We start from the raw sequence: 72,089 nt of genomic DNA, 5'->3' as shown, positions 1-72,089 counted from the left end.
TCATTTGATTTGCAATTCCCTGATGACTATGGATATTGAACAATTCCTTAAATGTCTTTCAGCCATTTGAATTTCTTCTCTTGAGAATTCTCTGTATCCCATTTTAATTGGATTATTTGGTATTTTTGTGTCTAGTTTCTTGAGTTCTTTATATATTTTGTAGATCTGCCCTCTGTCAGATGTGGTTTTCATGAAGATCTTTTCCCATTCTGTAGGCTTCCATTTTGTTTTATTGACCATATCTTTGCATTACAGATGTTTCTCAATCTCAGCAACTTGGTATTGCATAAAAACAGACACATGGAATAGAATCAAAGACACTAATCCTAATCCATACACCTGTGAACATCCGACTTTTAACAAAGAAGCCAAAATAATATGATGGAAAAGAGAAAGCATCTTCAATAAATAGTGCTGGCATAACTGGATATCAACATGTAGGTTAAAGGAATTAAATAGATTCATTTCTATCCCCATGCACAAAACTCAATTCCAAATTGATCAGAGACCTCAACATAAATCCAGGTACACTGAACCTTATGGAGGAGAAAGTGGGAAGTAGCCTTGAATGCATTGGCACAGGAGCCCACTTCCTAAATTTAACACCAGTAGCAGAGACTCTTAGAGCAACAGTCAATAAATGGGACCTCCTAAAACTGAGATACAGATTTAAGGTAGAAGACAAAGACTCTTAGGTCACTTTGATAAAGGTGAGGATGTAGTACTTCACAGTAAGGTATAACAAACGTGGTATTGCACAATTAACATTTAAAAAGTGCTCCTCTATATGCATTGAAGACTGACTAATAAGAGGATAGCAGAAGGTGGATTAAGAAATAATAATCTAGAAGAGTGATAGGAACACTCTATGATAAAGCTAAGAGATCATTGAAAAATTTTAGATTCAGAACACTTTTTAAAAATGGCATCCTATTTCATAAGTTGAGTGTTTGGGAAGAAGCCTTGTCAAGAGTATTTTTTAGGCCTTAACGTCATACCCAGACATTTCACAAAAGCTCAATGCCAGTGTCTGAACTGTGTTGCTCAAACAAGCTCCTCCTGCTGTGTTAAACTTCAGAAACTGGTCAATATAAGGATCCATCTACTCCAAATATATATATTACACCTTGATTATTATGGACATAAGTCTCCAAAATGCAATCAACTATTAAGCCCTGTCAACCCAACTTCTAACATGTCTTGGCTAACATCAACTCATGTTTCTACTAATAGCATCCTGACCTAAATTTCAAGTATCTTTTTCTCAGAAATTTACAGCAAGTGATTTATCTGCATTTTAATAGAGATTAATTAGTACTTAGAATGTCTTTTTAAAAGTTAAACTTAATTTCAAACAACATCATTCAATGATATACCCTTGTTTTGGGGACAAGATCAGAATACATTTAAGTTTTGTAGGCTGTATCTACTATCTACCTCTACGGAAGTATGTCATAGAATTCTGTACCAACATTCCAATATTTCAGGTACATGGATCTTACTTCAGTGACTGAAGATACCTTCATCCATCCTGCCTCAACACTTCACTGATCCTCCCACAAAAACCCAGGTTTAATATTATTTCTACAGGACAAAATGTTATCATATTCCCTAATCCACATAAGACTCTTGTCTTAATATACTCCAAATGATTGTAATTAGTTTTGTGGCTATCTGTTGAATACCAAGGCATCTCAAATATTTTAAGCTCTTTGAGAAAAAAAAAATGCCTATGGTTCATTTTCTCACTTTTTATAAACATTTCTGTAAGATTGTGACAATATTGAGTTATACACAAAATAGAGATCATTAGATATTTTAAACTAGGGAATAATGTACTGCAAATGTGTTTATTTTTTCTGTTTAGACACAGAATTGTCCAGATTTCTATTAAAAACAGCAAGGTAACACAGCCGAAATATGATGATAAGGAAATTAGAGACTTGGGTACCCAAAGGAAAGATCTTAAGATGGATACAAATGAAAAAAATACATTCAAAGGAAAGGCAAATGGAAAGGAAACAGTGAAGGACACTGAGATTTTTTTGGCTAACAAACTCATTTTTTTTATTAGAGCATTGTCATTAATAGAAGTAGTTAAAAAGAAATGCAGTATTAATAGTGATTATAAAGAAGTAAGTCATTTGATAGTGTTTTCTGACATTTTAGGAAGAGCCTATATACAAAGAAAGATTGTCAAAGCAAGGACCAATATGGGTAGTGTAGAAAGCAAGTACCTAAAAGAAGTCCAAAAATATAGAACCCAGACACCAGTAAGAGATGGATTTTTAGTGGAGTAAGCAGAGCAACCTTTTATCAGTAGAAGTAAGGAGACAATGTTGGACATTGACAGCTAAATTTTGCTGATAGAGAAGTCACTTTCATTTGATGACTTCTAATTTCTCAACTGGATAGATATAATTTGAAATCACCACATTGAAATGAGAAGTGATAAATGGTGTATGAGCTTTGAAGAAACATAAAAAGTTAACCCTAAAAGAGGGACAGTGAACTCACTATGGAAGAGTTGAATGACTGAGAACTTTGAGAGAAATTTAAAATCAAACTGCTTAGCAGACAATTTTCTCCCTAGGAAATTTTACTGTTTGTATACAAGTAGAACGATTGTTGAGTACACCCAGTGGGTTAGAAATTGAGTACGGGACAGAGGGAAAGCTGGGCGTACATGAAGAAGTCTGTGTAATCCTGATAGTAGAAAGAAAACGATATCAGAATTTATCAAGAGGTTCCATCCTGAATGAGATCAAGGATTCTTGTGGTAGGAGAAGAGCTTGAACAGGTAAACCTGAAGATAAGAGGAGATAGGGCCAGAACTACACAGTTTCATATTAATAGCTGAAATTTGGAAATAGTTCTTTTCCATATTGACAAGATGCAGAGTATGACAAGTGAGCAGAAGACTGACATGTGGTGACTAAAAGTGGAAAAGTAGAGACAGTGTAATCCACCTGTTTCAACTAGGATACCAATGGAAAGAATTAGAAGCATGTTGAGAGTTAACCAGAATGAGTTTGAAATAAGTGTGGGAACATCCCAAGTATGACACAGTATAGGTGACAGAGAAAAGAGCATATGTCCATACAGCGTACATGTCAGAAAAATAAACAAGTTTGCTTTGTTTTGATCTTGTTTTGCTGGATGTTTGATATGATCTAGAATTAAGGAGAACAAATATATAAGCAAAATAGCCACAGAATTCTTCATAGCATCTAGACTAGTGAGGGCAAAACTCCAACCAAATAACTAGTATTAAGGACAAGTACCAGGAAGACATAGGCCACTCTGATAGCATGAGAAACTGACCCATCAGTGAACCAGAAGCCCAGGGGATACAATGTTGAACAGAAACCCTGAGGGTAAGTTTGGAGATGGGAGGGTGGGATGGATATTCTATTTTTTTTTAACTTTTAGTCTTTTCTCATGCGTTACATCCAAACTGTAGTTTCCCTTCTATCCACTCTTCCCACTCCCTCCTTCTACCCCACCCCCACACCAAATCTAATTCTCCTCCTCCTCCATTGCCAAAAAAAAAAAAAAAAAAAAAAAAAAAGACAAGCCTTCCAGAGATATTCGCCAAACATGGCCTAACAAGATACAATAAGACTAGGCACAAACCCTCATGTCAAGACAACTCAGTAGGAGGAAAAGGGTCCAAGTGCATGTGAATGTGTCAGAGATACCTCCCACTCCCACTGTTTGGAGTCCTACAAGAACACTAACTATATAACCATAAGGAATATGCAGAAGACCTAGCTCAGCCCCATACAGGCCAGTGTTTTCCCTTCAGTCTCTTTAAACCTCTATGAGACTTGCTTTAGTGGATTCTGTGGGTTGTGCACTTTGGCTCCTCTAATCCTTCCTCCATGTCTTCTGTGGGCTTCCTCTGCTTGGTGTGTGACTATGGGACTCTCCAGCTCTGCTTAATATTTGGCTGTGAGTCTCTGCTCCTATCATTTGCTAGATTATACCCCTCTGCTGAAAACTGGGCTAGGCACCAATCTATGAGTACAGCAGAATATCATTAGGACTCAATTCATTGACTTTTTCCCCAGTCATATTTGGTTTTATACCGGCTCTCTAGGCTGTCTTAACTCTGGTTCCTGGTCAGCCAGCCAGTGTCAGGCATGGGCTCCCTCTCATGGGATGGTCCTCAAGTTAGACCAGTGATTGGCTGGCCACTCCCACAAGTTCTGTACCACCATTATACAACCACATCTTGTAGGCAGAACAGATTAGAGGTTGGAGGTTTGTGGATGATTTGATGCCCTAGGCCCACTGATAGGAGTCTTGCCTTCTTTTGTAAGATGACAGTTCATCATCAATATCCCCCATTGCTAGGAGACTCCTTTAAGGTCACTCTCATCGATTTCAGGGAGTTTCCATTATACTAGGTTTCTATATCGCCCCCTAAATTTTCTCCAGTTCCAGTCATCTCTCCTAAGTATTCTGTCTCTCTATCCCTCCCACCCCACATCTGATGCCTCCTACTCCCATGCCCACTTACCCTCTCCCTGTTCATGTATGAAATCTATTCTACTTCTCCTTCCTTAGTAGAACTTTCCTCTTAGCACTGCTTTTTAAAGTGTCCCACAAGTTTGCGTATGCTGTGTCTTCATTCTCATTAAAGTCTAGGAAGTCTTTAATTTCTTTCTTTTTTTTATTTCTTCCTTGACCCAGGAATGGAGCAATTGGGCATTATTCAATTTCCATGAATTTGTAGGTTTTCTGCAATTTGTGTTGTTGTTGAATTTAACTTTAAAGCATGGTGGTCTGATAAGATACAGGGGGTTATTTCAATTTTTTTTTGTATCTGTGGAGGTTTGCTATGTTGCCAAGTATGTGGTCCATTTTAGAGAAGCTTCCATGTGGCGCTGAGAAGAAGGTATATTCTTTTGTGTTAGGATGGAATGTTCTATAGATGTCTGTTAAACACATTTGGGTCATAACTTCTGTTAGAGCCTTTGTTTCTTTGTTTAGTTTCTGTCTGGTAGTCCTGTCTAGTGGTGAGAGCAGGGTGTTGAAGTCTCCTACTATATGTGTGTAAGGTTTTATGTGTGGTTTGAGCTTTAGTAATGTTTCTTTTACAAATGTGGGTAACTTCGTATATGGGGTATAGATGTTAAGAATTGAGACTTCATCTTGATGCGCTTTTCCTGTGACTAGTACGATACGCCCATCTCTTTTGATTGATTTTAGTTTGAAGTCCAATTAGTTAGATACTAGGATTGTTACACCAGCTTGTTTCTTGGGTCCATTTGATTGGGAAAAAAATTGGGCAATTTGAACCACAGCCTGTAATCCATTCTAATATATTATAATCTATTGTAATATATATGTGTATATTTATTTTATAATTTCTGTTCCTCTAGAGAACCCTGACTAATATGGGGGACAACTGATAATGGAAGAAAAAGGTGGCAATATAGAAATGTTTAGAGTGAGCTATATAAGAGAATAAAATGTCTTATTAATTAAAGGAAATTTTGAAGGCATTGATCATGACAGTTGTGGTAGACCAAAGAGAGAGTTATCAGGAGAAAATGAATTAGTCTGAAGACTAAGGCAGAGGTTTCACTGGAAAACTGCATAAGTTGTGGATTTCAGTTTGATGACATTTAAAATGAGAAAAAAACAAACCCTCTGCTGATTGGTTTTCAGAAAATAGATGTAATATGGAATTTCTAGCAGAATACCCAATATATAATAAAAGCAAAGGTATCAATTGTCATTAGTACTCATTAGCCTAGTAGTTGCTGGATATATTACTGCTCAATTACAGATTTCACCTTTATGAAAAAGCATGGTGAATAAATAATTAGCATAGATTCATGCATATGAAGAAGGAAAGAAACAGTGGGAATAGAGTATAACCTGAAGACATTCAGCAGTATCTAAGAATGTAGATTATAGAAGACTAATATTCCAAAAGAGAGGGTCAGATAGGTTCAACTTAGGAAAATGGGGTGGTCAAGTCCCTGTGTAAATCACATTCCTGAAAGGCTCATCACTCAGCAAATAGCATTTTCTAGTCAAAGAGTGTAAAGCAGAAAGAGGTTTAAAAAACATCCAAAGACCAGATACTTGTGGTCCTAGCTGTCCACTTCATTGCTGTGGGCACTATCCCATACTTCTCTGCCTTACACTACTTAACCATTGTATATGACTTTTATTCATACTCACTGTTTGAGTGGTTGAAATTGCTGTTCCTTGGTCAAGACTTAGCAAATACTACATATCCTATATATCCCATAATATCCAACGTTTGTGAGTTAAGTGAAGGATTGAAGTCATGACACCAATAGTGCTCAAGAAGCATTTCTGATGTGCTGAAATCAGACATTGCTCATCCCTGGCTCCCCTACCTGTGACTGTGAAAGTGCCAAGGGCATTTCAGCTTATAGCAGTCACAGTGACAAACCCCTGTCTTTTGCATGGACCATTAGGAGCCATGATTCACAGCTAGTCTATAAGGTAGCACAGTTCCTCCTCCTTGCAATCCTACTTAAGTCTGAGAATAGTGGTGCTCTGAAGGCAGTGCGTGGACTCCTCCTGTCTGTGATACCCTTAGCTATTATCACAGTGAGTGGTGCACTTTAGGGGGTAGCCCACTGATAGAGTCGAACTTGACTCTAAAATGTATAGTAATGAAGTACAGCAGCTGCAGTGCTCTAATCAAAGACTCCTAGCACAGGCAAAGGATGGAAAGTGCAGCCTCTCTCTAAGATTCTTTGCCTGGCAGCTTGCCTGCTACCTTAGAAGTAAAATCCTATTATACCTGGGAAACCCTACTGTGAGGGGCAGAGTCAGACAAGCATCACAAAGTAACTTGGGCAAACTCCCAGGATGCCAGGCCACTAAGCAGAACTTTCAAGGGACAGCAGTGGTTGATCTGTTGAATCTCTTGAAAAACACTGAAAACGTTTAGGTAAGGCCTGAAGCCATGGGCAGGCACCATCACTCTTTTGGATAACCCCGAGGGCCAATCGGAACTGCAAAGCTAGACATTGCACAGAAAAATCCAACTTCTAGTTTAGCTAAAGGAATATATAGATTGGAAAGCCAAAACAGTTTTTTTGGAAGACTCAAGAAGATTTTTGGAAATGGCTGAGAATTCTACTGAGTTTATAACACAGTCCATGTAGAGTAATGAAGAGGGGCTATTTAGAGCAGGAGAAAGGAGAGAAAGTAAAATTACTATTAATGACACTCAGGGAGCCCTGATTGTATTAATACAAACTCATTTTAAAGGTTACTAAATTATTTATATAGCTGGGGAACTTGGAAATTCCTCTGTTCTCCTAATATTATCTCATTGGGGTTATCTGAAAAGCAAAGGCAGCATAAGCCTAGATCTGGGTCAGAGCTTCTGCTTGTTAACTGGCTGCCAGTTGTTAATTTATGAATTGTCAATAAAGAACAAAAGCATCCAAAGGCGGTAGGATTGAGGAAACATTAGGATTATAAATTTCAAGCTTTTTCTATGATGTCCCTTTGGAGTGTGCAGTGTTCTGGAGCACAGTAGGATAAAGAGACACCGTACTGAACTGTGTTTGTCAGATGTCTGTTGCCAGGGAGGAAGGAGAACAGAATGAAGGGTCATTCAGCAAACTGCTCTCAGCAGTCATGTTCCCTACAGAATGAGGGGTGTGAAATTATTTCACAGAAATGTCACTTTCCTAAGGACTGAAATAATCTCACCTGGAGTATTGCAATGAGAGTAGAGCTTCTCAATATTATATTCTCCCTCTTTCTTTCCTTCTCGGGCTTAAAAACCCTGAAAATAATTTGTTCCTCTGTCTACATTAACCATTAAAATATGATTTATGTCCTATTACCATCTTTCCTTCAAAACCACAGCATTTGTCTTTCTTGACTCTCCAACCCCTATCACAGGGATCACTTTGACAAGGTTCATGAAATGAGCAGATCAGTGCCATACTATGTCCAGGAACAAGCTAACCACTAATCCATATGTTATTTAAAACAGAAACTTTATTTAGCTATACCAGAGCCAGTTCAGGCATGGTGGTACATGCTCTGTAATCTCAGAGTTTGTGAGGCTGAGGTAAAAGGATTTCAAGCACAATGATGTCTGTGTGGCATAGTAAGACCCTAGCTCAAAGTGAATTCCAAAACATCCAGGCTATGGTATCCAGTTATGATCTAAAGTATCCAGGGTAACATAGATTCTATGAGGAAACATTCTGAGAGTTATCTTTCTCACAACGAGTCTGCCATCTTTGTAGACTGAATTCACATTTCTAGACCATCTTCAGTATAATGCACTTGCTAAGTAAATGTTAGCCCATTATTGTTGTTTTTATTTTAGCTTAACAATAAGTTATTTAGTTCATCTCATGATATTATGTTTCTCAGCACATGATATTATTCAAACATACGTCATTTTTCATTTCTAGTTGTACAAAGTCATCATGTCATGCTTCTATCATGCTGGGTTGTTCATATCATGCATTGTTTGTGTGTTGACTACAGTGTAATGAGGCCTTTAAAAAGTGATGCAAGAAGGATAAGTTTGGAGAATTCACATCCGATTATTTCATTGTTATTGGATTTGAATAGTTCTCAAGTGGATAAAATGAGAAAGGCTAATTTTCTTCTTGAGCAATAGACTGAAAAAACAGCATTCTTATAAATTGTTATCTTGGTTATATACTATCAGATTTAAAAACCAATCAGTCTTTATGCTGAGAAAGTGGGTCACCATTCTTGCTCTAATTTTAAGCATATTAAAGTTTCCTCCAGAAAAACTTTGAATAGTACATGTAAGTCCTTACAACTGAGCACCCTCCAAGGTTTGTGATGGACTAGCAACAATTTCCACACAGCCAATGGGGCACTAATTGGGATGACTCTGTGACACAGCTGTACCCCTCATGGACCTAACCCAATAACTCTAGTCTTCAAGATCATAGTTAACAATGTCAGATAGAACACAAACCCAACTTAAAAAAATTACAACAAACATGGGCTTAGCATATTCAAATTGTTAAACAATTAAAATAATGTAAAAGACATAAATCAAGTATTCTGGCTCTCACTCTGCCCCAGAATTCTCCTGTCCCTTTGAGCAGCTTTCTGCTCATCAGTGCTGTCATTGTTTTGTTGAATAACTATCCTGTGTTTTCTTACATGAATAAAAACAGATATGTTTCAGGCACACTCACAATAGCATGTTATGAACAATAAAAAAGTCTGTGTTTTTTCCATTAATAACATGTTCTGAGGAATTTTTGGTTTGGGATATCAAGGAATTTTCATTCCCTAAATAGTGAAGAGTCCATCCAGTGACAGGTCAAAAGACATGTGGAAAGGCAGGATTGTTTCTTGAGGCTCCAACCTGGAGTCTCAGTCAGTGTTCCAAGGATCCCCTTAATTCCTGTTAGCTAATATGTTTACAGAAATTGCACTTCTTTTCACGCAAAGAAATTAAAGAGTATGTTGTAAAGAAATTGCACTTTGAGGCATAGGAAATGTTTCTTTTATCTGAGTTCATACAAAGGTCAGCTTCAGGAAGATAATCTAGAAACCTCAAAAAGGGGATGAATTGATGTTAGATCCTGTAGTTTTAAGGAGACTTTTTTTTTGTCTCACCTTGTCTCTTCTTGGTACATTTGGTTCACAACAGCCAAGCTAAATGCGCTTTTCCCATACTTGTTAATTTGCACATATTATAGGGAAGTGTGAGGGCTAAGTGGTGACGTGGGTGGTGACAGTTCCTACAAAGAATCAAGGACACTGTGGTTCTTTATTTCCCCACAAAGCAGCTGGCATGTTGAAGTTATCAGACCATATCGGGCTTAAGGGACATTAAATGTCAGGAGAGCAGACCTGCTATAGAAAGCTGATGGGAGCTGCGGGAACCTTTAGTATCAAATGTTCTCCTGTATAATAATAGACAGCAGCATCAATCTCGGGAATGCTGCTACAAATGTCAAAGAAAGCCTTCCCTATACAGATTCAAGCTGCAGATAGAAACAGAGGACCAAATCAAAGCCCTGGCGTTCCTCTTTTGAAACCACTCTGCCAAAAATGCAATTTCTGAGTTATCAAAAAATGGAATCTCTCAAAGAGCATTCATAAAGTCTCACATTTTGGTGTTATCACAGAGGCTTATATTGAGAAAATGCTATTTCTTCCTTCCCTCCCCTTCAAGGTTGAGGCCGCATCCTATCTTTTCTAGCAAACAGTGTTTGCTTCAGGATGGCAAGCGGGGAGACAAAGAGCACTGTGTCTGCTAAGCCAGAGCGCCACATGCCAGCACACATTGGCCATTTCCTAGGAAACCCCTCTTTTCAAAAGGACCCAGAAAAGAAAAAATTTCAAGTGACCTTAAGAAGCCAACGTTGGTTACTTCGGCAGCAAATTTCATTTGGAGGGGCAATTTAGACATCACAAATACAGTGGAGTATCCTCTGAGAAATCTTAGTGTAAAAATTGAGTTTGCATTTAGGCTTCTTTACAGCGTGACAGTCAAACATTTAGTGTTAAGAATTTGATCTAGTAGAGAGGCAGGCAGGAGGGGCTATTTTATTTCTTACTGTGGACAAGAGACAACATTGCGGATACATATATGCATGCATACAAAGATACATACATACATACATACATACATACATACATACATACATACATTCCATCAGGCATACATTGTTTCAGGCATATGTATACCCACCCATATGTACACACACATGTTTAAGCAGCTGCTGCTTCATTAGGAACTATGGAATTATTTTAGCAATTTTCTTCAGATTCCAGAGCAGGAGATTCTGGGAATGTTGGTGATTCTATTCTTTTTATTCATTTACCATCTAAAAATGGCACTAATATGCTTTTCTGATACCCTTCAGCATTATGTCAGCTCCCCCATGCCACTTTGTCACCTTCAATGACCTCATGTCTTCAGGAGCTGGGCATGGTAATACCATAATTTTATTGCTTGGAAGGTAAAGTTAGGAAGGACCGGAGTTTGAGATTGCCTTTGGGTATGCAACAAACATCAGATCAGGCTATTTTACGTGAGACCTTATCCCCATAAATTAAATAAATACACAAGAATATCTATTGGGACATTATGACCCTGCTGGGAAAAGGCAGTTTCACCTGAACAATGGGATAGCCTAAATGTTGTAGAAAACACAGTTTCAGTTCATCAAGTAGAAAAACATCTACATTTCGAGATTTGTACTTCACTTTCTTATATCTCCCTAGGCTATGCTATGTTTGTGAAAACAAATGTATGTTTAATAAAAGATTTGAAAAGCTGAACGTTCCAATTAGGGAAAGGATAGAGGTTAAGACAGAAGAATGGGGGTCATAACATCTACAAAACAACTCTTGTATCTAAGACTGAGATAAAATTGCTGAAGAGGGGTCAGAAAGATTGAGTTTGCTGTGATATTGCGTCTCCTAGTATGTCAAGAAATACACCCATAAACATAATTACCAAAATATGACCTGGGCAAAGACAACAACAAACAAACCAAAGTGGACAAGGAGAAAATCTAGAAGGCCTCAGCCCTACACAAAGAACTAAAGTCAACTACTTACAAGGGGAATAATAACCAATTGGTTATCCAATACCAAATGTCCAGCCCTGAAAACATACATACAAGTAACGACATAAGTATTGAGTAGATTTTACTTAAGAATACAATATATACTATATTATAAATATATACCTGTGATAGCAATTAATGAAAAAGATGTCTTTAATTGTAAAGAGAGCAAGCAGGGGTCTATGGAACAATTTGGAGAAACAAAAGGGAAGGAGGAATGATACAATTGTGTTATAATCTCAAAAATAAAGAAATAATAAATTTTTTGTGAAGCACTGACAAAATGAAATTGAGAAAATGTTCCAGTTCATGACCAACACTATTCACAATTTTTAAAATCTATTCATTTCTTTAAAATAAACTACTAGTATTGTTGAGATGACTGAGTGGGCAAAAGTAGAAATTGAAGCAAAAAAAGATAGGAATTGACATTTGCCTAAGTCTGATGTTTGAGCTGACTCTAATCTTTGATTATTTTCTAATGTTTATGTATATTTGAGTCTCTCTAAGCTGTCTGCAATCTAGAGTTCTGTTCCCAGAACCCACATTGGTAGAAGGATAGAACCAACTCTACCTCAACCTCTTCCCCAAGCACATGAAAATGTATGCCTACTGAAGAAAAAAATTGTTAATTGTTTTACCTGCTGCTGGGGGTATCTCACATAATTTAATTAAGTAATCTCCAGTAAATACAAGACATGTGTGTCACACAGCTTTCCAGGAAGATTTATACTGACTCATGGATTCAGAGATTTCAGAGCAGGGGGCCAAGGCCTGGACTGTTTCAGCCTGTCACAAAAGTGAACATCATGCCAAAAGGAACACTGTGGAACAAAGCTGCTCATGTGAGAATAGCTAGTAAGACACTCTTTGGGGCCATTGTGGTGACTGGGTCTTAGTATATTCTTCAAAGAAGCATCCCAGATGATCAGCTTCCTTCAACTACATCCCAATTATTACATTTGTATCATCTCCAGATAATGCCAACAGCTAGACACCAAACCATCAATATATGAAGTTTTAGTCAACATTTAAGACCCAAATTACAGCAATGTGTCCCCACAACTGGTAGAATGCAATAGTCTACATCATGTTCATTAGAGTGTTGTAAACTCTAAGGTAGTAAGGTTTTGTTCTTTTAAGTACAGAATTGGTTTATTTCTCCAAAGCTAGCTCCACGGTGGATACCAATTGCTTAGAGAGAGACTGGAATATACATAAACATTAGAAAATAATCAAAGATTAGAGTCAGCTCAAATATCAAACTCAGGCAAATGTCAATTCCCTTCTTCTTTGTTTCAACTGAAAATCAAAAAGGACCAATTTAAACGGTATCAAGAACATTCCCTCTCCTCGATAACCCCATGTGACCAAGGGCAAATCAAATGCAGTATTTGCTTTTACATCAAAAACAAAGTGAACTTTTATAAATCAGATTTTATGCAGTCTATAGTGTAAGGAACCAGCGAGAGATTTATCTCAAAATCCATAAATTGAACACAAACTCACAAAATAAATTAAATCAACTATGAAAGAAAATCAACATCTAGGTTTATGGAACAATAAATATGTAAAAAGGTTGAAGAATAACACAGCAGGACAATCGAAAGCTAAAGCACAAAGGGTAGCGAAGGGGAGGTCATGCAGAGAAAAACAAAGAAATGAGAAAGAATGATGTTCACACAATTTCCACAGAGAGCTCAGCAACCTGATGCAGCCGGGAATATTGCATCAGGGCTGATTTTCTGAGCAGTGACATTGTTTCTATTGATATATAGCAGGTACTCCTCCTGTCCTTAGGAAAGGAAGCTTGCTAAGAATAATTTCACAACTAATTATTTCAAAAGTATATTTGCCAAAATGCTACTGTTATGGAGAAAGAAACCCTTCCATGGAAAGTAGGTGATTCTGTGGGCAGGCTACATATTACCAAAGTTGTAAACTGTCATACCATTGACTTGACAATCAGCTCTGAAACATGTCTCCACACCCATAGAATAATTGTCATTATATCCTGAATTACTTTAATGTGTGGTCAATATCAAGGGACATAGGTTAGTCGTGGCGCTGCAGAGGAGGTGGATAGTATTGAAGACCAAAGAGGAATGTGGATTTTAGTCTTTGTAATGTGTAAATTAGGACAGGAGGACAAAGATAAATTTGAACAATCTTTGGTGCCGTCTTCTTATTCTCTAACTCCCCAAGCCATTTAAAATTAAGAATATTAGTTTAGTATTCCTAAGTACTGCTAGTTCAGAGACTCATGTCAATGTTGACCAAATGTTTGAGCACCCATCACCTGATATAGTATGTATAAGCTTTTAGCAAACATTTTCATATCTGATTCTTAAAGCTAAACCACGAGGTATGTCTATACATAAAGAAGTTAAGTCAGGTGTTGACTGTGGATATTCACACAGCTAGTAAGTACAAGGTTCATATTTTAAAGTCTTTATTTTTACCACTGTAGTATATTAGACTAATAATCTTGTATATTTTGTAAGAAGAAGTTTGTATTAATCCATATAATTAATAAACTATTTCAAAACAATAATTGAGATTGTATTAGCTTTACATTCTAATTTGTTTTAAAAATATTTTTTAACAATGTGTCAGACCTGCCCTAATGTTAGTGTTGTACTCCATAAAGTGCAGTTTGGAGAGCCTTGGAGGCAGGCCATCAGTAGATCAGGTGCTCAATCAAGCAGCTTTCCAAACAATTCTATTAATTAATAGTGAGGTCCTCATTTAAGGGGAAGAATCCCATTCTGTCAACAGCTATTGGAGACTACAATAATGAAATAAACTCACATGTTTAACATAGGTGACTCCAATTCAGTCACGAATGAATAAAACAATAATTTGTGAGATGGCTTTTACAATTCTTTTTATTGCAGTCGTTTTTAATGTTATATTTATTTTTCATTTCAGAGTCTAACTTAATCTCTTCAGCCTCTGGTAGACATTCCCATTCCCACTGAATCTTTGAAAGATGGAAATGGCTCACAATGATTAGCACATTTCAAAGGGCTTAATCATCAATGCATTGAACTATAACCCTTCTACACTATGAGCCATCTTTTGAAGTTGACCCTAAATAACAACATGAGGTATTTTTGTTTATGTTTCATTTCGCTGATGAATGTTGTCTCAAGAGGCTCTGTCAAATATTTTTATATTGCATATTTTTATTTATTTATTTATTTTGGTTTTTCGAGACAGGGTTTCTCTGTGTAGCTTTGGAGCCTATCCTGGCACTAGCTCTGGAGACCAGGGTGGCCTCGAACTCACAGAGATCCACCTGCCTCTGCCTCCCGAATGCTGGGATTAAAGGCATGTGCCACCAACGCCCGGTGCATATTTTTATTTTTTAATAACTGTACAAACTTTCTCCTAATAACTTGTAGATAAATATAAAGTCACACAGAAAAATCAAACAGACCCAAAATATACACAACTCAATGGAATTTTATAAAGTTAGAATAGAATTCAGAACGGAAGTTGTGAAGCTTGGAATTAAGCACATCAAACCTCACATTTTCACATGAAAAAAATGTTTTTGAAAACATGTAAGAATGAGTTGGGGCTTAGATATTTTACCCAATATTATCATAATTCATTAATGAATATTATTCTGAACTATCACTGGATGTGAAAAAATAAGAGTAAACGTGTCAGTTAATTCTAAATAGTTATTTAAAATTCCTGCCTACTTACACTTAAATCAAATAAATATGTAGTGGATTCAAAATGGCACAATTCCCTTTTGTACCAAAAAACCCAAAGATAGAATAAATATTTAGAACCAAATTCTAAGATAAATATTTAGACAGGAGTGATTATATAAAGGAGACTATGGAGGAAGTACCAGTCTCAGTTATTCATTCTAGGGGGCAGGAACAGCAGTTTCAGTACAAGCATGCAGGTAACATGCATCTGGAGAGTCACACAAATTTCCCCACTGTGGGGAGCAAATGAAATCCTGAGTCAATGTGTGTTGTTAACATGGACACAACACAGCCATGCCAGGACTCCAAAACCTCAGACTCATAAAAATGGCAAAACCTTACCCAAGTGGGTCTCAGAGAAATGTCAAACCCTTCCCCTGATCCAAGCTAAATTTATAACTAAACAATGGCTTCTATTTTATGTACAAACAGATTACAACATAACAGGAATTTACCATTTGTTACATTTTGATTATGACTCTTGAATGATGATTGCTGAGATGTCTAGGACAGTAAGAGATTTCACAGTACACCTTCATATCCAGCAGAAGAGGGAGAATTGAGACACTGCAATAATTCCTAAAGAAGCTATGTCAGATGCAGTGAAGACCTTCACCATTTCATTGTTAGTGTTCAATGAATTTGAAGAGAATCTAAAGGGAAAGGGTTCTGGTTAGCTTTGTTGTTGTTGTTTGTTTGTTTTTGGTTTGGTGTTTTGATTAATTTGGCCCAAACTGTAAACATCAAGTGAAGAACTGCCTCTATCATATTGGTATGTTGGCACATCTGTGACATTTTAACTGATTTTTGATTCATTGAGGATGACTTTGCCTACTATGGTCAGTGCCCAGTGCCATTCTTGGGTAAGTGGCCCTAGGAGTTAAAAATAAAAAAGTTAGCTGAACATGGTCTAGAAAAAGCAAACCAATAAGCAGTATTACTTCTGGGCAATTCCTGCCTCCAGGTTCAGGCCCCACCTTGATTTCCTTTAATGATCATAGCATACATGCCAAATTAACCCTTTCTCTCTGATTTGCTTTGGTAATGGTATACAAGTATGGCATGTAGGTGCAGTAGTTTATATATCAGTCAGTACACATGTGTTCGTCAGAAAATGGTTGGAAAAATTCAGGATGATGACCAAGCCCTGGATACCATTTTAGCTTTCCCACCTTTGAAAGTAGTCTAGCAACTGGACAATTAGGTTCATTGGCATGTGACCAACTGCCCAGCTTCTTCCAGATCTCGCTCTCTCTTTTATTAATTAAAGTTTCTAGCCTGACCAGAGTTTCGCCTCCCTCCTTCCTCCCCTCCCAGTCATTTCCCTAACCTCTAGCTGTAAGGATTCAGGCATCATGCTGCCCTGCCTCTGTCACCTGGCAGAATGCACTCAGCCCAGTATTCCATGACTACTACGCACACGTGCAAAGGACCCCTTTAAAAGACAGATCCCTGCTCACTTATGCTCTCTTTCTAGCTCCTCTCTCTCTCTCTCTCTCTCTCTCTCTCTCTCTCTCTCTCTCTCCCTCCCTCCCTCCCTCCCTCCCTCCCTCCCTCCCTCTCTCTCTCTTTCTCTATCTCTCTCTCTGAAATCTTCTCTTTCTTCTCTCTTTTCCAGTTCTATTTCCCGCTCTCTTTTCTACCTCTCTCTTCCCACTGCTCCCCTGGGACAGACAGGACTTTTCCTGTCCCCTCTTCTCTCTGTCCTCTCTCTCTGTCTCTGTGTCTCTTTACCTCTTTTTTATTTCCTTCCCCTTCCGTCCCTTTTCTAATAAAACATATCACTTAAGCCTCTGTCTGCTTGGCATGTTTGTCCCCCGCCTCGGTCATCTGCCATGAAACCTACCCAAGGTCCCCCACACAAGGACCCCTCGGGCTTTATCATAACACTAGCCCCTTCCACTCCTCCTCCTTTCTCTTCAGAAAAGTGCAGGCTCCCGTGTGTATCAGCCAAACATAGCATATTAAGCAGAAGTAAGCTTAGGCATAGCCTTTTCTATTAAGGATGTGCAAGGCAACCTAATAATAGAAGGAAGGGTCCCAAAGGCAAGTAACAGTCAAAGACAACCTGTGTTCCCACTGTTAGGAGTCCCATGAGAAGACCAAACCACATAAATTGTAACATATATGCAGAGGGCCCACCATGCAAGATCTCTGGCTGTCATTCAGTGTCTGTGAGCCCCTATGAGCCAAGATTAGTTGACTCTGTGGGTTTTCTTGTGGTATCCTTGGCATCTCTGGTTCCCACAGTCCTTCCTCCCCATCTTCCACCCAATTCCCTGAGCTCTGGCTCATATTTGGCTCTGGGTCTCTGCATCTTTGTCCATCACTTTCTGGGTGAAGGTCATCTCATGATAATTGGGCTAGGCAATAATCTATGTGTATAGAAGAATATCATTAGGAATGATTTAGTTTAATTTTAAATTTTTCATTATGTTTGGTTCTCTCCTAGGTCTCTGGGCTATCTAACCTCTAACTCCTGGCTCTGTAAGCAGTGTCTGAGATGGGCTCTCTCTCATGGTATGGGTCTCAAGCCAGACCAGTCATTGATTGGTAGCTCCCCTGATTTCTGCAGCCACCTTTACCTCAGCACATCTTGTAGGCTGGGCAAATTGTAAGTCACAGGTTATGTGGCTGGTTTGGGGTACCAATCCCTCCACTGGAAGTCTTGCCTGGTTACAGAAGATAGATGGTTCAAGCTCCATATACTCCATTGTGATGAGTCTTAGCTAAGGTTATGCTCATTGATTCCTGGGAGTTTCCATTACACTATGTTTTTGGCTCATCCCAGAGAACCCCCTTGATTTCAGTTGTTTCTCCCAGTGTTCTCTCCCTCCATCATCTCCTGACCTGACCCTACCTGTTCCCATGCCAAGCCCTGTGTTTTCCAACCCCACTTGCCTATCTACCTGTGACATCTATTCTCTTTCCCTCTCACAGTGAGATTCATGTGTCACTCACTGGAGCCTTCCTTGTCACTTAGCATGTTTGGGTCTTTGATTATATTATGATTATCTTTCACTTTGGCCCATATCAAAACCCAAAGAAGGGAAACACACACACACACACACACACACACACACACACACACACACACACACACACACTGGAAAACAATAAAAGAACAGGAGTTAACAATCATTGGTTATTAATATCTCCCAGTATCAATGGACTCAATTCCCCAATTGTAGGGAGTAACCCTAGCCCCGCCCAATGGACCTGGGGCAGGTACCAGGTGGACCTGGGGACTCGCCCATAAGGGCGGGGTGAAGGAAAGCCGGGGAAAGGGGAAAGGCGGGGGGTGGTAAGCCCCTCACGCACGGGGGAAACTCACTGGATTTTCCGGGTGCTCGTTGGCTCTTTAGGTTCGTTTATCGTTGGGCGCCAGATCTCATTACAGATGGTTGTGAGCCACCATGTGGTTGCTGGGAATTGAACTCAGGACCTCTGGAAGAGCAGTCGGAGCTCTTAACCTCTGAGCCATCTCTCCAGCCCCTTACCTCACCTGCTTTATAACCAGCCTTACCTGTTTTGTTAGCATCAGTGTAGAAGGTAAGAACTCCAGATGTCTATTCATTTCCTGGTCCCTATTCAACTAAATCGAGACTGGATTTAGAGTTGGGTTTGGCTTTCCTACTCTAAAATCCAAGTATGTTATTTAACAACATTTAAAAGTTTCTGTGTTATATCAAGAAGCCAATTGCTATAATACAGAATAAATAAAGAATAAGAGGACTATCTTTGTTTTTCTTGGCTTTTCTTTTACACCCTCTCAGAATCGTTGTTAGTCAAGGTTCATCAAGGTACCTTTTCCAGTACACATACATAAACAAGCGAACATTTCTCTGATGACACTTATGTTTGAGTCCCATACAGCCATCAAGACCCATCCTGACAGCAATCCCTACATGCTCCGGAAAAGGAATTGGACTACACCTTCCTGACTACACTGGATTCAACTCACTCCGTTTCGACTGACACTCCAACCAGAACCTCGAGTGACGACTTCAATCAAGTTGAGGATTTCAACGTAGATCTTCAATCAAACAAATCATCTAACATGGACTAGATATAACTCACTAGAGACTTTCCCTGTACTGGCATTTTTTTTCCACAGGGCCCCCACATGACCATCTTCGTCCCGTTTCAGCAGGAAGTAACCTAGAAGATGCTACGCCCCCGTTCCCCATTATTGTGTATTAGGGTAGTGTAAGCCTAGTTAAGAATGACCTTCTTATTGTTTAGAGTTGGGATTGGAAGAAGGTGTTCAAGTTAGACACTTTTTCCACATGACTTTAAGACTTAGCTAGAATAGACATAGGATGTATCATAGCAGATTATTGTATATTCTTGTATTCCACCCTTATGATTGTTAGTTTTGGATATTTTACACTATTAAGTTTTAATCCTCTCTTAGACTAAAAGGGGAATTGTAGGGAGTAACCCTAGCCCCGCCCAATGGACCTGGGGCAGGTACCAGGTGGACCTGGGGACTCGCCCATAAGGGCGGGGTGAAGGAAAGCCGGGATGACGTAAGAGGGGCTTCTTAAAAGGCGGCACGTGGGGACCGCGCGCTCTTTTTGTTCTGGCTGCGCTGGCTGGGTTCTTAACCTAGCTCTGGCCTGTGTTTCACCCGGCTGTGCTTGGAAATAAAGAGACTTTAATCCGCTAGCTCAGTCGGTAGAGCATGAGACTCTTAATCTCAGGGTCGTGGGTTCGTGCCCCACGTTGGGCGCCAGATATTGGATTAAAGTCCACCTGGTACCTGCCCCAGGTCCATTGGGCGGGGCTAGGGTTACTCCCTACACCCAATAAAAAAAATGGGATAACAAAATGGAAATGAAAACAGGATCCATCCTTCTGCTGCATTCAAGAAACACCTCAACACCAAAGACAGACATTACCTCAGAGCAAATAGTTGGAAAAAGATTTTCCAATCCATGGACCTAGGAAGAAAGCTGGCATAGCTATTTGAATATCTAAAAACTAGAATTCAAACCTAAATTAATCATAAATGAGAGAAGGACATCTCATACTCATCAAAAGAAATATCCACCAAGAGGACATTGCAATTCTTAAAATATATGCCCCTAATGTCAGGGCAATAACATTTGTAAACAGAAACATTACTAAAGCTTAAATCACACATTGAACCTCACACATTAATTGTGGAGACTTCAATAACTCACTTTCACCAATGGACAGGTCATCCAGAGAAAAACGGAAATAATGCAGCTAACAGACACTATGACTCAAATGCACCTAACAGATATTCAGATATTTACAACAATAGTTCACCCAAACACAAAAGAAAATACCTGCATCTCAACACATCACAGAAAATTCTCCAAAACTAGCCATATATTTTGTCACAAGTATGACTCAAGAGATACAAGAAAATTGAAATAACTCCCTGTACCATTTCAGACCATCATGGATTAAAGCTGGAGTTCAACAACAACAGTAATAAGAGAAAGCCTACAATCTCCTGGAAACTGAGCAACTTTCTACCTAATCAATACTGGGTCAAGGAAGAAATAAAGGAATAAATTAAAGACTTCCTAGAATTCAATGAAAATGAACGCACATTATACGCAAACTTACAGGAAACAATGAAAGTGGTGCTAAGAGGAGAGTTCATAAAGAAATTAGAGAGATCTTATGCTACAGACTTAACAGCACATCTGGAAGCTCTACAGCATAGAGAAGCAAACATACCCAAGACTAGTAGAAGGCAGGAAATAATAAAATTGAAGGCTGAAATTGATAAGAATAGAGGCAAAGAGAACACTACAAAGAATCAATGAACAAAGATTTCTTTGAGAAAATCAACATGATAGACAAACTCCTATCAAAACTAACCAAAAGACAAAGATAGTATATATAAATTAAGAAAGTCAGAATAAAAGGGGAACATAATAACTGACACTGAGGAAATCCAGAGAATCACTAGGTCATACTTCAAAAACCTGTACTCCATAAAATCAGAAAATCTAAAGAAATGGACAATTTTCTTGTTAAATACCACTTACCACAGTTAAATCATGATAAGATCTCATAATAATAAAGAATACTGGTATATTTCAAGACTCAAAAAAATCTGAGAAGCATTTATTGAATTTGAGCTAAGAAAACCAAAGAGTAGGTATTGACACACTTCACTTTTCAAAGTGAAATCTCAATTCACTTTTGGAAGTCTTCTGATTGTTTCAAGAAAAGGAAGAAAGTAGTAATTAATAACAACTTAGGAGTTAGCAGGCCAAAGACCCAGTAAATCTTTTAAGATTTTCAACTTGGCCTACAACTGATTTTGTGTTACATTTTCACAGAGCCACTTCATTTCCTGAGTCCCGGGCTCCAGGGAGCCCACTCCCTAAACAGTTTTCTTAGAAATATGCATATATTATGAAAGGAAGTCTTCTGGGATGAAAGTTAAGAAATAAAAGAAAAAGTACTACTCAAAAGCCTTAAAAGGGCATAAGAGAATCAAAAAATACAAACAGAATCAGACTAGCAAAATAACTAAAGTACAGAAACCAGGAAAGTCCAAGTTGGAAGTTCTCTTTGCCAATTTGAAATGAAATCCCCAAGGCTGGTTCAGCTATGTGTACTACATCGGTGGCAAGGAATGCAGCATTATTAAAATTTTAATATTCTAACACAATTTCTCTCTTCTTCCAGAATACCTAATTCCCATTTCCCTTATTACCTGCATGTGAGTAATGTGTTTTTTCGAAGTCAATTTACATTTTTATAAAAATTATATAAAATACTCTTCTTTAAATATTTATAAGAAAGAAGTTTCAGAGAAGGAGTTTTGAGGTAGAAAATTGTTATTATAGTAAATCACAAGTTTCCTTTTCAAATGAATAGATAATGTGTTAGGGTGTCTGCTGGCCATTAAATCATAATAGTTAAAATGGTGAGAGGTACTTTAAAGGAAGATGGTGTGTTTGGTTTTTCTACTTATTAGGTACATGACCCCAGGTCCTTCTAATATTTCAGTTTGCTGTTTCTGTAAGTCGGAATAATAGTAGAACACTCTTATTTTCAGGTTTAAATGAAGTAATAATTGCATTATGATTCCTAAGTGCTAAATATTAGTATGGTTATTGCTGTTATTTTCTGATTAACCTTATTGATATATTAAAATAGACTTTCCTGTAAAAAGCCATAATAAGTTATCATTTGCTTTGATTCCCTGTGTTCTTCATTTCACCATTGTTCTTACTTCAGAGATCACATTCAGAATGACAAAACTTGGTATCAGAATTAGAAAACAAAATTGTCCAGCAAATATTTTACTGATTCAAGGAGTCTAAATTTAATTTTATTTTACATGTAGAACAAAGCCATTGAGATTGAGCACCTTTTAAAATATTAAATCAGTTAATGTTGCTTAATGTTAGGAGACTTTCATGGGGTAAGACATGACTACAATAAGTCAGCCCACATTATAAATTCCTATCACTATGGTATTAAAATATTGATGTTGAAAAAAGCCAATTCCCCAGTACTCAACATTTTGAATCATACCTAAGAAATTTGCTATTAGATATATTTCCCTTGGCAAAGTAAGAAACACTACATGGGCCTCTAATAGAATAATGTCTTTGCTCACATTTGCCTATAAAATTGGTATCTTGAACTTTCAGTGCCTCGTATTCTAGGTGTTTAAGCCTGGAAAACTTTTCTTGAGAGTGTTAAAAATTAATGAAGTTTATATAGAGAGCTGCAAGGTGAAAACAAAAGAAGAGAGTAGCTTATTTGAGAAATAAAGTAGAAAAGCAGAATATGGGTTTCTAAAAAGAGTCAGAATGTCAAGAAAAACTACAGTTAGAAGGGTCAAAGGATGATGTATTCAATGTCAAGAGGCACAGCTTAAGGTAAAAGTTCTAAGCCCTTCTGTAGAAATATATACCATAGACATGGTAAAGGAAATTGTAATTCCTAAAGCTCTAATGAGCATAAGCATTATGCTCAAGCCATGTAATTTCAGATGCAAAATACATTTCCAGAAATATCTTTTCCCAAACAAAGGACTGCTAAGAGCTTTCCATTTTTACAACACCTTCCTTTAACAGTTTCTATTTTTTTTAAAGACTGTAGGTTAAGAAGGTTAAGAAAACAGCTAGATGAGAACAGCTGCATGAATCCAGTTCTTGTAGTTACCTACATTTTCCTTCTAACCTATCATAGTCATTAGTATTATGTGTAATGAAGGGGAAACAGAAAAAATAAGCGAGGAAAGGAGAGAAGGAGAGATTTGATTAAAAAATTAATACACACAGATCATATTTCTGCATTTTGCCTCTGTTTTTCATTTTTTGGGGTGCTGTTTAAAAATTGTATTCTTTTTTCAGAAAAAAAATAGTATGAACAAGAAGTGGAGTGAGTAGGGGAAAGGATATCTGGGAGGAGTTGGGGAGGGGAAAGACTATGACCAAAATATATTGTATGACCTTTTTGTAATATTAGATCAAGGTCTCATTCTTACCTCCCTCTTCTAATTAAAATGAACTGAGCAGAGTTCTAATGAGTCCTCCATCTTCAGTTATTTTATAATCGACAGTTTCATACATTAAGAACCAGAAGAAGAGCACATGAAGGTTGAAGTAGACTTGTAAATAGGAAAAAGTCAAATGTCTCAAGGATCATTTGATAAAGTATTGAGTGAAAAATGCTGAAAATGATCCTTCTCAGCATCGTGGCCAAGTTCCTTACTAATGCAGAAGTTCCAAGCTGGCAATGTTCTGAACTGGACTGATTCTCTAAAATCCATGTGGTGAGTCTTTGCCTCCAGATAATTCTCAATGTGATTCTCTTTGCAGATAGTCTCACAGGGATAACTGAGAAAACTGGCTTTAGGGAGTATCTTAAGACAACATGCACCATATCCTTGTAACAAGAAATGTTTAGTAGAGTCATTATCAGAGGGGAAGCCCCTATGATTTCATGTGAGAAAACAGTCACCTATAAGCCAAGAACAGAGAATTCAGGCAAAATTGATCTTCAGACACTCAGATCTGTGCTCAGAGCTTCAGCCTCTAGAAGTTTGAGAGACAATTTCTGTTGTTCCAGTCTCCCCATTTATAGTCCTTTGCCAGTGTAGCCCTAGTAGACTAGTACCAGAGCAAAAAAAAAAAAAAAATCAAAGCATTCAGTTCCTGATTTCTTAAGAACCAGCAGTTCAGAAGTTATCCAACTTCTTCATCTCTCCATATCTAGTTTTCATTAACATAGTGTTCAGAGTTAATATGATTTAAGAGAAAACTATGTTTGGCATGAGACTTTTGACTAAGAGGTAGTTTAAGCAAGATAGCTCTGCCATTCTCTTTGAATCTTCCCAGAGACAGCTAAATTTTGTCTACGTTCCTTCTATGACACTTAGATTACGAAACTATTGCTCTTCTCTGGATTGTGGACCCTTTAAAAGTGAAAGGTATTTTTACTTTGTATCTCTGTAGATTCTCTCACAGTACACAGGACTGAATGTCTCCAGAGCCTCACACAGCATTTGCTTACATCAGGCATCTAGAAAATGTGATAGGTACCCAGAGGAACACTGTGTGAGTCAAGGATCTGTGACAGTTAGCTATTCTCAATTTTTATCTGGGGGTGAATAGAGTTTAAGTGTCTTTTCTGAGATTACATTAATTTGTCTTTGAAAGGGCTCCCCAAAAGCCAGATCTTCTTTTCTTCAGCACAGATCTATTCAAAGACACAAAAGAGTCTAAAAATAGGAATCAGAACCTCATCTTTGGCATGAAGGCAATATGGAAGAGCAAGACAAGTGTGTCCCCAGCACAGAATGCTAAAATTACAGAGTTGTTCCTAGCCAGCTCATATTAGAAACACCAAATTTAGGAAATGGAAGTTTCATACAAATACAAAACAAAAAGCCTGAAGTTATGAGCTGGAGAGATAGCACAGTAGTTAAGATCCAGGTTTGATTCCCAGCACTGACAAGACCGCTCACAAACATCTGTAACTCCTGTACCAAGGAAGCTCATAATGTCTGGCTTCTGTAGGAGCTACACAGACATACACACAGACAAATCACCAATACACATAAAATAAAATTGATGAAATGTAATTTTATTTTAAAGGAAGAACCTTGAAGCTTTTCTAACCTGGCTTAGGTTAGAAAGATAAAGAATTTTAAAATGAAGGTGGCCTACAATTAGGGCAAAAAAAAGGAAAACTCTTTTGTGCTTTTTGCTTTCAAAAACAAAATACACAAAGATTTGGTTCCTGGAGTTGTCAACTAATCCTTCCTATTGGTCTCCAATGTAACAGTAAGCAGATTCGCATACTATTCAGGAGCACAATTGGACGCTGGAACAGGAAAGTCCACAGACAGAAAACTGTGGTAGAAATACACAAATGACCAATGATGGCCCTTTGTAAGTGGCCATCTTTGTAAGTCCCTACAGACATCACCTTTGAAAGGTCAGAATGTGCTGTGTCCAGTATAATACTGACACCAAGCAATGCCTGGTACACAGAGCTCCATTGAAAAGTCCTAGTTTGTAGAGAAGTAGGAAAAGCAAGACACTGTGAAACCCACCAAGTTCCCCAGAAGGCAGAAGTCTGCAGATTTGTTTGGGTAATGGACAGAATTCTGAGTGTTGAGGTTGAAGACTATATCTAGGGTTGTGCTGGAAGCAATTTTACTTTTTTCTGTCATGTTTTATTTTCAGATATTTGAAACATGGAATGGCTTTCAAATTTCAGGACCTACACAAAGACACAGAACCTAGCTTTGCCCACTGATTGCCTAATCCTAGTGACTAAGATCTTAATTATGATTCACCAACAAATGCCTATGATTGTAGATACTAAAAATAATTTGACAAAACTGCTTGTGTAATGAGTAGAAGTAATATACTTCACATATCCACCAACCACATTCAGAATCACAAAATTAGTCATTTATATCTAAAACTTACAAGTGAGTAAATGTATAAAGGGCTTATACACATGCTAAGAGAAAGTATTTTAATACTGCTTGTTTTGACTTTAATTAAGGTAATTGTGGATCTTTTTGTGGGTACACAGTGAGTTTTCATAGGCATTGAGTAATTAATTAGATGCTACCAACTTATACCTGTGTCTGAATACAATAGAGTTGGCCAGAAATAAATTGATTTGGAAACGTCAGATGTTAAAAAAGACTTCACATGTTGGTAAAGATTGAGAGTTGTAGGAGGGATCAGAATGCAAGTGTTTTACCCTTTGTGAGCACTTATTTACTAGGATTCCTGTAGTTGGCATTTTCTTTGGGCTGCCAACCATCTCCCCAAAAAAGACACAAAGACTTATTATTAATTATGAGTTCTTGGCCTTAGCTAAGTCTTATCCCACTAGCTCTTTTAACTTAATTTAACCTTCTCCTATTTATCTCTGCTTTGCCTCAGGCTTTTTATCTTTCTTTCATTCTGTACACCCTAGTTTCCTGCTTCCTTCATGTCTAGCTGACTGGCCCCTGGCATCTCCCTGGCATCTCCCTGGCATCTCTTTTTCTTTCTTTTCCAAGCCTCTTACTTACTCTCCTGCCTTCAAGTTCCTCCCTCACTATTGGTCACTCAGCTTTTTATAAGACCAATCAGGTACCTTAGGTAGGCAAGGTAAAACAACATATCTTTACATAATTAAAGAAATAACATATCTTTGCATGGTTAAACAAAGATTCCACAGCATAAACAAATACAACACATCTTTGCATAGTTAAACAAATATTCCCCAACAGACACTATTACTGCACTTGAAAATATGGGAAAGAATACATACATCAGGTGAGGTGAGGTGAGGTGAGGTATGCTTTCCTGAAAAGTGAGAAACTTGTGTTCTTTCTTCTCTTTCCTTCTGTCTTCCTTCCTTCTCCTCTTCCCTCTTCTCCCCAAATCCCATTCTTGCTTAGAATTTACTCAATGTGTTTCTCTTTGCTTTCTGTGTCCTGGACTTTAGCCTTCCTTACATAGCCTTATGCCATAAGGTTAATGGGGTTATTCCATTCATGAGAGTGTCTGCCCAACATCACTTGCACATATCCTTTACAGTATGAACTCATCAGAGATCTTCTGTGTCATCAGGAGCATTTCCTTAGGAATCTGTGTTGGAACATTTTAAAAGAGCATTGGCTTTTTCTTTGTGGTCACAAACACATACTGAAAAGCCTGAGCTCTGAAGCAAAACCCATGCATGTAGATCATGGCTCTGTCTCATCTGCCTGAAATAGCTAGAGCAAGTAATACATGCTGACTTTTGTTACTACTTTGTAATTTCATAGTAGTAATTTCATGTTTTGATATGGTAATTGTGATTTTTTTTTAAAAAAAATATATAAGAATTTTGGTGTCACTATGTAAATGTGCCAGCACCATAGCATTGCTCAGCAGTTACAAATACTCTTCCAGCTGAATATATTAAGATCTGTATTTCTAGTGCCTAGCACAGTTAGTTTATGACTAGGTTAAATATATGATATGATAATCATCTAGTAGTCAATTTGAAAAGCTCCAACAACCTATCATTGCCTGTTGGTTTAAAATAAAGTTATGGTGGTGAAGGTAGGAGATCTTAGTATCCTGGAGAGGTTTTGCTTCTTTTGTGTGAGATTTGCTGGGGTGACTGAACCCAAGGGTGACTGCCACAGGCTTCTGCTCTATCACTGAGCTACATCCTCAGCTCACTGGGGGAGATTTTGAAGAGACAACTCCTGCCTACTTGCAGTCACTCCAAGGTGGCAGCACTATACAGAGTTTCATTGCTGCTGGTTGTTTTTCTCAATTCTCTCAAGAAAGAACAAATTACCCACTAAATAAAGCAAAACGTAAGCCAGGCGTTGGTGGCACATGCCTTTAATCCCAGCACTCGGGAGGCAGAGGCAGGCGGATCTCTGTGAATTCGAGGCCAGCCTGGTGTCCAGAGCGAGTGCCAGGATAGGCTCCAAAGCTACACAGAGAAACCCTGTCTCAAAAAACCAAAAAAATAAAAAAATAAAAAAATAAAAATAAATAAAATACAATAAATCAAAATGTTATCTGGTGTTTTGCTCCTAATAGAATAGGACTTCTGTTAAAGCCTCAGTATTGAGTCCTTTCCACTATCGTTAGCATTTTGCATTATGGCAGAATTGTGTAACTGACTCAAATATTTTTTTTTACATTTTTATTAGTTCTTTGAGAATTTTGTACATGGCATTTTGGTCAGATTCACCTTCTCTCTCTACTCATCCAAGATATATTCCCCTTTCACACTGACCCAACTTTGTGTCCTTTTGTGGAGTGGGGGGCAGAGAAATATAGATGTTACATTTATGGCTGAGAATTCTATAGTCTTTTGTTCTCTGCACCTTGATCAGTTGTGAGTATCTGTATCAATCTGTATCTATGGCAAAAGGAGTTTCTTTGATGAGGGCTGACTTATGCACTAATCTATGTGTATAAAGGTAAGTCATTATGGGTTGTTTTAATGTTGTTTTTATTTAACCGAGTGATAGTAGTAGGTTCTTCCCCAGGACCTAGGACCTGTATAGCCACACATTCTTGGCCAGCAATGAGTTTCAACTTGAAGAGCTGGCCTTAAATCTAATCATAAAGTGGTTGGCTGCTCGCAAGTCTTTCATGCCACTATTGCACTAATGGGAATGCATTGCCAGGCTAGTCAATGGAATTACTCCCTAATGGAACAACAGTCAACTTTCTAGACATTGGTGGATAAAAATTTTTTAAAAAGATCCAGGAATGGGCTATTTCTGTTGGGGTTGTTGGCAAATGAGGTCCCACTGACACCAAAACTATTGCTATTTCTATTTATTACTTTCCAGAACTGGATGATAAGACCATATTGCTGCAGATACCATATACATGAGTCATACAGAACATGGAAAAATCAAGCTGATACTCACCTAGAAGTTTCATCTTTGTTGGCTAGCTTACATAGCAATGGAAGGCGTTCTGCACACTACTAGTGAAGAAATCACAAATCTTGCCCAGCTATGAACCCTAGGAACTACAATAGTGAATCACAACTGTTTAAAAGTCTCATTGTTTTTTTACTACTTTTAGTTTTACACAAATACCTCTATCATGTTTCTACATTCAGATAACTTCTGGAAAGTGTGTGTGTGTGTGTGTGTGTGTGTGTGTGTGTGTGTGTGTGTGTGTGTGTGTCCACCTTTCTGATATTTTGTCTTCCTTTTAGGTAAACTGTTTATGCCTCAATGCTATGGTCACCTGTGCCAACATGAAGATTGGTAGCTCCTCTTGAGAATACTTAGCTTGTTAAACTCAAGGCCCATTTTATAGCCTACACACTGTGAGTCAGCATCATTCCTACGTGAAGCTAATGTTCTCCTTAGGTTTCTTTTGTTCTGAGTTCTGCTCTATTATGAATTTTCTGATATAACCATTTCCTTCTACATGGTAGGTTTTATAGCTTTGCCTAGGTATTTTTCTTCATTAATGCTTTCCCTTCAACTTTTGGTTTCAAGTATTTAAATCAGAAAGCTATTCTCCTGCCAAACACGATCTTTTTACAATTCCGTTGTCTGAGAACTCTAAAGGATCATTCAAAATATAAAATTCTGGTGTTTTCTGATAGTCTCAGTATTCTTTTTTACTTACCAAAGTTGCAGCCTGGAAATGAAAACAGAGAGAATCAAAGTTACAACATGACTCTGTCTAGCCCTTCCCTCTCTAACGGACTTCAAACTGGCTAATATGATAAACATGAAGTCTTAATGGTGTCATGGGAGTCATTCCACCTAGCTGCTTTTCTAGGAGTTTTGTAAATTTCAGTTGGACTCCAGTGAAGCTCAAGAGCTATCATGCTTACATTTTAATAAGTCGTTCAGTGTCTAGCTGCAGCAACTCACGCCTGTCTCTGAAGAGAAGACATCTGTCTGTTATTCATCATGACATGCTTGCATCCCTAGTGAGCCACATTCACGGAGCTGTTTCTAGAGGCAAGCCAATGGCCTTGAGCCCTGCTTCCTTTTCTTTACCCATGTTCTTCTATCCAGAAGCTGCTTCATTCTGGCCTCCAGTAGATTCTTCTTTCAGGAGAATGTTGCTTGGGAGTTCTGCTGTTTGCACTGCATGTATGGACAGTGCTTCTCCTTCCAAATACCTGCCTACCTGGCTGCCAGATTTCCTCACATTAACCATGGAGTAATTGTTGATCATCCCAGGTAGAAACCCCGGAGCCTCTGAACCACTCAACACTATATCTAAGCAATGCATACATCTTAAAATTTCCTTCCTTCTCTTCCCCACACCCACATAATCATATTATGCAAACAGTATGCTCACCAAACATTGGATCAATTCAGTGAGGGAAACAGGGAATTTTCCCCTAAGGACTGGTCACTTAAAAAATAGATAAGATGTTAGGCTGTGTAGTTTATCACTGGCACACAGCCTGGAACCTAGAAGAGATAATGTGTGGACAAGTAACACATCATTAAAAATTGAAAACATATTCCTTGCATCAGCAGTGTGCTCAGTTCAGCTGCTAGCACTCGGTGTGTAATCTGTGTGACAGTGATCCCAAGGAAGAAGATTGGGCTGCATTTTTCAGAGCAATGGAATTACATAAGCTTTTGCTGGTATTTTCCCCCAAATTATTTATAAGGTAATGATAGCCAGAAATTCGAAGCAATGTTTGCAAAGCACACTTAAGGCTCTCAAAAGAGCCAGGCTAGCTATTTTGCCAGCACTTCATTTGCAGATGCTGGTTGTCTGAACTAGGTTTCAAGGGAAGCTTTCTGTTCACTGACGTCCTTCTCCAATGATGCAATTTTTCTCTGGACTTTTCTGGGCCAGTGATTTGGAGTTTCTAGTTGGCAAGATTTAATCTGAAATTAGCCAGAAAGACTACTGAAGAGAAAGATTGCACACTATGAGCCCCAAACCAAACATTAAAACCATAGCAAAGCCTCGGGGCTGTTTTCTCTGAGATCTATTGGGCCTTAAACTGGAGCCAGTCAAAAGAGCACAGAAAACTGTTTTGAATTGCAAACAAAAGCAAAGCAGCTTCCCCTTTGTTTTTCTCCTTTGTAGTCTATGGTGAGCTGGTAAACTGGGCAGGATATACCTTACTTATGGTTAGCCGCTGGAAAGTAGTGCTGTCATGCACAGTGTGATACCAGTGTAGGGAGTAGGGCACTTGCTTTGATTTACTTCTCATTTCAGAGTGTTAATGAATAACCTACAAAAGAAGATGAAAAAGTGAGAAAAATTCTGGACTATAAAGCTTTCAAAAAATGATTTCCACAAAACCTAAAACCGTATTTTGGAGTTGATTTCTGTGGTATTTCTGAAATCATCCACACACCTGAGGAATCTTAGAAATAGAATCCAAAGTGTAATAGTAATATACACAGTGAAATACCAGTATTGTATTTGAAGTCATGACTTCAGAAAAATTGAAACACTAAAGAAAATGCTATGGTTATCTTCACTAAAGCAAGGTTCAAGGTACAGTATGACTTTGAAAAAGCAAAACAGCAAGCAAACAAGAGAATTTGTTTGGACATTTTCTATCTAGTAAATAGTCTTCAGGTCAAAAGGAGCCCACTCAGAATTTTAAAGAAAACAATCTTCATTCTATTAGCTATAAGTAGCTAATAAACAGTAGCATGTCCCCAATGATTAACTGGAACTCTACATCAAATATGGGAAAACGTATTTAACTGTGACACCACATGGCTATAAATTATAAAAGGGCAAGAGGACTTAATAGATGAAGACTACAAGAAGAAATTCATGACAGAAATTAGTGCTCTGCACCTACACATTGACTCGGCGCTTGTTTCCATGGCAAAAGTCATCAAGGTACTGAACTCTATTTGAATCTTTGCTTCCTTAGGTGTGTTGAAAAGCTAGATTCCCATCTTCAGCTTTGGCATATTTTAGTCCAAATCTCTGGTTCTGCCATGGTATCTGTCAAGACCCAGTCAGATGAGATAATCTGCACCTGTTATTTTTGCTGGAAAATGGAGTACAAACAAATTTCCCCTGACTGGTAGAAAATCGCTGAGTCAAGAAGGAAACATTAAGGTGTTAAGCACCTTGCAACTACAGGAAGGAACTCCTGCCAAGAGGGTTTTAAATGATGATGTTAGAAGCTGAGAAGATCAGGGTGGGGAATACGATTTCGGGGGACAACTCTAGATAACTGGTGCTGATATTGCTGATGATCAGAAGAGAGATTTCTGTACTTGGAATTCAGACTGTGAGAATAGTCTTGAATCGTCTCCTACATGATGTGCTGAAATCTTGGGGTCTGTGGGGGTGGTGCAACAACAATGCTTGGGGGGGGGCGATTTGACAAACAGTAAGATGAAACTCTATGTAACTAGTAAAAGGTTTTGCTGCTGGTGTGGAAATACAGCTACCGTTAATAATGAGAGAAAGAAAATGAAAACCTTAAATAGAGACCAAGTAAAGGGAACCCATTCCTTCTTTCAGTTCTTGTCTTCTAAACTCTTGCTAGTGCCCCCTTTAAGCCTAGACCACAAGGAAGTCAACTAGCAAAAGAAATCTTCAGATTACTAATCCCCAGCCCCAGCATCACCAAGCTGAGTTTCACTGTATGGATATGATTATGAAAGAGAATAGCTTAATAACTGATACTGTCAATGAAACTCAGTGAAATATTGATTAAACTGTTTCCCTATGTCACACACTTCAGACAACTCTTAGACATAGTTATTTCTGGCATCTCTAACAGGTTGATTCAACCAGTACTCAACTTGATTGTATTTTTTTTCTGATATGATGGAATAATGCAACAGAATGGATTTGAAACTACAGGATGAGATACAAAAACATCACTGATTTGTTCCAGGAACAAAAAGTTTTTCTTGTAAATATTTCCAAAGAACTGCCTTTAGATTCTTGGCTTGGCCACTTCCAAAGCCAATTGCCTTTTCCCCTGTCTTTCCTGTGGCAGCAGGTGATATGGTGGGGTATATCAAACACAGTGATGGCAAGATTCAAGGATTTATGTTACATTTTAATTCTATAGGGAATCAGGATGAAGATATTCTTGGTTTGAAAATACAATGATAATAATAATAATAATAATAATAATAATAATAATAATAGTAATAATAATAATAATAAACCTTGCTTGGTTTATTTACCCATGAATCTCCTGAAGATAGTACTTTAGAAACTGTCTTGCTCAAAATTCTCATCTCAAAGCTCCTTTCTATGGAATTCAATCCAAAAACACAGATTAAATGTGATACATTTTAGAAATATTGAAAGGTGACACCCCCAGCAGTACTTTTATTTTTCAAGATTGTTTATTTTTTTTTAATTTTGGTTTTTACACATGAAGTTGAGAATTGTCCTTTCAAGGCCTGTAAGGAAGTGTTGGAATTTTGATAGGGATTTTGTTGAATATGTAGATTGCTTTGGTAAGATTGCCACTCTTACTATGTTAATACTACCAATCCACAAAAATAGAGAACTTTACATTTCCTGTTTTCTTCTCCAATTTCTTTCTTAAAAGACTTGAAGATTTTGTCATATAAGTCTTTCACTTGCTTGGTTAGATACCCCATCCCACCACTTTGCTGAAGGTGTTTCTCAGCTGTAGCAGTTCCCTAGTAGAATGTTTAGGGCCAGTTATATATATTATCATATCATCTGTAAATAACAATACTTTGACTTTTCTTTCCAATTTGTATCCCCTTGATCTCCTGATTTCTCTACCTAAAAGTTAAAGTACTGTGTTGAATAGAAAGAGAGAGCCGTGTTTCTGACTTTAGTGGAATTGCTGTTTTTCTCCATTTAATTTGACGTTGACTATGGGTTTTCTGTAAATGGCCTTTATTATGCTTAGGTATGTCACCTATATGCCCAACCTCCCCAAGCCTTTTATCATGCTTAATTTTGTCAAAGGCTTTTGTTGGAATCTAATGAGATAATCATGTGGTGTTTTTTTTTTCAGTTTGTTTATATAGTGGATTATATTTTTCAATTTAAGTGTATTAAACCATTCCTATATCTCTGGGATGAAGCCCACCTCATCATGTTAGGTGATCTCTTTGATGCATTCTTGGATTCTCTTTTCAAGTATTTGGTTGAGAATTTTTGCATCTATGTAATTTGCTTTCTTTGTTGGGTCTGTATATGGTTTGGGTACATGCTTAACTATGCCCTCAAGAAATAAATTTGACAGTGTGCCTTCTCTTTCTGTATTTTGGAACTATTTAAGTAATACTAGCATTAACACTGTTTTGAAAGTCTGGTAGAATTTGGCTTTAAACCATCTGGCCCTGGGTTTTGGGGGTTTTTGTTGTTGCTGTTTGTTTGTTTTGGTTGGAGACTTTAATGGCTACTTTATTTCACTAGAGGATATAGGTATGTTTAAATTGTTTATCTGATCTTGATTTATCTTTAGTAAGTAGCATCTATCCAGAAAAGAATCCATTTCTTTTAGATTGTCCAATCTGGTGGAGTACAGGTTTTTTTATGTAAAACCTTATAATTCTCTGGATTTCCTTGCTGTCTGTTGTTATGTCTCCCTTTTTGTTTCTCCTTTTATTAATTTGGACATTCTCTCTGTGTCTTTTAGTTAGTTTAGATAAGGATTTGTCTAGCTCTTTTTTTTTAAATAATCAACTCTTTGTTTCATCGATTATTTGTATTCTCTTTATTTCTATTTTATTGATTTCAGTCTTCAACTTGATAATTTCTTGCCATTTACTTCTCTTGGGTGTGCTTACTTCTTTATGTTCTAGAGTTTTCAGATGTGCTGTTAGGTTGCTAGTATGAGATCTCTCTAAGATTTTTTGTAGGCACTTAGTGTTACAGACATTTCTCTTAGCACTGCTTTCAGTGTGTATCATAAGTTTGGGTGTATTGTGTATTCATGAATGTTCCATATAGAGTTGTTCAATTTCCATGAGTTTGTAAGCTTTCTTTTGTTTCTGCTGTTGTTGATGCTCAGCTTTTGTCACTTAGCTCCAGCATTTCTCTGTTTAGTTTTTGTCTGGATGACCTTTCCATTGATGAGAGTGGAGTATTGTAGTCTCCAACTATTAGTATGTGAAGATAAATGGATGAGGTAATCTGTAAAGTGTTTCTTTTACTAACAGGGATGCCCTGTTAGCACAGATGTTAGGGACTGAAATATTATCGTGGTAGATTTTTCCTTTGATGAATATGTAGTGTCCTTCCCCATCTTTTTTGATTAATTTTGGTTTGAAGTCTATTTTGTTAAATATTAAAATGAATAAACCAGCTTGCTTCTTAGGCCCATCTGCTGCAAATACCTTTTTTACATTTTACCCTGAGGTAGTGACTATTCTCTGTGCTAATATGTTTTTCTTGGATGTAACAGAGGAATGGGTCCTGACTTGTGTCCACTTTTTCCCTTTTTTTTATTTTTTATATAATTTTTATTTAAATTAGAAACAATTTCATTTTACATATCAATCCCAGTTCCCTCTTCCTCCTATCCTCCCATGCCCCCACCAACTCCCCCTTCCCCCCCATCCACTCCCCAGGAAGGGTGAGGCCTTCCAAGAGGGATCATAAATATCTGAAACATTATTTGGGGAAGGGCCTAGGCCCTCCCCATTGTATCTAGGGTGAGAGATTATCTCTCCATGGGGAATGGTCTCCAAAGTCCATTAGTACACTAGGGATAAATACTGATTCCACTAACAGAGACCCCATAGACTTCCCAGGCCTCCTAACAGACATCTATGATCAGGGGGCCCTGGTTGAGCTTATGCTGGTTCCCAGCTGTCAGCCTGGGGTCCATGAGCTTCCACTAAGTCAGGTCAGTTATTTCTGTGGGTTTCCCCAGTATGGTCTTGACCGTTTGTTCATCACTCCTCCCTCTCTACATCTGAATTCCAGTAGTTCAGCTCAGGGACTAGCTATGGGTCTCTGCTTTTGCTTCCATCAACTACTGGATGAAGGCTCTAGGATGGCATTTAAGGTAGTCATCAATCTCATTGTATGGAAGGACATGTAAAGTAGCCTCTCCACTATTACATAGATGCTTAGTTGGGGTCATCCTTGTAGATATCTGGACATTTCTCTAGTGCCAGATTTCTCTTTAAACCTATAATGCCTCCCTCTATTAAGAAATATGTGTTCTTGATTTCCTCTATTATTCCCGCTACTTAAACTTCATTATCCCTCATGTTCTCCTCCCCCTCCTGTTCTCAGATTCTCTTTCTAATCCCTCCTTCTGCCCCACCCTGGGCTCCCAATTTTCTCAGGAGCTCTTGTACTTTTCCCTTCTCTGAAGGACCATGTATGTATCTCTTAGGGTCCCAGGGTCCTCCTTGATTCCTAGCTTCTCTGGAGGTGTGCATTGTAGACTGGTTATCCTTTCCTCTGCGTCTAATACCCATACATGATTGAGTACATATGAGATTTGCCTTTTTGTGACTGTGTTACTTCACTTAGCATGGTTTCTTCTAGTTCCATCTATTTGCCTGTGAATTTCAAGATTTCACTGTTTTTCTTTTCCACTGAGTAGTGCTTCATTGTATAAATGAACCACATTTTCTTAATCCATTCTCTTGTTGAGGGGCATCTAGGTTGCTTCCAGGTTCTGGCTATTACAAATAATGCTGCTATGAACACAGTTGAAGAAATTTTCTTGTATGAATGTGCATCCTTTATGTATGTGCCTAAGAGTGGAATGGCTAGATCTTGAGGTAGACTGGTTCCCAGTTTCCAAAGAGGCTATACAAGTTTGCATTCCCAGCAGCAATGGAGGAGTGTTCACCTTTCTCCACATCCTCTCCAGCATAAACTGTCATTGGTGGTTTTGATTTTAGCCATTCTGACAGGTGTAAAATGGTATCTCAGAGGTGCTTTGATTTGTATTTTGCTGATTGCTAAGGATTTTGAGTAATTTCTTTTGTGTTTTTCAGCCATTTTAGATTCTTCTATTAAGAATTCTCTATTAAGTTCTGTACCCCTTGAAATAGAAGCAGTCATCAAAAGCCTCCAAACCAAAAAAAAGGCCAGGACCAGATGGTTTCAGTGCAGAATTCTACCAGAAATTCAAAGTAGAGCTAATACCAATACTCTGTAAATTATTCCATTCTATAGAAGCAGAAAGGTAATTGGCAAACAATTTTTATGAGGCTTCAATTATCTTGGAACCCAAACCCTACAAATATATAACTAAGAAAGAGAACTACAGCCAGGCGGTTGTGGTACACGCCTTTAATCCCAGCACTCGGGAGGCAGAGGCAGGCTGATCTCTGTGAGTTGGAGACCAACCTGGTCTACAAGAGCTAGTACCAACATAGCCTCAAAAGCCACAGAGAAACACTGCTTTGAAAAACCCAGAAAAAAAGAAAGAACTACAGACCAATATCCCTCATGAACACTGATGCAAAAATACTCAATAAAATGCTGGCAAATTGAATCCAAAAACACATCAGTATAATCGTCCACCATGATCAAGTATGCTTCATCCCAGGGATGCAGGGATGATTCAACATATGAAAATCTATCAATGTAATCCAACATATTAACAAATTGCAACAAACAAAAAAACATGATCATCTCACTAGGTGCTGAAAAAAGCCTTCAACAAAAGGCTTCATGATAAAGGTCTTGGAGAGATCAGGAATGACAGGAACATACCTAAACATGATAAAGGCAACATACAGCAAGCCAACAGCAAACATCAAATTAAATGGAGAGAAACTCAATGCAATTCCTCTAAAATTATGAACAAGACAAGGTTGTCTACTCTCTCCATGTCTCATCAATATTGTACTTGAAGTTCTAGCTAGAGCAATAAGACAACAAATGGAGATCAAGGGGATACAACTTGGAAAACAAGAAGTCAAACTTTCACTATTTGCAGATGATATGATAGTTTACATAAGTGACCTAAAAAAAATTCTACCAGGGACCTCCTACAGCTGATAATCACCTTCAGTAAAGTGGCAGGAAACAAGATTAACAACAATAACAACAACAACAACAACAAAAAACCCAATATCCCTGCTGGATATAGACCATAATAATAGGCTAAGAAAGAAATCAGAGAAAAACCCGGCATTAGTGGTGGGCATTAGTGGTGCATGCCTTTAATTCCAGCACTCAGGAGGCAGAGGCAGGCGGATCTCTGTGAGGTCAAGGCCAGCCTGGTCTCCAAAGCAAGCATCCTAGAGCCTTCATTCAGTAGCTGATAGAAGCAGAAGCAGACACAGATAAGCACTGATATGAATTTCTGGAATCCAGTTGCAGAGAGGGAGAAGTGATGAGCATAGGGGTCAAGAACAGGGTGGTGAGACCCAGAGAAACAGCTGACCTAAACAAGGGGGAACTCATGGACCCCAGATTGATAGATGGGAAGCCAGGATAGGACTGACCCAGCCCCCCTGAACATGGATGTTGGGTTGGAGGTCTGGGCAATCTATGAGGCCTCCGGTAGTTGATCAGTATTTATCCCTAGTACACGAATGGACTTTGGGAGCTCTTCCACATAGATGAATACTCTTTCAGCCTAGACACAAACGGGAAGGTCTAGGCCCTGCTCGGAATGATAGGACAGACTTTGAAGATCCCCCAAGGAAGGCCTCAGTTGAAAGGGAATGGGATAGGGAGTTGGTGGGGGTTAGGGAAGGAGGGGAGGGAGAGGAGACTGGGATTGACATGTAAAACAAGCTTGTTTCTAATTTAAATAAAAAAGAAAGAAAGAGAAAACAATAAAATCACAATTCTTCACAGACCTTGAAAGAACAATACTCAACTTTATATGGAAAAATAAAAAACCCAGGATAGTCAAAACAACCCTGTGCAATAAAGGAACTTCAGGAAGCATCACCATCCCTGACTTCAAGCTCTATTATAGAGCCATAGTCCTGAAAACAGCTTAGTATTGGCGCAAAAACGACAGGTATTCCAACAGAATTGAATAGAAAACCCTGATATTAATCCACACACCTATGAACACCTGATTTTTGACAAAGCTAAACTTACACAATGGAAAAAAAAGAAAGCATTTTCAACAAATGGTACTGGTATAACCGGAAGCTGACATTTGGAAGATTGCAGATTGATCCATATCTATCGTCTTGCACAAAAATTAAGTCCAAATGGATCAAAGACCTCAACATAAATCCAGCCACACTGAACCTCTTAGAAGAGAAAGTGGGAGGTACCCTTGAACAACCCGGCACAGGATACTGCTTCCTGAATATAACACCAGTAGCACAGACACTGAGATCGACAATTAATAAATGGGACCTCCTGAAACTGAGAATCTTCTGTAAGGCAAAGGACACAGTCAACAAGACAAAATGGCAGCACACAGAATGGGAAAAGATATTCACCAAGCCCACATAAGACAGAGGGCTGATTTCCAAAATATACAAAGAAGTCAAAAAGCTAGTTACGGGGAGCAGAGCTGGAGCTGAGGGCGTTCACACCCTCGTTGACCTCCCCACCGACATCATGCTCCAGTTCGTGCTTGGATTTACTTTGGGCAACATGATGGGAACGTATCTGGCTCAGAACTATGACATGCCAAACCTGACTAAAAAGCTTGATGAGATGAAAAAGGACCTGGAAGCCAAGAAGAAATCTCCTAGTTCCTGATGCCTACCCAGGGCTGCTCTCTGGACTCACCAGTTCCCTCCAGAGGGGCCTGCCTCCTTCATAGCCGCAATCCAAAGCTGTGTTTCTCTTCAGCCTCACACCCTGCCTGCTGCCTCAAAGCCAACATAGGGCCAGAAGTCAAAGGTTTACCTTACGTTCTAGCAGCTGCCCTTCCTCCTGTAACTTCCGTCCAGCTACTTATGAGTCCTGAGACTGGAACTATGGTGCTAGGTTAACAAATACAACCTTTATTAGAATTCACTCACCTGTCTCCTGGGAGTTCTACCACCTGTTGTTAAGAGAAAACAAGACATGGATTTGGATAGCTGATCTCACTGTCTAGCAGTTATAAGAGCTAATTGTTAGACATTTGTTAACTCAATTTTTGTTGCCAGATTAATTAAAGTCAGTACTTTCAAGCCGGTTTCCAGTGAATTATCCATTTATTTTGTTATTGAGCTCCATGATTGATAATTTAACCAATAAATCATTTGCTGGATTAAAAAAAATAAAAAAGCTAGTCACTAAAATACCAAATATTTAAATTGTGTCCATATTGCTAATGTGTCTTTTTACTGTGGAATTGAGGCCATTTGTATTGAGAGATATCCATGAACAATGATTGGTAATTCCTGTTATTTTGCTATTTTGTTGCTGTTGTTGTTTTTGTTGTTGTTGTTGGTGGTGGTGGTGGTGGTATGGTGTGTGTGTGTTGGGGGGAGGTGCTTCCATTCTTTTAGTTTTGCTAATGTGAAATTATTTATTTCCTTTGCTTTCATGTGTGTAGTTAACCTCCTTGGTTTGAATCTTTTTCTTCTAGCACCTTCTGTAGGGCTGGATTTGTGATAGATATTGTTTAAATATGACTTTCATATGGAATATATCTACATCTGTGCTCTCTCAGTGTCTGCAACACATCTGTCCAGGCCCTTTTGGCATCTAGAGTCCATTAAAAAGTCATGTGATTCTAACAAGTCTGCCTTTATATGTTACTTGGTCTTTTTCCTTTTCAGCTTTTAATATTTTTTCTTCTGTATGTTAGTGTTTTGATTATTATGTGGTGAGGGGACTTTTGTTTCTGGTCCAAGCTACTTGGTATTCCATATGTTTTTGCTTTGTTTTTTTTTTGTTTTGTTTTGTTTTGTTTTTGTTTTTGTTTTTTCTGTATGCCTCTTATATCGTTATAGGCATCTCCTTCTTTAGATTAGGAAAATTTTTCTATGATTTTTTTCAAAATAGTTTCTTGGCCTTTGAGCAAGTGTTCTTCTACATTCTCTATATCTATTATTCATATGTTTGTCCCAGATTTACTGGATATTTTGTGTCGGGGATGGGGATTTTTTTTTATTACTTAAAATTTTCTTTAATTAATGTATCCATTTCTTCCATAGTATCTTCAACACTTGAGATTTTTCTTCCATCTCTTGTATATTTTTGTGAATCTTGACACTATAGTACCTGTTTAAATTAAGATTTTTTTTTATTTCCAGAAGTCCTTCAGTTTGTGTGTATGTTTTATTGCTTCAATTTTCATTTTCACATCTTGAAAGGTTTTATGTGCTTTCTTTGATTGTTTGTTTCTTGATTTTTTTTGTTGAAGTGATTTATTCATTTCCTGCAAATATATGTCTGTGTTTTCTTGAATTTGTTTAAGAGATTTGTCATTTTTCTCTTTACGGATCTCCATCATCTTCACATAGTTGCTTTTAAGGTCTTCTTGTGCTTCAGCTATATTATAATATTCAGAACCTGTTGTGGTAAGAGAGCTGGACTCTATTGGAGACATATTGACCTGGCAATTATTGATTTATTATGACATTGGTGTCTAGGCAAGTAGGATTGGAGTGATTATAGGTCTAGTTGATGATTTCTAGGTTTTTCTTGGTTGGTTTGCAGTTTTGTTCCTTGGTTTCTGTTTCCTCTCTGGATTTTCAAAGAGTGTGTTGGCTGAAGGTTCCCTGTTTTTACTCCACTGGTATGTTCAATGGAGAATGCTTGCTGATGTTTGAGGAGAATCTTTTGTCAGGTGTGGCCTGTGGTTGAGCAGGGACTATCCACTGCAGTTGGGACTGGGTCACAATGAAAAGGCTGGAAGGGAATGGCTGAGAGTGATGGCCTATGGGATCCACAGGAGGCATGAAGAACCGGGAGGGGACACTGCATCTGGTGTTCTGTTGCTACACTAAGAACTGGCTCTGCTAAAATAGAGAGTGGGTAAGGTTTACTGGCAGCCTATCTGGCCTTCAGGCGTGTGTGGCCTGTGGTTGATCAAGGACTGTCTGCTTGAGTTGGTAGTGGAAACACAGCAATCAGGCAGGAAGGGTAGGGCATGGGAAGGTAGATGTTCTGTGGAATCCACAGAATTCATGGGCAGGGGGGAGGTGTTTTGTGAGACCCCTAAAGGTGGGAGTGGGTATGTCTCTGACTCTTTTGCCTTCTCTTGAGACTTTTCCTCCTATTAGGTTGCATTGTCCAGCCTAGATATATAGACTTTTACCTTGTCATATTGCATATTGTTTTGTCCTTTTGGCTGTCATATCTAGGAGGCCTGTTCTTTTCTGAAGAGGAAACAAAGGGGAAGTAAATTTGGAGGAATGCAGAGTTGTGGAGTTGGAGAGAAACTAGGGTATCTGAAGGTCAGGGAAACTAGTTGGAATATATTGTATGAGAAAAGAATCTATTTTAAATAAAAATATTCAAGGGACTATATTAAACAGTTGGACCTTAGGACTGCTCAGAGAAGAAGCCTCTGACACAGACATGAGTGAGAGGGTCAAGTTTTTCCATTACAACATTTAGGAAATTATAGAGAGATACACTATGAGAAGAGAAGACAAGAGTAAAGCTCAATGAGAAGATACTAGATCAGAGAGAAGGGCTAACAAAGTAGAATGGCCAAAGAAATGAGTACTGGATGAAAAGACAGTAGAATAAGGAAATGAAAGGGGACATTTCCAGAAATAAGGTGTGGTAAATATTACAAGTGCAGGTGGGTGATAGGAGACAACAACTCAATAGGAGACAACATAGGAAACAGAGATCAAAGAAGTCACCATGCACTAGGAAACATGCAGGATATCCCTGCATTTTCCTGGAAAGCTTGATTGTACTAATGAAGCCTGGATGAATGGAGGCTATATTGATAAGAAGATTGAAAATATATTAAAGAAAATATAGTCTGAAGGAAGAGCTCTTGGAGGAGTCTGAGCAAGATGAAAAATGGCAACATGAGATTGTCTTAAGAGAAAAGTAAGTCAAAGGTGAAAAGGTAGGATATAAACAAAAGTGCCAAACTTAGGGGACTTGTAAAAGGTCAGCCTTGGTATCCAAAGCTCAACCATGTACTGAAACAAAGCTAGAGAAAGACTAGACACAACAAAGGGAGAGATGGCTGCTTATAGAGAGGTATGGAATAACAGCTGGGAGGAGGATGAAGAAGTAAATGGAGAGACATTATTTCAAAGAATAAGAAAGTGATTTTATTTTCAAAACCCAGTAGGATAATCGATTGGACCTGAGACTTATATGGATTCAATCATAGAAAATAATATATTAGTTGTTGCTTCCAGAGAAAGATTTCAGGGAGGAGATGATTAGATGCTCACAGAAAAGTGGTCAACCAGAGACCTAGAAACTCAGAGGGAAAATATTTAAGGAAAATGTTGCGTTGTTATTTAAGGTGGATGGGAAGTCATTGAATTCAAAAACAGGAAAGCAGTCAAAAGGAAAAAGTGAACAGAATAGGGAAGTCAGGTAGACAAGCTAGAACATATGTAAACAAATTGTCACTCACAAGAAAAAAATGTAAATCCTCTCTACCTCTCACTACTCCTAACCTCAGAATACAGATGGCTTGCAGATAAAGCTGGTACAGACTGCTGTAAAATCTTGTACATGCCTGGCTTGAGACTCACAGAAACTGGAGATAATCCAGCTACTTCATAACAATTAGATCCACCAGCTGCACCAACTATAACCCTTGAACAATCTGGAACACAGAGGCCAGCAAACTTACTTTAAAAATAAAATTCAATATAGTAAAACACTGTAGACTTTGCAGGACATGAGATCTCTTTTAAAATCACTCAAATCTCTCAATGTATGAGGAAAATGGATAAACAAATGTGGTTGTGTTCTAGTGCAGCTATTTACAAGAGCAGGCAGTGAGCTGGATCGCAGCTTGGCAATTATACTTTCAAATATAATGACTTCTATTTCGCATTCATAGACCAAATCCTGCATAAAATTTTCCCGTGGCTCACTGTAAACTTGAATTATACAAACAAGAGAATCCTAGAAAATACAGCTTCACATTAGATATATGTTGGTGCAGTAAAACAATGGCTCATGTGTACACATTGTCTGTAATCATCATGCCTCACTCTTGCATGCAGCAACAACATCAGCAACTCACAAAACACCATACAAATGCACTGGTAGTATGTACATAGTGTCGATGCAGGTCTTTGGCTAAGAGAACATGAGTAAACCATAATGTGAGGTCATGAATTCAGGCAGAGCTGAAGAACTCACAAGGATTATGATGAGGGGTGCACTCTATCAAAGGACTCAATACCTCTCACAGCACAGTTAACCTGGAAAAAATAATTCAAGCAGTAAGTTTGAACTAATTTTCATAAGTCAAAGACATTTTGTGGGATGTCTTGCCATATTTTGTCCAACATAACATACATAAATATATATGTGCGTGTGTGTGTGTGTGTGTGTGTGTGTGTGTGTGCGCATGTCAGTGCTTTTCAAAATAACTTTTAGTGGTAAAAATCATTTCTTTAGATGAAATCTTAATCAGAGGTGATGTGTAAGTAAAACTTCAAAAACTTACTTGGAAAGGACAAAAAAGAAAAGAGCTATAACTTAAATAGCTTTATTTGATATGGTGATTGAGCATATGACAAAGATAGGTGACCACCAATGACCACTTCATTTGTCTTTCTTTTTCTTAATATAACTTAAACATCAATACACTAAGCTGCATCTACAGATTTCATAAGCATTCCTCCAGTCTACTTTGTACACTGATTTTTAACCTTGAAGGCAGGTAAGTGAAACAGGCATAAAGAAACAAATAAACAAATAAATAAACCTTGAAGTATGGATTCAGGGGCAAAGGTAACTTGAAGATTAAAGAAGAAAGTCATCTTGGTTTTTCCTACTGCTGCCATTATCTATTGTTCTGAAATCTCAGGCCACCTTGGTATTCTGGAGACAAAGAAAAGATCATTCCTATATCCCTATTTCCATTTAAAAAAAAAAATCTTGTAAAGGGGTGTTATTTTAATGAACCTTTACAAACCCTTACCCTAGGCCATCCTTGTGTGCAGTGAGTATATTAACACCATTGTGGAGGAAAACTCATCCTTTTCTTTTTCTTTATTTTTTTTTCAGATATAGTTACAGCATACATGCAAATCTTCTCCTGAAACAGCACCAAGGACCTGAGAATACTATCCTCACATCCTTTAAACACCTAGCAGATGTGCAAAACAATTTGTTTAATTAACAGGACAGAGCTATTTCAAATGTCAGTGGGTAGCATTCCCGTGATCAAGGCTAAAACAAGGAATTGTTTTCTCCTACTGCTAATGGCTAAACCTGGCACTGAGCCTTTGGCTGTTGCTCCCCGACATGGGTATCCTTTTAGAAAATGTGCCTGTCACAGCTTGCCTCAAAGTGATATAGTGTCAAGATGCAGAGAAAAGAAATGAGTTTGGGAAACACAACTGGACTCTATTAGCATTAGACCCATTAGTGTGCAGGGAGGAGTCAACAAGAAGGGCAAGCAGGCTCTGCCCAGACAAAAAGCCCATTTGTTCAGGATGGTAACATACTGGCTTTCCTGGTCTGAAAATGAAATACTCTAACACTCAATATTTAAGTATATAACATACTTCTCTTTTCTTTGTAGTTGTTGTTTTTTTTTTTTCTTCTTCTTCTTCTTTTAGGCCTTTGTTCTGAAGAACAGTAATCCATAGAAATCAACAAAGTAACAACCCCAGGGGAACTATATTGTAAGCAAACGTAGTTGCCTATCACCTGAGGGGATACTACAAATGACCATTGAGATCCACCTATACACAGCTTCAGAGGATATTCTCCCTCCCCCGGGGTGCGGGGGTGGGGGGAGGACTCCCCGGCAGATAAAACAATAACTGCCCTTTGTCTTACAATCCCTTTCTCTTACAATCACTGTTGCTGTTGCATAGACTTTCATTACTAGTCCTGACAAGCTTAGATTCATCTACAAGTATTTATGAAAAAAATTAAAAATAACTGACAGCCTGGAGAACATTTTTACCAAACCAAGAGTTACAGTAAAACAGAGACTATGAAAGTTCCTCTTCAAGAAAAGCCAATTTTCTCAAGGAAGCTAGGCAATATTTCCTAAATAAATTATTGATATGATGAATGTGAAATTAAAATTGAATTCAATCTAACAGTTACTAATCAGGTAAAACTAATATCTCCTCATAACATTGGAATAATACATACTTCTTCGGGGTATCAAATGTTGGCAAGAAATGGATAAATAGCCTCAGAAAGAAATATTAACTTTAAGAAAATATTTTCCAAGTGCTTTAAAAGTTAGAAAATTGGTACTTGTCAGATCAGAATGAACAGGAAAACCTGAAATATGCACACCACCCAAACTATTATAATGTGACTTTGGCATTGTTCCAATGACAGACAGTAAAAATACATTAGGCATTTATTGAAGTACGCTATGTATCCAGCATTAAACTCGATGCTAGAAATAGAAATACAAATTACATTTATTTATTGCCTGGAAGTGAACTCAAAATTTAATGGAGGAAATAGAAAGCATTAAATACTAGATGCAATGCTGATTCCCATTTGGTTATGTTTGCTTGGTAAAGGAGTTCATAAAACTCCACTTTCTTTATGGAGCCCATATATATTGAAAACATCTTGTGATAAGTGATACACCCAGTAAGAACAAACGACTCTGGAAACATGAAGGAAGATTTGCTTAAGATTGGCAAAGGTGGAAATAGTATAACTGTGTCTGGCCAAGTGAAAAACACTTGCTCATCCTCAAAGGAAGGAAGGAAACAGAAAATTGGAATAGCACCATCCATGAAAATGTGGAAAAGCATGCTATGTCTGAAGAAAGCACACTGTGATCATCACTTACAGATTTAGCTAGTACTGAGTTAAACAAATTTGCAATAGGAATATAAAATTTCTTAGGAAATCCCTTCTTTAATAATTTCCCAGATAAACAAGGGTCTTTTAAACTCTGTGCTTCTAGGATTGACAAATGCAGCTCTTTATTTTCTAAGCTACAATGTTTTATTTTTATTGTATAATAAAGCAACTGTGAAGTTTAAATTCAAAGATATACACTCAAACTAACATAGTTATAGTTCTGAGGGACAGAGTATAACACAGAGTATACATTTAAAATAGTAATACTAGTTGTGGCTTTCTATAATGGTCTCCTGCTGCAAAAGAAGCTTATTTGATGAGTAGTGAGAGCTACACTTGTCTGTGGATATAAGGATACATATGCAAAATGCAGTTAGGAATTAATACTCATTTAGGAAAGTGGTGATAGAAAGTTCTCCTCTAAGATCCATGACCTCACTAGCCACGTATATTATTAGTTCCATTTACATTACTAGGGATGATTTCTCTCCTGCTGAGTTACCCTTCAGTCCAATTAGACAGCTGTATTTTACTACTGTGTTATAAATATCATTATTGCTCCTTTAGGGATATCTTGCCAGGCTGTTCATGGTTGTGTTTCATAAGCATGATAGGTAGGAAGGTTGTTGATTGCTTCTCTCTCTTAACAACTTGTTTCTAGTACTACTACTACTAAGAAAGACAGACCTCTGGGAGAAGGTTTTCAGGTTATTTCCAGCTCAATTTCTCCTAGCACTATATCCAACTTTTGTGGTGTCTTTAGCAATAGTAATTTACCTTGGATTTTAGGAGGCAACTAAGGGTAGTCGCAATAGCTTATACTGCTGCCATAGTTTCTTGCTAACAAGTCAAAAGAAGGTTCTCATGCCTGGAATGGGGACTTTGTTTTAGATTGTCTGTGGCTCTTGAAGAGAATTAAATATATATATTATATATTATATATATACTATATATATATTATATGTACATACATATACTTATATATTGTATTATACATTAATCATTTATGCAATTATATAATTTATAAAGCATAATTTTGTATAAATATATTACAGGAAACTATGATTAGTCAAAATACAGGTAACAACTTACTGAGGGGTACCCAACCACAGTTGTTACATCTTCAACACAATTCCTCCATCGAAGGTTCAAGGAACATTGTGGATAAGAGGCCAGAAAGACTGTAATCTTCAGAGGGCCAGAATGTCTCCTGTGAGATTGTTTCTTTTTGTGACAACAGGGAAGACACACCCATGATATCTCAACAATATGGCTACCTAAAGAAGGCAGGAATACAGCCAACACCATCTGATATTCCAACATAGATGGAGGAAATCTCAAGCCCTCCTCCACTCCTAGATGATGAGCTACAAGCAACAAAGAATTTCAGTGAGGGGAGTTTAGTGCTTCCTAGGGATGAACTCCCTGACTGGTTATCCAATATCAAGTGCTAAAACATACATGAAGGCAACACTGAAAGAACTGCTCAGTTTGCATGTAAATGTTTGTTTATATGTATATGTAATGTCAATGGTTAAAGGAGAGGAGATCATGAATTTGTGAGGAATAAGGCAAACATGGGAGCAAAAAGATGAAGGAAATGATGTAATTTCATTTTAATTAAAATTTTAAAGTTTAAATTAAAATGGAAAGAATTCAAATTTTTCATTGTATTTTCTTAAAAAGTGTAAAGACTTCCAACAGTTTGGTTGGAAATATCCTAGACTATGTCAATTGGCAAAGATAAATCACAGTGGCAATTGGAAGACTCAAATTTATCATAAAGAGAAGCAGATGCTCTACACCCGACAACTGAGAACAGACTGCCCCTCAACAAGGGGAAAACTGAGAAGGATAACATTAAGTAATCTGCATCCACTCTTTGGCAGCTTCCAGGTTCCCTTGGTTGGTAGCTTCTGCTTAGAAGCTGCTACTTGAGGCAGGTGAACAACGGGAAGAGGCAGACCTCTGCTCTTTTTATGTTCTGAGCCTTTCTTTGGCAGCACTTTTCAGGATTTCTATTGACTAGGGACAAGGTCTCTTCCTCAGTCCTAGTTCTTGTGTGTTGTATGATCCATGGTTTCAAAATCTTTGAGCATCTCAGAAATTGGCTTCACAGTGTTTTGGGCAGTGATTCTCACTAGGTACCAGACCCTTTCTATTATTCCAAGAAATGAGCATAATGAAGCCTTTGCCTTTTCCTAATATTAATTTTTCTTTTTACTCCAACTATAGGCATACTGGCTGTACTCTACATTAATTGCCTGATGACATCACTGGCTCTTTTTGTTCTTTTGGTTTTAAGTGCATAGTGTAAAGTGATTTCTGGCATAAAAGAAACCATCTTTTTTTTAAACACTAGACTTAATTATCTATCACTTGTGAGCTACAGTAATTTCTGAAAAAAAAAAGATTTGCTAAAATTGTCTTCTATGTGGAGATGCTGATCCATGGAAGCTTAAAATGCAGGCACCTGATAAACCCATCAGGAACTGGCATAGTGGTGCTCTACAGCAAGCATGGGAATCATGATATTTTAGGTTATTCATGGGAATACTGGAACTGTGTGTGGAAAGTATCCATGTAAGAGAATATATAGCTACTGTACTTAACTGTTGTTGAAGTAATGATGATATTAATTACCTGGAGATGAGCCATTATTTCTTGTTATTACTCAAAAGTTTAATAAAATCAAGTGTGTATATATGTCCCAGGCTTTAAATTTCTAACACAAGAAGGGATCTTCAAAAATATAGATTAACACATTCTTTCTGAGTCAGAGAGATGCCATGATCAAGAAGGGTTTTTCCACGGTGAATCTCCTCCATTGCATTCTAGCTTTGCTTACCCCTGTGATTTTTCTCAGATGCAGGAAATACAACTGCATAACTTGTGGTAGTGGGAGACAATGCTCACAATTTCTCATATGTGTTTGTGTGTGTATAATAAAATATTTTATTGTATTATGTATTATATAGTATTTCATATATAATTATATCCTATATAACAATATATTACATATATACTACAATTTATATGTAATATAATTATATGAAACATAGTTACGTATAATATAATTAATAGCTTATATCACATATATATTATGCATATATGACATAAAAGTCTGCTCGTTGTCTTCAATACATAGTCTGTATCCCTAAAACACAGCTTTAAAATAATTTAGTGTTTTACATGGTGTATATAAGTTGAGAACATACTCTCTGTAACCATGCTACTTGAACATAAAGATATTGGCAGGAAAAAAATGTTGTCCTTGAAACTTGAAATAGAAAAGTTTTGGTGGCTGAAGAAGAATCTGAGCTCTTACATTGCCTGGCAATCTTATTGGAGCTTTTCCCAAGGTGTTTGTCTTATAAAAGGGCAGAGAATCAGTTTGTGGTTTTCAATGAATACAATGACCCAAGAAGTGATTTATTAAAACATTTGTAGATTTCACTAATGTGCATCAGTTAACATCTGGAAACTATGCATAAGGGTTGTTTAAAAAGATACTAGGCCACTGGGCAATGGTGGCATATGCCTTTAATCCCAGCACTTGAGAGGCAGAGGCAGGCAGATCTCTGTGAGTTTGAGGCCAGCCTGGTCTACAAAGTGAGTTCCAGGTTGGCCAGGGCTTTACACAGAGAAACCCTGTCTAGAAAAACAACAAATAAATAAATAAATAAATAAATAAATAAATAAATAAATAAATAAAGAGAAAGATAAATAAATAAAACTAGGTCAGTGAGAACAGAATACAACATTGTTCTCAAGACAGGTGTTTTACTCTTGTAAAGTGGAATTATAGTGTTTGTGCTACTATAATAACCTTGAAATGGCATTTGTTGGATGATGAAATTCTCTAACTCAATGAAGAGAAAAAAATCCAAAATTCTCAATACATAAAATTTTGGATGGACTTATTATGTGTGAACTACCCTATTTGACACTTTTTCAAGAAGGCCCAGATGACCCTTCATTTCTTCAGGCAATGAACTGCACACTGGGCAGAGAAGAACCCATGCCACTGGAAAGGTCTTAGAGACTAATGCAGGCTAGGGAGCTAGCAGGGGTCTACGCCACTGAACTTCACAGCCTTGATTCAATGAAAACTATGGGACATAAAGTACATCCAAATTCCAAAGCACTTCTATTTTGCATCACAGTACTGGGAATTGAACTGGGAATTTGATAGTAAGCCCTAGCATATACTAATAAAGCACTCTGATATGTGTATTGTCTGGAAATATATGTCAATACAGTTGAAATTGCAAACTGTTTCAGGCCAGTATGAGCAGTCAACAAAAACAGGCAGAAAGAAAGAACAGCCATCAGAAATGGCCCTCTAGTTTGGCAGGGATACTTGATAGCACAGGTGTGAAATCTCTTCATCTCCTCATTAATCAAAGATCATGTACTAAGGAAGTTATAGGAATAAAATAGCTGCCATGGTTCACAAACCGAAAATGAAAACAAAGAAGCATGCAGAGCTCTGGTATGCATTTGCCTGATGATGTCTTCTGCTGTCCATTGCTACTTCCTTAGTCTGTGGATAAAGAATTGAAAGGACTAGTAAAGGCCTACCATGGACTCTCAGACCCATGGGCTGAGACATCGCACAAGTAAACCAAAAACTCAAGATTCCCATCAACAATAAAGCTTCCACAATGCAGTTGGGAGGATTCTGACAATTTCTAATGTCTTCAACCCCCAAATGGCAGGGGAACATTTGAAATGGGCTTCAGAATATGACACACTTAATTGTGTAGTCATTCCAACCATAGCTGTTGTCCTCAAAAGTTCGTAGATACAGTTCAGGAGTGAAAAACCTGCAAACTTTGCCTTCTACTGGTCAAAAGAGCCACCAGGCCAAAGTTTTCTTCTGTCCAAGAATGACAGGCATTACCCACATCATCACGCTACACTTTGAACATGCCAACAAGGCTAGTTATTTTATATTACCTATGTACTTTCAAGGACTTAAATTACCCTGCTCTTCAACAGACATAATATTAGTCCAATTACATACTTGTTGTATGCTACCAAGATACGAGTGTCATTATTGTACCTTTCAATGATACTTTGCCATGCTGGTCATTGATATGCTTGTTTCTCTCACATGGCAGCTTGCATAGCAACTTCTGGATAGTGAAAACTAGACCTCAGGAAGGTAGTTTCAGTTCGGAACCAGCCAAAATCTTGAGTCCTGTGTCAGAGCTGTGTGGTATCTTAAACAACAGAGACTTACATTCTATCTCTGAAAGGCAATAAAGGGTAGCAACAGTAGCCTGTATTGTTTGAAGAACCTCTGGGACTATGCTGACCAAAACTCTACTACAATTGTTTTCTCTTCTATGGCTGTGGGGGAGTATTGTCAGCCCAAGTGGTATAAGCTCACTTACATACATATGAGTGTATACATACAAGTACATGTATTATGTGTAATTTTATGTAAATAGAAGAATGAGAAGGGGAGAAGAGGAGGGGTGAAGAGGAAATGAGGGAGCATAAATGTTGAGTCGGGAGAAGAATAGAAGAAAACAAGAAAGGAGATACCATAAAAAGGGAGACATTTTAGGTTTAAAGAGAAATCAGGCACTAGGGAAATGTCTGGAGGTGAACAAAGATGACACCAACTAGCAATTTAAGCAACAGAGGAGAGGCTACCTTAAATGCCCTCCCCTGATAATGAGATTGATGACTAACTTATTTGCCATCCTATAGCCTTCATCCAGCAGCTGGTGGAAGTAGAAGCAGACACACACAAATAATCACTGAACTGAACTGGAATCCAGTTGCAGAGAAGGACAAGTGATGAGCAAAGGGGTCCAGACCAGGCTGGTGGAACCCACAGAAACAGCTGACCTGAACAACGGGGAGCTCCTGGTCCCCAGACTGATAGCTGGAATATCAGCATGGGACTGATCCAGACCCCAGGAACATGCATTTCAGTGAGGAGACCTCGGAAATCTATGGGACCTCCTGTAGTAGATCAGTACTTATCCCTAGCATAGGTGTGGGTTTGGGAGCCCATTCCACATAGAGGGATACTCCCTGAGCCAAGACACATGGGGGTGGGCCTAGGCCCTATCCCAAAGGCTATGATAGACTCTGATGACCCCCTATGGAAGGCCTCACCCTCCCTGGGGAGCAGAAAGGATATGTGATAGGTAGGGTTTTAGTTGGGGAGGCCATGGTAGGGGAGGAGGGGAGGGAGAGTTAACTGGGATTAACATGCAAAACAATCTTGTTTCTAACTCAAATAAAAAATATGCAAAAAAAGAAAATAATATGATTCCTTGAGGTCCTTTAAGACATTCTTAGTGTTGTTTCTTCCTCTTCCTTCCCCTGCTCCCTTATTGACTTCTCTGCTTCCACAATCAAAGTCCCCTCCCAATTTTCCTCTTTTGTCCCTGCATATATCCTGTATAGGGATGCTTCTGTGCATTGTAAGAAAGAAAGCAGGTAGTCCCGGGTTATTGAAAGAAGGGTGGAGAAAAATAGACCCTGGACTCCTAGGCTGTACTGAAAGACATGAGGCAGATGTAGTGTTGTTGAGAGTTGCTCACAGAGCAAGTCTGTACATAAGAAATAGAAAAAGTTATATAATTTGGAGCAGGGCTTAGGTCCTCCACCATGTGTCTAGGCTGAGAGAGTATCTCTCTGTGTGGAATGGGAAGATCCCCCATTTAAGGCCTCACCCTCCCTGAGGAACAGAAAGGGGATGTGATAGGGAGTTGGTGGGGGGGGCAGGGGAGGAAGGGAGGGAGAGGGAAGTGAGATTGACATGTAAAAAACAAAAGCTTGTTTCTTATTTAAATTGTAAAAAATCTGAAAAGAAAAAAAAGGAATATAAAAAGTTGTATGTTCCATGTATAATAAATATGCATGACTGACTACAATGAACTTTAATTTTGACATTCTCAGTCACCAGAGAAAGGGGTCAGAAATGTAACTTAAAACTAATCCTACAGCAGAGATGGGCACACACACACACACACACACACACACACACACACACACACACACACACACAGGCACACACGCATGCAAGCAAGCACACAAACACACTGGCCAAGAGTGCTAGAGGATGTAGGGGTAGGGGGAGCTTGCAGCACCCCTCCTTGCAGCACCAGGAAGTCAGGCAAATGTATGGTAGGTGTGGGAGGGAGGGAGAGGCAGAGAAGTTCATGGAGTATAGAAAGAGGCAGATCTGAAGAGGTGAAGGTGGTGAGGAATGAGCTGGTCTGGGTGACCTTTTTGTCATCTGGGGCCATGGTGATGTCCTGGGATGTTTTCAAGGGCCATGTCTGGGTCCATGGCCCTCTTGAAGCTGTGTTCCGTGGTCTGTGTTGATGTCCATGGTTCCTGTTACCAACAAAGGCTGTGACGATGCCCAGGATCTGGGTCTGCTATATTTGGCCATGTTGGTGCTTGAAGGCCATGCCACTTCAGGAGCTATCTCAATATGAGTGAAGTCATCTGGGCTGAGCTGTTGTTGCCAAGGATCATGTCTGGGTCTGTGGCCCAACCACAGCCAGGGTCTACATTGATGTTCTTGCCTCTGGTTACCACCAAAAGCAGTGTAGATGTCCAGTGTCTGGGCCAACACCTGAGGCTATGCTGGTGCTAGAGAATCACACTGCTGCCAAGACCATACAGATCTGGATGGCCTGTACTGCACCTGGATCGATGTTGATTTGTAGGCCTGAGCTGTGGCAATGGGTCTGTGTTGAGATCCATGGCTCCTGTTGTCATCTGGGTTGTACAACTGAGACCATGTTGGAGTCTTGGGATCGCACTGCTGCAGGACCCATGACAATCTGAGATGCCAGAACTGCCACCTGGGGTCATGGTGATATTTGGGACCAAGTTGCTGCTACTGGCCATGTCTGGGTCCCTGGTCCTGAAGTAGCTGGGGTCTGTGTTGATGTCCATTTCCTGTGTTGCCACAGGGACTTATGCAAACCATATGTTGAACCATGTGTCCAAGTACAAGGGCCTTGCAGAGTGCTCCCAACCCTCACTACCACAGTGAGAACTTCCCCACCACTACCACCACCAGAGAGCTGCCCCTGTTCTCGCAGACCCTGGGATAACTTACACTGATGTTCTTGTCATGGGAAAGCTGGCCCTGCCCATGGTAGGAGAATTGCTCACACACACACACACACACACACACATACTCAGGAAAGCTGTCCCCGACCCTCACCATGGTATGGGAGAGCTGGCTCCACCCCTCACCAGGGGAGTGGTCCCAGAGGCCCAGACTGACTCAGCTACCACCGAGACACACATCAGGACTTGGAGTTGGCACACGCCAACATCAACTCAATCTATGTGTGATCTGCAGGAGTACATGAAGGGACTCGTCCTGCAGAATCACAGCTGCACGATTTCTGTGACTCTGAGCAATAGCAGGATATTCAAGAGAAGTTTCAGAGAGGATCCAATATTGGCATACCAGAAGCAAGAGAACTTGAACCTGACCAAAAACACATTACACAATGAATATTTGCCAGTAAAGCTGTTTGGACCAAAATACTGCCTGATAACACAGAGGCTCCCAATGCCACCAAGACAAATGAAGAGGTGATGGAGAGACAAGGAGGAGGAGCAAAGTATTTTTGTTTGTTTATTTCATGAACTTCTTAGATATATTAATTAAAACTTAAAATATATCTTTGATTGTCATATACCCCCTTAGTCAAATCCTTGACTCTCTGATGGATATCTGTTTATATTAGGATCTAATAACCATTAGCTTAAAGACACCTAGACAAGAATTATCATATAGTTAAGGCATCAATGATATAAGAACCAACAGAAATTAGCAGAAGCAGAAGGGCCAAAATCCCTGTGATAGATGACATCATAGTTACTATCTAAAATAAGCCTAGATATGAGAATGGAGACCAGTTATTTACTTTACATTAGGTCCCCCTTTTTTGCAATGGTATTTTGAGTGCTGCCAGATTATTTCTAATGATTCCTGAGTGGTTTGTATAGAAACAACATTTTTTCTTTTGAAGCTATACAATATCCTCTCTTTTACATTAAGCAGTTTGAGTGCCCTATCAGCTAAAGAATCTACCTGTTGATAGATCTGGGTCTATTTCATTTTAATAGTAACTTTTTCTGGTATGCCAATAGGCACAATAGGTAGCTATTTTTTGTCCCCTATGCCAAAGAATTTTCAGGGTCCAGAAGGGCTACGGTGAATTCAAAGGCAAGGAAGGAATTCAGGCAATGGGATATTCATCAGAAGCATCTGGTTAAGTGACCCTGTTGAAGAGACAGGGAACAATCCCATTGGCTGGACTAGTTTACACCATTTTTCAGCAAGTCCAGGGATCAAGGTCATTTAGAGGAGGTTGTAATCAGCAGCTGATGTTTGGATGTGGCTCTCAGCCAAGTGGAAATCTGCTGAGACAGATATAGACTAGGGACAGAAGTTGAAATTTTGGAACTTAGAGTAAAATGTGCATTTGAGACTTTTAGGACCCTAATACTAGTAGTTGTGGGAGTAGAAAAATCCCAAGACTATGAAAGAGAGGGGTGGGGAGGGAGGGAGGGAGAGACAGAGACAGAGACAGAGGCAGAGACAGAGTCAGAGACAGAGAGCAATCCCATCCTCAGCAATAGAGAGATGTGGGGAACCTTGAGGCTATACTTACCTGTACTCCTTTTGACCTGTGAGAGGCAGGATCAAGTCGTGTGACTCCCTAGGATCTCTGGAGCTTACCTGATTTTTTTTCTTACAGAAAGACATAAAAGTTTTAGATATATTAGCATTAACAACCTTTTTGTTGTTTTGTTTTTGTTTGTTTGTTTTGTTTTTCAAGACAGGGTTTCTCTGTGGCTTTGGAGGCTGTCCTGTCTAGCTCTTGTAAACCAGGCTGGTCTGGAACTCACAGAGATCCGCCTGCCTCTGCCTCCTGAGTGCTGGGATTAAAGGCGTGCGCCACCACCACAGGGCTAGCATTACCAATCTTTACTGAAATCCACATTGCAGAAAAAGCAGGTACAGGTGTCTTTAAGACAGCTGGAGTAGACTCATACCTTTGGCAAAAGCTATAGGTTTGGGTTAAAAAGCATGAACATTTTCTTTTCATCTGTCCAGACAGCCAGATATCCTAGGAAGCTTAAAATCTTGAGCTTGTGACTGGACAGTATGTAGTCAGTGTTCTACCAGATTATCAGAACTCCACTGATCAATGTTAAAACTCTGAAATTTTGAAATCTTAGTGTAACAACAGCGTAGAAGGGGAAAGAATCTGAAACATTTCCCATTTCCACATACATGAAATAACTTCCTTATACCTTTACAACTTGCATTTATTCATATTACACCGTTTTCAGAGACCCTCAGAACTTACTTCAGTTTTCACATCCTCAGACCTTTACACATCTTAAAACATTTTCTTAGACCCTCAAAACTTACATAGATTTTAACTCTTACCTTTCTATCAAATCATTTACCAGAGACAGAAGTAGTTAATTACTGAGAAGCGTCATTGAAAAACATGTTCCTTTAGTGGAAAGTTGTAACTGAATCCTGCTTGTCTTTAAGCCTGTTAGCAAAGTAAACCTGTCCACCTTTTCTCTATAGGAGATTTAGTAGCTCCAGAAAAAACAAGGCCTAACTTTTACACATGAAATGGGCTAAAAAGATGACTGCAACCTTAGGGAAAAACTGGTTGTCTGATGCTGCCAAGTTGACAAAGCTATAGTTAGCCTTGCCATCAATACAATCAGTGATCTGAGAAGTATTAATTATAGCAGAAAAATAAACCAAATGACCTAAGTATCAATTAAAATGACAGAGACTAGTCCATTCCCAAGATGGTCTTCCCAGGCTCCTGGGGTCTCCAAGATGCTGGGGGCAGGATAGCCTCAGTTTTCAGCCACTAGGCCCAGCAGATAAGAGATTTTCCTGTGAAGGGGAATATGGGGGAGACAGACCTTGCCTTTTCTAGGCAAAGTGGGGCAAACAACTCTACAGTGCCCTGCTTGTCTATAGTCAGGGAAGGGTTCTGGCTTCAGGTGCAGAATTGGGGCAGTCTTTTCCAGTGTTTAGCATTATCAGAATCTAAGTGGAGTAGTTGTGGTGCCCTGTCATCTTCTTTGGAGACCTTGAGGTCACTGCCAGGAACCAGTTGTCTCTGTCACTGTAAGCTTTTTCCAGTAAACATTTTTAATGCCATCTTCATCAGCTCTCTGACAACTTTTAGGACCATTATCAATTAAGTATATCTGAGCTAAACAAACTTAGACTTAGCCTTGAAAACATATACAGGAAGCAAAATAAAGCCTGTTCATATAATTATTTGTATTAGTACTTAGCATGACTACAATTATAGTTCTGAACACATTAAAGAATTTGATCTTTTATAGGATGACTGACTAATAATTTGCATGTCTTAATCATCTTTAACAGTGAAAAGCTTTTATACGATTAGAATTTTACAGCTTCATCTCTGCTAAGTTTGAGCCTTAAAAATAACAATTTCTGAATTGAAGCTCCTTTAAGAATCAAAATAAAACCTTTAACTCAAAAACAGTCCACAGAGATACTGGGAACTTTCCTTCTCCTTTTATAGTACAATATTATAGACTATAACAGTTTCTTATATGACTCAGCTTATCAAAATAGCTTAAGCTTAACAAAGATAGCAAAGATAAGGAGGCTAGACATATATTCTGAAGTATGAATAGATCTTGGGTAAGGAGAGATATTCTCTAGGCCTCTCAAACCCCACCTTAGCGGAGAGACAGCATTTGTACACAAAAAGGCTTGCTTTAATTCATTTGGTCATGTTGATTTGGGTTGGTGGTGTTTCATCTCCCATCTTTGGGATTAACAATGTCCCATGTATGATGGGTTTCCAGCTCTGCAGAGCCTCTGCAGTGAGGAGCTATGGTATCTTCAATGATGCATCTACTCGGACACATCATAACCACCCTAAATCCACAGTTTACTTGATGCTTCACTATAATTTCATCTAGAAACCATATGATCATAGAAGAAATAAAAATATACTGTGTATGTTTTATTAACCAGAATTTCCATTAATGCAATGATAGAATACAAAATCAAAGTTAACTTCACCACCCAGCTCTTACTTTTGCTCTTTCAAAATATATTTAAAAAAAAACATTTTTAAAGAATTATGTCAAAGAATAACCCAAGTGACTTGCTTCACTCTCTAATATTTCAGGTAAATGTGTTTTCTTTTTGATGGCAGAGCTAGAAAGACAACAGAGGAATGGACAACAGACCGGCTTGCCAGCTCCGTTCACCCTGCATTTCATACTTCACATGATGTATAAATACACTCCAGCACATCAGCTTGCACCCTTCCTCTTTGCACTTTCAAGATGCCTAGAGCAGATAATCAGAGCCAGGGTTCATACCTATGGCCTGGGCAATGCACATACACTGAGCTTGCAGAAAAAGCAGAGGGCATGCATTCACTATCCATTACCAAGGGCACTGGCAGATTGTATTTAACTCCAGTATGACCACCTATTATCCCACTCTACCCCACTTCTCCTCCCAGAGCAGTCAGGCTGACTTAATTAAGACATTAGCTCTGACGATACAAAAAAAAAAAAAAAAAAAAATGGCTTCTTAGATTCTGCTGAGAGTGGTGAGATTTCCTCATTGAGATGAGCTGACATCTGATCTCTGCTCAATTCTGTGTAGCACACCCAGCACTGGGGAAGGTGTCAGCCAAGACCAGCTGACTTCCTCTATAGGAAGCCCATACCAATGTTCAGTTGATTATAAAAGAAAGAGAAGAGACTCCAACTGACTTTAGGACTCATACGAAGTGTGTAGTTATTACAGCACTGGGCCCAGGGCTCATCAAAGATAAATGAGGTTTGAAGAGTAGAGCTTTATGTTAAACTTAATAGACATACCCCTTCTTTCCTTAAAAAGAAAAACTGGCAAGGGAGTGGAAAAGACATCAAAGCAATTTTCCTATAAATCTAGATGAAAATCAATTTCAGAGTCAACTTTTGTGGTTTTATTACTTATGGTGTTTTTATTTATTTTGTGGGTGGAGGGAAGCTGAAACAGAACATAATTCAATGTCTTTAAAATTGCTTTGGAGAAATATAATAAATCCAATATATATGGAAAAGTTTATAGGGTTCTCTCTTTTTTATTCAGAAAACATACACAACTCTGAGATCCTTCTCTGATGTTAAGACTTTCAGTTTTTTCAAAGTTTTTCATACATATGTCACAAGATTTCCAAGGTGCTTAGCAGTTTATAATTCTTCAGATCTCTGATAGGAGATGAAGGTTGATATTCTAGGCCATAAGGAGCTGTTGTCTTTTCTGAACTGCTGTTCATAAATTCTTCCTCTGAACTTTACAATCAGAATCTCTCATTTCAGTTCCAATGGCTAGGAAGTTTGATGGGAAGTAGGAAGGAGAGAATGCCCATTAATATTGCACCATCAGCCTCAGTACGTGCTCCTTGTGTGTGAAATTGTATTTTTATGATATTTTCTTGTATTGCTCAAATCAGCTCTATTGAAGATCATCTTGAATCCAACTTTTAGGTAGCAACTGCCTCTCAATCTGCATCACTCTTGTAACTGTTAAAGATTTGTTGGTTGAACTTTTTAGGCAAGACTATTGGAGTGCACAAGAGGGTTGCCAGAGTGTACTTTGGACTGTGTCAACTCTAAATGGACTCAAAGTTGCCTGCTTTCTTGGTAGTTATGTCTCCATTGTGTAAATCAATACTTTAAGGAAAAGTTCAAAGTTAGTCCTTCCCAAAAAGTAGGGAAAGACTAATTATGGCAGCATAAAACTGCCTCTAAGCAATTAAATCAATGTGATCAAGGGTACCAAAGATATTTCTTTGCACAGAAGACATCTTGGAGTCTAAATAAATTCCTGTAAACCAAGTCTTGAATAATGACACCATTTTTTTCCCATTAAACACTATAGTCATCGCTACACAAATAGTTCACTGTATATAAAAATAAACATCAGAGACATACCATTAATACCTGAAACCATCTGCCCTCCTTATCTTCTGTACCCTCGAGGATGTTTTTGCAACTGGCTGGAAGAAGCATGGGTCAGAGGCTGATATTTCCCTAGGTTTTCTTCATTTACCTAAATTGAAATTGCCTCACAGAGAGGGAAGTGGGAATTAATGGACATTGATGAGAACATAGTAAAACCCCAGTGCTTTCTATCGGATACAAAATCATTAGCACAGCAAGGAAAACTTTAAATAGATGTTAAGACATTGAAAAGCATTTACCCCTTTGAAAGTCAACTTCCTTTAAATGTGCAGAACAAAGTTGGCAGCCATTCAGTGGTGCTAATGGTATTAAAACTCTCCCAAATTTAGAAGACTACTGCCGATGTGGCCACCAGGATCCTTCCCTATGGACTAGACCAATGTCTCTCCACCCTGGCTACACATTAGCATTACCTAGGGAGCCTGTGACAAAATTGATCTCCATTGGAGAAATAATGTATTTCTAAAACTCACCAAGTAATCCTGATGTAAAACGATGGAGAAAAGGACAGACCAGGAATAGGACCAAGTTTCCGTACTTGAAATCCATGTGCAGGCGCCTCTCCTCTCAACCACACAAAACAGTATCTTTTCAAATAAAGGGTTGTTACAGGATGGACAGGAAGAAAATGGCTTCACTGGCAACAGAGTCTGCTAGGTGGTAGGGGAATTTGTCTCTCACATAACCTCCATCCTTAGAGAGTGTTATAAAATATAATATATTAAGTCAGATATGCAAGGAAAACACCATTTTAGTTGTGTCTTTAGCTTCCTTCAAGACAGTATCCTCTGGGAAGCAGGAAAAAACACCATTCCTTATTATTAAAAATATTTCAGGTTGAAATAAAATACAGTAATTTTCAAGTAGAGTCACTAAAGGAGAGCTCCCATGTCATCACCTCATAGCTTTCTTCGTGTTTCCAGTCTCACCCTAGCATACTGTGCTTCTCCTTATTGTTATTTTAAAAATTAATTTCTGATCCTTTTTGCCCCACTTGTTAGAGGTCATCCTTTTGAATAAGGAAAATGGTGAAAAGGAATTTCCTCATCTGGATTTTGTTCTCTGTGGCACTTCAGCATGCCCTGAAAAGACCCAGGCAAAGAGTGGCTGTTATTCACCCCAGGCTGTGGCATAAGGAGAGGAAGCTGTTGAAGCCAGAGAACTGGCCAAAACTACAAAATTAGAAAGTATGTTTGTTGGCCCACCTGGATATTTATGATTCTCTGTTTGGAAGTAAGGGGATTTGAAAAAGTTTGTAAAAACTATTTTTTGGAAGAAGTAGAATTTATAAGTTTGGACCCTAAAATTAAAAGACTATTAAAATTGTAAGAGCTATAATTATTTTAATGATGAACATAAATGAGAATAAAGGAACCTCCATTTCTGTATTTTTAATCTGTATAATTTTACATGACGCATTTCTAAGTATACCATAGTATTCATCTTGCCAGAAACATAATACATTTGCCAAAAATTAAATTAAAAATTTAATAAGCTAGAAATATCATAGTCAAGGGCACATGTGCACAAGTGTGTGTGTGTGTGTGTGTGTGTGTGTGTGTGTGTGTGTGTGTGTGTGTGTGTGTGTTTTGGAGTGAGATACCGAAAAAGAAGATGACTAGGAAATGGCCTTTTGTGAAGGAAGGGAAGCTTGTGCTGGACTGAACGATTACTTAGGGTGGCAATTCCACATTGCAAATGCAAACTCTTTATGTATTTACTTATTCAGAATCATCCCAGAGTGCATTTCAACCAGTAAGAATTAATTAAATGATGCAAAATAAAACACCAATGACTAAGGCCAGATCAATTCAAACAAATATATATATTTAAGTATCTCTCTTTTCCATCTTAAAAATGAGTCTAAAAGTTCATTCACCAAGCTAGCACAAACAAGTTTTGCTTTGTACATGCACAGGTAAAGATAATATATATTTTAGGTCTCTAATACTCCAATATATTGTAGTTAATGAATCTTTCAGAATAATTTTCTCTATCACGAACTTGCTTAAAAGCTTACCCGTCTGTGGCTCTGTATTAACATTTTGTGAAAATAGGGGCATGGAATGGACAGATGAGTCAGCTCCCTGAACTGCACTGGGCAGCTCACAACCACCTCTGATTTCAGCTACAGGCCAATCCAAAGCCTCTGGTGGTACCTATACTCACATGCACTGGCACACACATACAATTTTAAAAAATAAAAACAAATCTTAATACAAATAAAAATAGACCCTGGACATGCTGCTTATTAATAGATCACATGTTAGGTGTGTGCCAGGACTTGGATTCAATGCATGCCACTAAAAACAACGAAGTATCACCAGGAAAAAAATAAAAAAGCTTATAGAGCTATCCAGTATTTCATTTATTCACCAATAATGGCTTGAATGAAGAATAAACTGTGCTCATCCTGAGGCCATGCCATTTGGTTCACTCCCACACCTCCATTCCCTCATTCAGAGAACCTAATCCTCATGAAAAGGAGACTAAGCATTCTACAGTCTTATTCTCCTCAGCTTAAATAGTGTGGGTCTCTATTAATTATTATCTACTGCAAAAAGAAGCTTCTCTGATGTCGTTTACAGATGCACTAATCTGTGGATATAATGTAAGTCCTTAAGAGTAGGTTTCACACGATGTCCATTTAGCATCATGAAATTTGTATTTTCCTCTAGGACCTATAACCTGTCTATCTAGCCACAGGCTCTTGGCCTCTGAAATAGTGCCAGGCAAGTGCTTCAACCTGTGGAGTGGGCAGTAGATCCAATCAGCAGGTGGTTGACTACTCCCCTGACATTCATTCCACTGTCTTGTCCTGTTGCTTATTGTTGTAGCTTGCAGGGTTCACAGCTGGGTAAGATTGGTGAGTCATTATTTTACAGTAGCATGCATAAAACCTTTCAGTACTCTGAAAACTAGCCAATAGGAATGACCTTTCTAGGAGAGTAGCAACTTGGTTTCTCCACCCTATGTGACTCAAATAAGTGTTCTCAGGTTCTGGAGGACAACCAAGAACATTGACCATAGTGTACAAGTACAAAAGGTACTTGATAAGTTACAAGCAAAGAGGACACGAAGTTGAGTGGATAGAGAAGGGGGAGTCTATCTGGGAGGAGTGAGAGAGTGGGTAAATACAATCAAAGTATATTGTACAAAATTCTCAAAGAACTACAAAAAAAAACTGAGGAAAATAAACCAAAAATAAATTTAAAACAGAAAAAGAGATTGAGAAGAAAAATGTAACCACCACATGCATTATTTCCAGATGGGCTATTGTAAGACCCCCGCAAAGCTCAGGCCTCCAAGACCTCAGCCCAGGACTGTGGTCACCCCAATCACCAGGCAGATTTGAAAGTTTGATGCAAACTACATGAGGCTTTATTTTAGTTGTTTAACGAGCTAACCCCTTGTTAGCTCGGGTCTTTCATCCACCCGCCATGGCAGATGGCTAGAAAAGACACCTCTAAGTGTCTGCATAGAGATCTTGTAGAGCAGCGTAAGGGGAGTGTCTAGGGGTTTGCATAGGCTCAGGATTGGTCTGGCTCCAGGCTTGGAGGGTTTGCCCTGTGTTGATTGGTCAACTGGTTGTTATGGCCCATAGGCTTTCCCAGGGTGGTTGCTATGCTCTGCGTGTCATTGCTGTACACTTGTCCATAAAGCACACCCAGAGCCGTAAAGCATAGCGCCACCAGCTAACTTCTGATTGGTTCCTTGCCATGAGGCAGGCATCTGACCTCTTAGTGACCAAGGCAAGGTCAGAGAAGCATGTGTTCGGCTGTTATGGCTGCTGAAATGGGGAGCTGGTCCCTTCATTATGAGCTGCCTTCCACTCAGCGACTTGAGGTTTAACATCCTGCTAAGTGACTGGGTCAGAGATAGACCTGCTTCAGAGTAAGCATAGCTTCCCTGTCTGCAAAGGGTGATTGCTTGCTCTGAGGTCCCGATGAGATGGATTTGCCTTGGTCAAATGCTTTCACACACAGAGAATGTGATCAAAAGCCCTGAACCTTCCCATACCACCATCTTACTACCAAAAATAACTCCACCACCATCATTATGAGGCTTTATTTAATATCTCTAGATCTGCTCTTCAGGAGGACCAAACTCCCAAAAGCTGAGATGACACTCTTCTCAGAAGGTCACAACCCTCATTAATAAGGTCTGAGCCACCTGTACCCCTTTGGGGCTAATTTTTCTCTCTGTGGAGTCTGATAACAAAGCCCATGGAAAATTTTATTGAGTTTAGACTCAGTTTTTCCAAAACAACTCTATTTTTATTTTAAAAATACTGGTGTATTATAAATTATACATGCCTCCACACATCAGTTAATATGTCAGGCCTAACTTAACTGCTTGGCAGATAACTGGAAATACTTGAAAAAAGAGAAGCAAGAGAATTCAATCTCTACAACAATGCAGGGACTTCTGTAAATGTTTCACATACCATGAGGCTTCTATCATGTTTCACCTGTCTCTTACTTGCATCAGAAGACAATTGCAGCATTGCAGGCTGTCTGGTCAAAGAAACTGGACCTCACAGTATCTTTTTACCAGGAAGCAGTTTTGGTCCCTGCTATGAGTGGGCTCTGGGGAATATTTTCCCAAGACTGAGACTGAAATAAAGTGACACTGGGATTTTTATACATTTTTGGCTTCTTTGTCCCCCATATATGGTGGCATACAATTTGATTTGGTACTCTGAACTACTGGGTGATAATATTAATAATGGCTGCAAGGCAAAGGGAAGGAGGCTGCAGGAGAGATGTAGTGAGGTTGTCCCATACACAGGGATGCTAATCAGCCTTGTTTTGTGCCCCCTCATCATGTTGAAGAAGAGAAAAAAAGAAGACAATGTAAAATGCCATTTTTGAAATATTCAGTATATAAAGGCACTCAGGTTGTGTTTATGTCCAAAGAATTATCTAACAATAATTTGCTGTAAATTTTTAGAATTTGAGTTACCAAAGAACAGCAACATACTTCATTTTGACCCAAGAAAATTCATCTAACATAATTAGAGTATGTTTATTTTAGTCTTATAAAGTGGATTCTATATTATCATCTTTTCACTTTTTATGTGTCAACCATTATATTATTTAATAAAGTATGATAGATGACAAAAATAAAATCTACAGAAAATCTGGAGTAGACTCAGTACCCAGACTCCCCATGTCCTCCTGCAAGGTCTAGTCTGAAATGTACAGTCTTCATCGCTCATCAAGGGGAATTCCCTTTGCAACAGATGGAGAACTCTACAGAAAACCACAATCAAAATGAGGAGTAATGGATTCCAGTCCTAATGAAGACATCTACAAAGCACTCCCACACCCAAGGTTCAGGAAACATTGCAGAAGAAGGGACAGAAAGATTGTAAGAGCCAGAAGGTCATGGAGTTTGTTGTAAGATTGTGTCTCTTAGGAATGTCAGAAGCTACACTCACAAAATCTCATCAGCATTACTGTCCAAATGTGAGCTGAGCCAGGAGAAACCAATGGACATGCCCAAGTGGATAGGGAAAAGACCAAGAGCCCTCAACTCTACACAAACCTGCAGGCAACTGAAGCATGCTGAGACCAAGAGAAATAATCTTCATCAGGGAAGAGCACATCAATTGGATGTCCAGTGTCAAATTATCAGCTTTAAAAACATCATACATACAAGTACCATTATACAAAACGGAGCAGGTTATATAGTTAAGGATTTATGTGTGTGGTGGGTGTGTGAGATAACAACAAATGAAAAGAGATGGCATGAGTTGAAAGAGAGTAAAAAGAGGTATTTTTAAAATGAGAAAAATAAAGTATAAGTTTTTCTTTTTTAAAGAAAATCTAGAGTATGTAAATCTATGAAATAAGTAACTGTCTTGTTTTTCTGTATGGTTTCCTGGGCCACAATAGTTGGGCACCAAAAGGTCAGATTCAGAAAGAATGGTAAGGGCAGCATATCAGAATATACCTTTCTATTCTTATAGTGACTAAGTGGGCTGGGTTATTGTTTTGGGAGAAGGTATAAAAGCACCCTTAACATAAAGTGCTATGTAAAATAAGATGAGAGCCAAAATATTGCTGGAAATCATTATCTATTATTTAGATAATTACCCACATAAAAGTTAACTTAATTATATGATTTAGAGTGTATTTTACAGAAGATTTAACTAAGTGTAGTCACATTTTAGACTCTGAATGCATGTGGCAAGGAAGAAGTATACAGCCACACCCTGCACACGAATATTCCAACCAATGACAGACAACACCACTAACATGACCCTCTAAGTTTGCAAAGGAGTTGAAAAGTCCAGCTAAAATTCCAAATGCCTAGTGGCAGCAGCATCATGACTTTTTCACATGGCTCACTACTGTGTATTTGTGGCATACAGAGACCTACATTGCTGCCTTTTGTATTAAGGGTAACACATGTCATCGTGCTGCATCTGTAATACCATTAATTATCAGCAGCTATGTGCTGGTTCATTCCCTTTTTATCACTATTTAGAGTATGCTGTTACACTAAACATTTTTAAAGAAGTTGTGTGCAGGAAACAATGTACCATGTCCCCCCAGCAGCAGCTTCATGCCACTTATGTATGCTATATCTCATGGAACATTAAAAAAGTATGTAGGACCCTAAAAGAGACAAACATCATCCCCTGGAGAAGGCGAAAGGGTCAAAATCCCCTGAACAAATTGAGAGCACGGGAAGAGGGGGGAGGGAGCTACAAGAATGAGAAGGGAAGAAGAGGAAGGATGCAGAGGTCATGAGGGAGCAGAAAGGTTGAATCAGGGGAAGAATAGAAGAAAGGATATGTGATAGATAGGGTTTTAGTTGGGGGGGTAGAGGAGAATGGGAGGGAGAAGGGAACTGGGATTGTCATGTAAAACTATCTTGATTCTAATTCAAATAAAAAAATCTGAAAAAAGTACATTATAAAAGGATCAATCAAAAAAAAGCATATACAGTGATTGGCCTCTGCATTCTAGGTTTTTAGAAGGACAGTTGGTGGTGTTTTTAAAAACATAAAATTGCCTTAGGGACAGATTTCTCAGACACCTACACCTGTTGTTAAGCAATATATTGTGTTTAGAGGGAAGAAAAGGGGCCTCAGTATGTCCACCTGGAATTTTCATTGTGGTTGCATGTATGTTTATATGTTTTTATGTGTGTATGTATGCATGTGGAGGCCAAATGTGGGTGCCAAGCATCTTTCTCAGTTTTCTATTTTATTTTTGAGACAGACTCTCTCATTGAATCTGCAGCTTACCAATTTGGTTATATCAGCTGGTCCAGGCAGTGCAGTGCTCCTCTTGTCTCAGCTGGCAGAGCACTGAATTTACAGGGACTCACTGCCAAGTGCACCATTGTGTGGGGGTCCTGTACAACCAAACTCAGTTATTCATGTTTGCACAGCAAATGCTTTATCTACTGAAGCATCTCTCAGTCTTCCCCTTGAAATTCCTAAGAGGTTTGAATTAAGTACTAAAATGTATATTCTGACTGCTCCCGTATTGGAAGATAAATATCAATGAAAGAACTACAAAGATGATGGAAATAAATTGCCTGACTTTCCATGGGCATAGTTTGCTTGTAATTATCTAATGCTTTATGTGTTTAACTGAGAGTGAAGAACACACATTGTGCATGTTGATAAGGGATTTGACTAGTCTCTGTTGTTTCTTCACTTTGGTTCTAGTATTTGTAGCATTGTCTCTTGACCCTTTATTTCCTGCTCTCTGTCTTTTTGTCCCTTTCCACTAGTACTATGTGCTCTTATTTTCCATGGTACCCTTGCTAACATAACAGTTTTTATACCTTCTCTGGGCCACATGCTAGTCTAGTATAACATTAAATTTCTTGTAAGGAAAGTAAGAAAAAAAGCTAGATAATAGTTTATTCATTAAGAACATATGCTTTTGTTGGAGAGGACTGGAATTTGGTTCAGAGTGCCCAAACCACACAGTTCACAGGGTCTGTCCTGTCCTGTTCTCTGCTGTCCTCTGTGGACACCTGCAACACTTGCATATACATAACACTGAAAAATGCATACATGCATGCACATAAAAGAAATCTTCTAGCCGGGCAATGTTGATGCACACCTTTATTCCCAGTACTCAGGAAGCAGATGCAGGTGGATCTCTGTGAGTTCCAGGCCAGCCTGGTCCACAGAGCAAGTGCCTCAATAGGCTCCGAAGCTACAGAGAAACCCTGTCTCAGAAAACCAGAAAAAAAAAAGAAAGAAAAGAAAAAAAGAAATGCTTTAAATGACATTTTAAAAAGAAATGCAAATAACATTCTATGTCAGTATGTTTTGAAGCCTAACCCCTAGATCTCTAAATGGAAATACAGGAAATCTATATTACAAAAATCCCTCAATAGGAAAAGCTAGATAGCTCCCCACTTAGTTTCAAGTTTCTTTTATGTCCCTGCTCCCCTTTTTTGTTGACATATCTTTGATAGCTTTAGAGACTTGGGTTTTTCTAAAGCATTTTGGATTCTAATGTCAGTAGTTTCTAAGATAAAGTGAGGAACATTCCCAGGGAAATCCAATGAGTTCCTTCCTCTCCTTTACCATCCTGCTGAGACAACGAGGTTCAGAATTAAAATCCATCTATATTCTTCATCTAGTCATCTATCAGCACCATGCTGCCTATGCCTACTCACTACCTGTTTTTCTATGTTATTTGGCTCTGCATGGGGAGAGGAGGCAGTCAGGATAAAGCTGAGCTTCTTATTTGACCGAAGTTGATCTAGGCCATTTAACTGATTACTCCAAAGATGGAAAGACTGGCATGCAAGGCAGTGATCAGACAATCACAAATGAGAGCTGTTCTAGAAAAGATGGACTACCAACGTCAGTACCACCTTTCAAGGGCGGGACTCACAGTGCATGCTTGGTATGGTGTTCTGAGTGGTAAAGAGGAAAATGTACCATAGCTGTACCTTTGCGTTCTCAGTTTTGACTGAATGAATTCATTAAGTTAGGGAGAAGGTGATGCAGGAGAAGAAGGGGAAGAAAAAAAAGAGGATGAGGACAAGGAAGACAAGGGGGAGAGAGTTGAAGGGACACTCTTCAGGACTCTCTTGATTAGGAACTCTGTCTGATGGCCTATCGGATCTTTTCCAGTCAATTTCTGTTAGGTGTTTTGGTGATATCATCTTTAGTTTGCTCTCTCATGCAGGCTACTCTAGTTGTCTCTGGGGGATTTTGTAAGCACCTGATTTGATGATGATTTTTATCTATCTACCGTTTCTATCTGCCACTTTGTTGTTTTCTTCTCCTTCCTCTTCCTCCTCCTCTTCATCATCATTCTCCTCCTCCTCCTTCTCCTGTCTTTCCATTTCTACTACAGCATTTTTATAGCATGGGATGGACAATAGTAAATCTTATTGAAAGTTGATTACATTTCAGCTGTTTTCAACAACACAATTTTATTTTACTCGTAGGCTGTTTTACTTTTCTATTTTCTCCCCATACAGAGTTAGGGGGACCAGTCCATGTCTAGACCAGGGTCCTTAGATGACATTTTGAGATAAACATGATATTATCTGAGTAATCCGATATATCATGGGATAATCTGAAATGAAAAGGGCAATTCCACTTCCATGGCTAGCACTTCACTGAGCTCACACAGTACCTCAAAAGTTACCAATGTGATCTACACTGCAGATGATCCCCCATCAGTTTCTTCACAACATTTATAGTTTTCCAAATATTACATCAGCCGGCCCATGAACAGGATCTCTCACAAGGGCTATGTGAGAGTAACTGTCATAGAAATAACTGAAAGAGTTACAGTATAAGAAAGATTTAATGTCTATCAATTAGCAATAAAGGAATAAAGGAAAGCATGAGTAAAACAAATAAATCATATCCCATTGATGGATAAGCTATTAAATAGCTATCTTTCATTATAGTCTCTTTTCTCCTCTGGGCTCATTATAAATTCCTTCTGAAGAAACAAAGGAAGATCCAGTAACTTTCACATGTTTGGAATTTACTGATGAAGGAAAAATCATTAATGGCAATAGTCCGTCACTGCTTCCTCATGTCTCTCAAATGTCTAGTAAAAACAAGTTTGTGGGCACCCCACCCTGCCTTGTGTTCACCTTCAAAGTCTTAGAATCCTATTTGAGCTTTCCCATTCATTAAGTCCAGATCAAATCCATCAACAGCTTCTGTTGACTCTGGCACCATATTGCGTCCATGATACCTCCATATCTAACTTTTCAACCCTATCACTCTATTCTGTTCAATGTCATCTCCTACCTTCAATATGCAATGACTTATTTACCATCATGTTTGCTGTTTCAGCATCTCACCAAGTGTTTCAAGCAGCTGGTAATTCGGGGCCTTGTATGCCAATTTTAGGGGATTCCCAAACTCCTAGAGACTTTTCAAGGGCCCAGAAAAACCTTCCATCATCATGTTCTCCCCTCCAGAGCATAGTGCTTAACTTATTATTTAATTAATTAAACCCTGTGTAACTTTGATACAACTATACTGACCCCCTACTCCTCCTTGATAGACAGACATCTAACTCAGGTTGCCTCTCCTGACGGTTACCTCTACAGAAGATACGCTTCTCTACAATATGAACATGGGTCACGCTCTCACTTACTTCTCATCCTTATTTACTGTTATCTGCCCCATAAGCTCCATCCTGCCCCCCAACTACTGCATAATTTTCTTCCTTTTATATTTGTAATTTTCTGTCTTCATCCTGCCCCCCAAACTCTCCACAAATGCAGATTATTGTCTCTTTATTTTATGTCCAAAAACATGCTTCTGTCAGACTTTTAGACAGGATGAACTACCTAGAAGAGGTTCAGACCACCTGAGCTGCCTAGAAAAGACTCTTCAATCTATTGATCTGCCTACAGGTTTGTAGCGTGCTCCAGGCTCCTAGCTTTCATTA

The 72,089-nt window shown here is 38.6% G+C and overlaps 1 protein-coding gene and 1 non-coding gene across 2 annotated transcripts; both read left to right on the top strand.

Annotated features, from left to right (window-relative positions):
- The first annotated feature begins 39,779 nt into the window (after positions 1–39,779).
- On the top strand, positions 39,780–39,933 carry LOC100762200 (short transmembrane mitochondrial protein 1-like). Its single transcript, XM_027419779.1, has one exon. It carries the CDS (start codon positions 39,790–39,792, stop codon positions 39,931–39,933), a length of 144 nt encoding a protein of 47 aa, XP_027275580.1. The 5' UTR covers positions 39,780–39,789.
- Positions 39,934–49,885: 9,952 nt separating this feature from the next.
- LOC113834556 lies at positions 49,886–50,048 on the top strand. The gene has a single exon (XR_003486236.1). It is a non-coding gene; the product is annotated as a U1 spliceosomal RNA (small nuclear RNA).
- Positions 50,049–72,089: the final 22,041 nt, after the last annotated feature.

The sequence above is a fragment of the Cricetulus griseus genome, chromosome 5 (genome assembly GCF_003668045.3).
Source record: "Cricetulus griseus strain 17A/GY chromosome 5, alternate assembly CriGri-PICRH-1.0, whole genome shotgun sequence".
NCBI classification, from domain to species: domain Eukaryota; kingdom Metazoa; phylum Chordata; class Mammalia; order Rodentia; family Cricetidae; genus Cricetulus; species Cricetulus griseus.
The sequence above is the reverse complement of the archived record's forward strand: the minus strand, read 5'-3'. Positions and strand labels throughout refer to the sequence as shown.

Excerpts from the sequence above, each read along its gene's own strand:
- LOC100762200 (XM_027419779.1), top strand. The coding sequence starts at position 39,790 with ATGCTCCAGTTCGTGCTTGGATTTACTTTGGGCAACATGATGGGAACG.